Source organism: Medicago truncatula, chromosome 8, assembly GCF_003473485.1.
Source record: "Medicago truncatula cultivar Jemalong A17 chromosome 8, MtrunA17r5.0-ANR, whole genome shotgun sequence".
Classification (NCBI taxonomy): domain Eukaryota; kingdom Viridiplantae; phylum Streptophyta; class Magnoliopsida; order Fabales; family Fabaceae; genus Medicago; species Medicago truncatula.
The window spans coordinates 16,098,674-16,170,762 of NC_053049.1; the positions used below are offsets into that span (position 1 = coordinate 16,098,674).

A 72,089-nucleotide genomic window follows, 5' to 3' on the forward strand; every position below is an offset into this window, starting at 1 on the left:
AAGATATTTAAACTCAAAATTACGCATTGGTATGCATAATTGGGTCAACTAGATCAATTATTAAAGGACGAAGGGAGTATTTTATAGGATTATTTTGAAGAACTAAAAAACTTATTTTTGAAATCCATTCTATGTTTTTGTCCTAGCGTGTGAAAGAGCTTCATAAAGAGATATCTAAGGTTGTATCTTGGACGGATTCACCTAAAGGTGGGGTCATTAAAGTTCAACAGGCACACGTACACGTCTTTTTCATGTTGAACAATGAGACAAAAACCAAACTTAACGACATTGATATTTAATATTTATGTTTCTTTGATAAATGAAGTATTTATTCTATAATATTATTTATTAAATAAATCTAAAATGTTTGTAAATATATATTTGTAGTAGTTCTATACTATATTAGTAGAGCCGTAAAAAATGGGTCGGGCTCATAGGCCGGTCTATTGGCCCATATTTTTGGGCCGGGCCTAAAAAACTAACCAAAAAATGCACTCGGGCTTTTTTGGCCCAAACCCATTTGGACCATACAAAGTTGGGCTGGCCCACCGGGCTTTGGGCCGGCTTATTAGCCCATATTCCATTTTATTTTTGTTAAAAAACAACATTTTTTTTAAAAAATTATCAACTAATTTAAAATTTATTAACAAAAAAATATTTAAATAAATAAACTTAATAAATATGGATGAATTTAGCTTACAGTTTTAAAATTTTTAAGTTTATAAATTATTAATTTGATTTAATTGAAAGAATAATCTAGAGTTTAATTATTATTCAATGTTAATGTAAAAATTATTTATATTTTTATGTCCATCCAATCATATTTTAACAAAAAAATAATGGTGAGTAACTAATACATAAGAAAATACATAAAAAAAAGTGAATAAATTTTAAAAATAAAACATAAACGGGCCAGGCCGGGCTCTAGAATTCACAGCCCAATCATAAACGGGTCGGGCCGGGTTGGCCCATTTCTATAGTCGGCCCTCTCGGGCCCGAGACGGGCTGGGCCGGGCCGACCCATTTGACACCTCTATATATTAGTGAAAAGACAGACGCTCATGTGTCCGTCTTTCCGCTCATTTTATTGTGATAACATTTGAAAATTATGAGCGATATTTTTTTATGAAATTTTAATTTTGATTAAAATTAAAAATATAAATGTTTATTGCTTTCAAGTAATAACAAATCAAACTAACCATGATTATCTATATATTTCAACGACACCAACAATATAACAAAAATATATAATGTAATTTTTTTGGCTTAATTACCTTTTTGGTCCTTTAACTATTTAATTGATATCGGATTGGTCCTCTAACTAAAAATTAATTTATTTTGGTCCTCTAAATTTCTCACTGTTACTACATTTAGTCATTTATGTTAGTTTTATTCAAATAAACGTTAGGGTTTGTGTTATGTGGGTACCTGACCTCCTGTTTCACACATACACATGAACCATAACAGTTACCAATAATATCAGTCACTATTTAATCATAATACCTTAACAAGACATAGGACCAAAATGATACTAATAAATAAAGTTAGAGGACCCACATAACACAAGCTCTAACGTTTATTTGAATAAAACTAACAAAAAAGACTAAATGTAGTAACAGTGAGAAACTTAGAGGACCGAAATAAATCAATTTTTATTTAGAGGACCAATCTGATACAAATTAAATAGTTAGAGGACCAAAAATGTAATTTAGCCAAATTTTTTTTTATATAACACACCAACAACAATCTTTATTATAGAAAAAGTTGTTTAAAGGTATAATTGGGATAGTGAAAAAGTAAGTATAAATATGCTCATCTAGTTTGTTATACTTTTTAAATGATAAAGGAAAATATATATATTCATATCGTATTTGTTACATTTTTTTAATATTTAAATTTATTCTTATCAATTTGTTAATGTGTTATTTTTATTGAATATTAAGGGCACTTTTGGAAAGAAAAATCCAGCTCAAAGAAGTTTTTTTTAGGTAAGCCCAAAAAAGTTAAAAGAGATTGTTTTCTTTATATATAGTACTGGTGAAAAGACGGGCACTCGACTTTCCACACTCTTTTTATTGCGCTAACGTTATGAACGGTGGTTTTTTTTAATGAAATTTTGATTTTAATTAAAACTAAAAAAAACTAAATATTTGTAGCTTTCAAGTTATAAAAAATCAAATTAACCATGATTATCTATTTCAACAACGCTGACAATAATACAATATATAACAAAAAAAAAATCTATTAAATTTAATATTTTATTTGTTAATTTAAAAATGTAGCATGGAAATAAAAATCCACTTTATTATTCATTATTGTTTAGAATTGAAGTAACTGTTTTTTTATTTTATTTTTGGAGAATTGAAGTAACTGTTAAATATTAATATATAGGTGTGACCGTTCAACAATCATAGGAAGTCAATTTTAGAGGTATAATAGTGTTTAGACTCAATAGGATAGGTGTGAACCTCTCATGTAAAACTACCAAAGAATTTTGCTATAATTCCAACAATTATGGGTACCATACTTTCATGAGCCATCCTTTAATCATAGTGGCCTATTACCTAACCATGATTTCAAATATTGAATATATTCATTCAAATCAGTATGGATCACATACTTTAGTTACATGAAACTTCAAATTTATATAAGACAAATTAAAAATAACACATCACAAAATACAACTGATATATTGCACTCTAATTTTGTTAAAGAAACGTGGATCCAATACTACGAAATTATTATATGAGCAGGTGACACAATATCCTCAATTTGTTGCAACACACATACATATTTGTTTAATTGGAATATTTCTTTTATTTACTAGGATTTATGGCAAACCATGTTTGGATGAAAGTAAGAACTAATGCCAGTAATGCAGCTAAAAAGGCAATCATAGCCCATGGTGTATTGAAATGAGTGTTGTAAGCTTGAGCCAACCATGTCTTCCATTTATTTGTGTAATGCTTTTCAATTTGAAGCTTGATGAGAATATATTTCTTGCTATAGGCTACTGCATTTGTGTAGGAATTGTTGCAATACATTTTTGTTGGCAAATCATCACCCAAATCATTGAAGAGTTTTGCCAATTCTTTGTCGCTTCCAAGCAAGTTTTGAAATACACCAGCTGATCTAAGCTCTTTTACATCGTCAGCATTGTCAACCAATGAATCCATGAAGCTAAAGAACGAGCAACATTCATAGTTGTAATGAACATCTGAACACATCTCATATGCTACTAAGTTTCGAAAAAAATAAGGTGTGACGTCATTGAACAAAAAAATAGGAAGCCTTAGTTCTCCATTAAACCATTTAGACGTGAACGAAATGTTACTCCAGTTCCACTCATCTGTCTTATTTGCTACCACTTGAATTCCTACTGTCTTTAGATCCCGTATGCTCTTATAAGTATTCCAATTCAAATTAATTTCTTCCTCATCAATATCTTCTTGGTCTTGAGTTTTATTTTTCCTCATCGAATTGTGTTCACTTCCTTCAGATTGTGTTTCCATTTTACCATGTTCTTCAATGTTGGAAACCATATTGGGTGGCAAGTACACTGAACGAGCAAAATCAAGTATATGAAAGGGCTTAGGATTTTCCAATTTGACTATTACCATTCCAAGTCGTTTGGATTCACCCATATCAAAAGAATTGTTAATTAAAAATTCCAAATCAATACCCATTTCTTCGCATAGAATCTCAAGCATTATTCTTGGAAGTTGATTCTCCAACAATAAAGTATCTCTCCATATGTGCATCAGTTGGTCAAACTTAAGGTTTAGGGCATTCGGGCATTGGTCATCAACATTTCCCATAAAGTGTAGCAAAGAACATCCATCCACAAACAATATCCAAGCAAGATCATTATCATTGTAGCCTTCAATTGCATCCTCAGTGAACATATTCTTCACATTTTCAATATTATCTTCAATCTTTTTAAGCAAAAGCTTACATGCTTCGTTATCATCTTTATCAATTTTTTTGGCATAATTAGCAACAAATATTGATGTCCATAGAAGCTTGTAATGCTCTCCTTCTTTCAGATTTTTAGCATTGTGATGAATAGGACCAAATGATATAATCTTTGGTGAACAATACTTATAAAATCTTTCATTTTGCCGCAAAAATATTGGAACCCTTTGGATCTTAGGAATCGAAATTCGATTATTTCGATCAAACCTTTCTTGTGCCTCTTTGAGTTGCGAAAGTCTTTTATCCATAGTAGATAACTTTTGAATAGTAGATAACTTTTGAATTGAGTAACTAAATTTCTAAATCTTGAATTTGCCACAGATATTTTATGTTGTATTTTAAGTATTCATCTTTATCTACAACAGAAATAAAGCATTTTAATATATTAGTAAAAGAAAGATAAGATTTAACCTGAAAAAAGAAATTATATATATATATATATATCATCAATCGGACTTTAGAAAATTTAGCACGTTAAAATATGAATATGAAATAGATCTGTAAGGAGGATAATATTTAATATACTTATAAAAAAGGTCATGTTGAACTTGAAAAAGAAATTCTACAACAGCTAACACATCAAGCTTTCCACCTAGGTTTCGGCCACGCTAGAGATCTTGATACTTTATTATTATAACTTTTTTTCAAAATGTTTTGTTGGAACTTTGGTGTAAAGATGGAAAGCAATTGGAAGGTTGAAAAAATAGAGTGTGGGGGAAAATAATAATAATTGTTATTCTTTATTCATGGAAGTAATTAAACTTTAAACATTGTGTGTGTTCTATTTTATATGGGACTAAAGAGTTCTATTGAGTTGTCGATAACTTTTTCTCTCTTCTCACTTTCTTGACTTGTGTTGACGAGTCTTTCTTCTCTTCATCTTCTTTTTCTGTCCCTTCGGAATTAAGAGTGTTCTAATTAAGACAGTAGTCCTTTTTTCGGTATAATCTCCCTTCGGAATTAAAAATGGTATTAAGAGTATAGTCCCTTTGATATTTTTATGTCCCTTCAGAATAAATAATATTTTAAGATCATAGTCCCTTTTCGGTAAAATGTCCCTTCGAAAATTAAGAATGATCTTAAAAATAAATTCTTCGAGAAGTTAGATGTTAGAATGGTGGTGGCACCATATTTGAGTAGTTGAAATACCATATTGACATTTGAAGATGTTAAAAGTTAGAGTGGTGGTAACACCATATTTGAATGGTCTCAGTACCATAATAGAATGGTCACAGTACCATATAATAGAATGGCCTTAATAGCCATATTTGAGAGTGTAATTCTTGAACGGTTTTCTATAGTGCAGTAGTTAATCGTACAATTGTAGCTGAGCTTGTTTTATCCTGGAGGCGGCGTGGTTGATAGTCTGCCTTGCACAATTTTGGGCAGTGCCACGAAACGTCCTAAAGAGAGCGACCTGGTCGTAACTCAATTTAGTAACAACTTCGATAGATGAAAATTACTTTTCAAAATAGATTTGGAAATGCAAAATACAACAGTTCGGAAATCCAAAAATAACATATTTTATATATATTTTTTCAAAAGAAATAATATATACCTCAGTTGAGTGAAGGATGGATTGTCGATGCTAGAGAAGTCAAGTGAAGGAGAGTTGATTTGTTTTCAAGGTCACTAACTTTGAATATGTGTCGTGAAAGGCTTAAAATTTAGTTAAAGCATAATGGGATTAGAAAATGACGTGAAGCCCACGATCGTTGAACGTTAATAATTATTTTTTATGAACGAGTGAGGGAGGATATACAATCTCTAGTGGGGATGAGTAAAAAAGGACCTTGTCAGCAGATGAAGCTGAGGAGAGGAGCCTGAACTCGAACGTGAGACATCATGAAACCACTATAAAGGGAGTTATTGCGCAAACCAGTGAAATTAGCCGAATGGCGGTTAAGCACTGTAGGCCCCGTCATTTGGCTAGAACATCCAATCAAAGATTATTTTTAAAATTTTTATCTCTTTATCTTTCTACTTTTATCTATGCATTTCTTAGTGTGGTTTATACCCAAAAAATAATTGTACTAAAGACTATACTAGAGAATTTAGGGAACCCACAGTTGAGGGATAAAGTAAGTGCGATATGGTGGTTTTAGACTTAGAGTAAAGTAGACGCTGACGTAGGTGGTGGTCGCTTTCTGTATTAAACCATATTCTCTTTTTCTTAAGTCATAGATAGGGATCTTGTTGTTCGCGACGAATATTCAAACTTTTCCTCGCGGAATCGACCTGATCGGTGAAGGAAGGGTGGATTTGAATGTTAAATTCATTTTTTTCATCTTTCCCTTTTAGGTTTTATATGGCTCATATGCGAGTGTGGTCACAAACAATTATCAATTGACAAACCCTCGCACATTTATGTATTTAAGCACCTTCTCGATGTTCTCAATGTGCTTGTCAGGTGGGGGTTCGAGTTTCCCTAATCCTTCTGGTGAAGAGCTCGTATGTTGCACAATCAACATATGAGTAAGATGAGGATCGCGAGTGTTTGGACGTGTGCCTTTGTGAACGGTGTGATCTTGTTGATCTTCTTGCATATTCCTTCAGAGGATGTCAGGGAGATCTAGATCTCTTTAAAGCTGGGCTCTTTCCCCTTCTTCTACACTGGGAAGCGCGAGAACAAACAACTCGTCTGGGGGCGAGAGACCTTCGACGTGTGTTTTGGATATCTCCATACTTGTTTTGATCATCGATCATTTGTGTTTGTTGACATAAGGTCTGGATGATGTTGCTGAGCAAGGCGTTTGTAGAAGACATGTTGTTCGTTCCTTCTTTTACTGGTGAAGGATCGTAAAACGGTGCCTTGGAGAGAGGAATTACCAACTGTGATATTTTCTGATGGGTCTCCTCCCTGGGGCTGTCAGTAGGGGACAAAGTCAAGGCTTGTTCGTTACGATGGACGCGCCGGACCTTGCTCCTTAGTTGTGTGGACACACCGTCAACCATTTTTTAGTAAGATTTTTTTTTTTGGTTTTTTGTGTAGTTTTGGTCTTTTGTGAGTGAAAAGATGAGGATTATTAGTTTCCCATTAATATTACTTGATAAGAGGACTAGTGTTTGGTACAATAGTTTATAGCGTTTGTAAGCTTGGATCGCAGGGGGAGGGTGGGTGTACCTGTAGACACTCTGACGCTCAAATCAGCATGTCAACAACAAGAAAATGGATTAAATGTAGCAAAATATCGTACCTTTGGAATCTATAAAAAGTCTCCTTATATAGTGAGGACATGCATGTGCCGTTGTTAATGGCAAGAGTCGTTGCTCGACGGTTAAGGTTGCAGGAACCGTAACCGTCGAGCTTTACGAAATGACAATCATGGAAACATTATAATTTTGTTTGAATTGGTGCCCCAAGTTGTTAAGAGCACCCGCACACGAAGAAGGGGTGTGAAGTGAATGATTGTTCCAATAGTAGATTGTGCATGTTTTATTGCGCTGCGAGCATAAGCCTTTTAGATTAGTTTTTCGTTATGATACGACATCCACTCTTTTCACGAGACCAAAGAATAATTAATTCACTTAATATTCAAAATATAAAGGTATTACAATTAAAATTAAAATAAAATTGAAGGGAGCTTCTGTTTGCTCGCCTTATGATTCTTAAAAATCACTATGTTCGAATTTATCTATCAGAACACAAGAAAAGTAAATTCGGATAGATGTAGTTTTTAAGAAATATGTGTAGGGGTTAAAACTTAAAAGTATGTCTAAAATTGAGATCTACAAATTTGTTACTGCATATAGTTAAGAGAAGTATTTAAAACAAGTACTATCATGCAGAGAAAAAGAAACTAGGTTGAAATCGCATATATCAACACTTGAAGAACAAATAATAAAAATGATAGAAACAAATACATTAGCTATAGTACCTTTTACAATAGAGTCACTAAACTTCAACACTCCAACGCAGCAGTGAAATTACTAGTACTAGGTAACAAAGGAAGAAATGCTGATTATGCAACAAAAGAGATTCTATAAGTTTTTTTTTTATGAAAGGAGATTTCGAAAATTGTGAGGTCCAAGAATTGCAAGTAAAATGGAAATGGAGAAAGATCTAGTGTGAAATTAGTTATATCGTTTCTGGGATGTAAATAAAGCATGATGATATACTTTATAGTAAGATTTCTTTTAGAGGATACTTTATAGTAGGATGAATAATGCAATGTTGGACAGATGCATTTATGAAATGTTTTTATTCATACCTAGTTTCTAATCCACTCATTTTTTAGTGGAGTGACAAGTGGTGTGCAACTATTCGTAACTGATTTAATGATCCACACATCGTATATGATTCTACTTTAAATTGTATCTGTCAAATAACTTTGTTAGGGGTACTCCTTATCACATTAAATTATACTTTGATTTGTCACATTAAATTATGTTGGTCACCTTTAACTTAACATGCATTAAGAATCCAATGCCTCTTAGTTCGTCCATCAATGGATGATATTTTAATTAGTCCAGCTATACAAAGTCTGAAAAGGACATTATATTAATCTTGTGTTAGGAATGCTTTTATATAAAATAAAAAAAATACTTAATGCTTTTTATTTTAGGATAACTCTTGCATAGTCACTTACAAATCCAGCTCATTTAGACACACAAACAAAAACTCATTAACCAAATTTTTCAATAATAATAAACACAATTGTTTTTTTTTTTTTTTTTTATTTCTTCCTTTTTTTTCGTGTGTCTAAACAAATTAAATTTGTGATTGTGACCGTACAAATAATGTTCATTATTTTATGGGCGATGTTATTGATCGCAAGGCAACTCACAGCGAAATCATCCCAAAAAGAATTACAGCTATTGGATTTGTCAAAGCAATATAACCACAAGAGTAGATGAAAGTTAATGGATCTCACTACCATGCGATCATTTTGGGATCATGTCTTTCGCTATATCTATCATTACCCTTATTTTATAGATAAATTGCTTTAGGTTGATTTGATAAGGAGAGGAAAAAAAGGAAACAAACCCTAAACCTAATACACTCGTGAGTCGATCCATGCCATTAAGTTTTTTTAATTAGTAGACGCCCAACTCAGTACCTTAGGGTTTAAAATACTCACTCACATAGTCACATACATTGAACAACAATCACTTGTGATAGACGGTTTAAGATATTGAATCATGAAATTCTACTTTTTTTTTTTTTTTTTTTTTTTTTTTTTCACTTTGTATGATCAAACTTTATATATAACAACATATAACAGTTACAAAAGATGTACACTAGTAAAAGTTCTATAAACATGAAAATATAGATTAGCACGAGAGTCTAACTTAATTACTAATCACCAGCCACATCATTACATTACTAAATGTAAATCAGGGTCATTGCATTCTAATTTAATGAAATTATGATTCTTTTTTTGTAAAGGCTCAACTTTATTTAAAAATGTGCACAACTTGTACAAGACGAACAAGACGCACTGAGAAATGAACAAAGAAAGGAGCGTCGTCTACACGACGGCGACGCCCCAAAACAGCCTACAGACATGGAACGGAGGTCCCGCCCCGCTACAGCCAAACAACTACGAGGCATAAAAGCATCCATACGTCCAACAACCGATACATAAGTAAGCTCGGCAAATTTGGATCTCAACATCACAAATTCAACACAAATACAGTTATTTTATTAGAATCTTGATATTCATTTAGGACGTATGGCATACCAAGTTTGGATGAAAGTAAGAATCAATGCTAGTAAAGCGGCTAAAAATGCACCATGGTGTATTGAAATGAGTATTGCAAGCTTGAGCCAATCATATCTTCCATTTATTTGTGTAATTTTTTTCAATTTCATGTTTGATGAGAATATATTTCTTGCTATAGGCTACTGCTTTTGTGTAGTCAATGTGGCAATACATTTTTATTGGCAAATCATCACCCAAATCATTGAAGAGTTTTGCCAATTCTTTGTCGCTTCCAAGCAAGTTTTGAAATACACCAGCTGATCTAAGCTCTTTTACATCGTCAGCATTGTCAACCAATGAATCCATGAAGCTAAAGAACGAGCAACATTCATAGTTGTAATGAACATCTGGACACATCTCATATGCTACTAAGTTTCGAAAAAAATAAGGTGACGTCATTGAACAAAAAAATAGGAAGCCTTAGTTCTCCATTAAACCATTTAGACTTGAACGAAATGTTACTCCAGTTCCACATCATTGAAGAGATTTGCCAATTCTTCATCGCTCCCAAGCAAGTTTTGAAGTACATCGGCTAATCTAAGTTCCTTTACATCCTCTGCAGTGTCAACCAATGAATCCATTACATTACATTATATAATAGTGTATGAACTACTAAAATGCAACAAACGATCGATGTAGTTTGATCATCACCTACATGATATCATTTATATCAAACATTACATAATACTTCCTCATAAACGACATTGGATGTGAAATCAGAATCTTCACCATCTTCATGTGATTGATATCTTCAATCTCTCTCTTGGAGTAACTCTTGATACAACAACATACAATTGTCCATGCGAAAATACAGACATTGAAAAATATATGTCAAGTGACTGCCTTTGACTCTTGTTAATAGTCATTACATATGATACAAACAAAGAAAATTACCTTCTTTAAAACTTGAAAGGAATTCTCATGTCCGATGGCGTTAGAGATAATCTGAGTATAAACACTTCGCTGCCAACATTACTTCCGGATATTACCTTCCCCTCAACACAAATCTTCCCAAATGTGTGATGCGCGGGTGAATCGTGTGACTTTGAATGTTTTTATCTTTATGATTTGTAAACCACAAAAAGTTAATATCGTAGTCGTAGGTAAAAATAACATGTTTTTTGTTTATATATAAATATAAATGGACATATTTTGACGATTGATGGCATAATGAGTAAAGCATTTTTTGGTTTTTTTTTTTTAGATTACTCTCTCTTATTTAGAGGGTATTTTACCCTCTTATGATATCAACCAATCAAAATGTAATATACATTGGTAACATTAAATGTCATAAATAAGTCAATTTTTTTTCTAAAAAAAATAATCAATTATAATCATAAGGTAACTTTTAATACTTTTTATTTTTATTTAATTATAGACATGATTACATTAGAGATCCTTTATCTTATTTATTTGTTACACTTGGGTCCTTTATCTTTATTTTTTTTCGCATATGTCTTTTATCTCTTATAAAAGCACATATACATCTTTTTTCTCATTTTTTTATTAAAAAAAATACATAATTTTATTTTTTAAAATATCTTTTTATTAAAAATGAAACAAATCCATAAATATGATGAATATGTTCATCATCTTCATGTTCTTCCTTTGAATCTTCATCATCTTCATTGAATCAAAGAAATTTCTACACAAATATATCTCCAAATATCATGAATTAATGTTATATTCACCTCAAATCTTCTTTTAAACACAAAAATCAAACCCCTATAGAGAAAGAGATTTAGTTTCATCACAAAAAAAAAAATTAGTTATATAAATTGTCACGCTGTATATTATTAGTATTATTATTATTTTCTAACTCAATATTCAAGTCCGACATAAAAATAACCCCAAAATTGATAGCAGCGTTGCACATCAATTTTGTTGTTTCCAGAACAATCTTAACTTTCGTAAAGTCTAACTCTTCCGCCAGTGACTAAGCCTCCACCATCCGCCTTGCAACATTTGTGAAATTAAGGTTTTGATTTTTGTGTTTAAAATAAGATTTGAGGTGAATATAACATTAATTCACGATATTTGGAGATATATTTTAGTAGATTTTTTATTTATTTAAAGAAGATGATGAAGATTCAAAGGAAGAAGATGAAGATGATGAACATCTTCATCATATTTTTGGATTTTTTTTTTCAGTTTTAATAAAGGAGAAAACTTAGGTACAATTCCTTAGGTGCTTTTTGTATGGTTCTTAACTAAAAATACATATTTTTTTGGATATAACTAACTTTGAGAATATTATGGATTTGAGAAAATCATGGTGAATTTAGTTAAGAACCATACGAAAAGCACCTAAGGAATTGTACCTAAGTTTTCTCCTTTAATAAAAATATATTTTTAAAAATAAAATTATGTATTTTTCAATAAAAAAATGCGAAAAAAGATGTATATGTGCTTTTAAGAGAGATAAAGGACCTAAACGAAAAAATATAAAGACAAAGGACCAAAGTGTTACAAACAAATAAGATAAAGGACCCATAATGTAATATTGTCTTAATTATATTTAGGTGTTCAATCTTAATTAATTTACACTACAGGACTGGCTTAGAACAATTAAAATTTCACATCAAATTTCATTCATCTGAATGTCCTTAAATTTATCAGTTAAATTCATAAAATTTATTCCTCCCATTTTGATTGTTCAATTTTGTCGTTCCCAACTGCCGCATTTTTCAATTTTCGTGAGAATCGTCATGATTTTAAATATCGTGAGAATTGCCGTTATTTCCAGTACAACGTCAGGTATGATGACTTGATTTTTCTTTTTGATTTTATTTTTCTTGGTTGTGAGGTAGTTAATTATAACAATTGAGTAAATCATCCGTTGTAATTTGAGGGCTGCTAGCAGGTGTTGCCGCTGTGATGTTGTGGGAGTTTGCAAGCATTTTTTTGGTTCCTGCTGAAATGGTTATGTGATGAGGCTTTTGTTTTTTTATTTGGACTTAAAGGCTTTTGCTGATAGTGAGACATGTCTATGCGTGTTAACAGATTTTATTAGGTTGGCTGCTTAAATAAAAAAAAATAAGTCACGATACCTGACGCGGTTCTAGAAACAACGATAATTGAAAATTGCGGCAATTTGAAACGACAAAATTGAACAATCAAAATGGGAAGAAGAATGAAAAAGAAACAAAAATTGATCAATATGGAAGAATAAAGAAGAAGAAATTTGAAAGAATGAGATGTTTTTGTTCTCACGTTCGGGGTTCTAGAATGGAAGAAATTCTATGAATGTAAATGATGAATTTAAGGACATCCAGATGAAAGAAATTTGATGTAAAATTTTATTTGTTATAAGTCTTGTAGTGTAAATTAATTAAGATTGAACACCTTAATATAAAAAAAAAAAATCATTTGTTGTTTCAAAAAAATAAAAATAAAAATAAAAAGTATTAAAAGTTACCTTATGATTAAAATTAACTCTCCTTCAAAAAAATAATTAAGATTAACTCTTTTATTTTTAGAAAAAATCTACTCATTTATTTGACATTTAATGTTACCTAGGTATATTACATTTTGATTGATTGATATCATGAGAGGATAAATTACCCTCTAAACAAGAGAGAGTAACGTAGGCCTCACCCATTTTCTGTTATAAATATCAATCAATATATTTTGATGATTGATGACATAATGAGTAAAACATCAACTTAATTTAATATCTAAACTTATAAAATCCATCAGTTCAATACTTCATATTAGAGAGAGATTAAATTGACAGATTTTACAAAATTTAGAGACTATTTATACGAAATCGGATCCTCTCCTTCAGAATTCTCTCCATCTCTCTCCTTCACTACATTTTGGCCATTGGATCAATCAGATGGTGGAAATATTAAAAGACAAAATAACTCCAAATTACATTTGTTTTGTGGTTCCAAATCCCTTACTTCTGAAACAACTTCAAATCCGAACTCAATCACAACAGTAACAAGTGTTGACAGAACTGACACCGACGACGAGGTAATGAGCTGACGGCGACGGAATACAGGTTGGAAAATATTAAACGGAACTCCTCCACCATCCTTCGCCCACGACAGTGATACGACCTTCGAGTACGGGATGTTGATGACGCTGAACAGGACATAGGTTTTTCCTTACCCCATCCTCTTGCTGACTTGCAGTGGTTGTTTTTTATCTTCACTTTTCAAGCAATGGATACTGTTCTGAAGGGTTGTAGTTCAAAAAAAAAAAAAAAACGTTTTTTTGTGTAAGCATTGAGGAAGCATGTTGAAGTATCGTGGTGTTGGAGTAGAAAAATCCCGCCCAATTAGTGCAGAAGTTTTAAGTTATTTATTTATTTACTTATGTTATTATATCTACCTTCTGATTGATCCAATGGCCATAAATTAGTGAAGGAGAGAGTTTTGAAGGAGGGGATCCGTTTCCCTATTTATACATCCTGTTTGGTTAAATCTCTGGAATCTTACCAATTGAATGTAGAATTAAATGATAGCAATCATACTAAGTATTAAAGGCATTACTTGTTTTTTTTTTTTGGTTTTCGCACCGGTTTCCGACCCACCAAAGGTGGGCGACTAATCCGGCTCGTGCGTAGAGGCATGCGCACTTGCCAAGTGTTGTTCCCCTGGGAATCGAACCCGGTATTCCCCAGGTACGTCCTTGGAAGGAGCTCCTTACCACTGGAGCCCAATCAACTTGGTTTAGACAAATGAAATGCAAACAAAATGTACACAGCATAAATAAGAGTAAAAGATTTTACAAAATCATATAACTGAAATAAAACAGATGTAGTTTCTTGAAACTGGAATTTAGTTATTAATATAAAATGAATGTAGATCATTTTCCAATGACATTTGGTATAGTATAGGCTTCCAAGCCATACTGCGTGCTACATACAAGTAAAGAAAATATTAGTAGCATCAAGGACGAAAAACCGAACAGAAAACACCACTAATCAATAGTACAATAACATTCAGCGGAAAATGTATTATTATTGCTTAGTTGATGAATAGTTACAAGGCTATATATAGCTAAATCATGAGTACCATAACATACTATGGTACTGCAGTAGCTTATTGTGCAAACAACTAAACTACACACTCTTACTTGGAGCACAAGTTATCTCCATTTGTAGTGTCATGTATTAGCCCCCCACAAGTTAGAGGTTGGTACAAATCTAACAACCCTAACTTGGATAAAAGAATATTGAAGGGTTGAGGAAGCAATGACTTAGTGAAGAAATCAGCAAGTTGGTCCTAAGAAGAAACAGGCAGAAGTTTCACGATTCCAGTCTGAAGCTTCTCTCTTACCAAATGACAATCAATCTCCAAATGTTTTGTACGTTCATGAAATACTGGATTGGAAGCTATACGGAGAGCACTCTGGTTGTCACAAAACAACACAGGAAGCTTGGAGCACTGAATGTGAAGATCCTTAAGTAAATAGAGGATCCACTGCAGTTCACAAGTGGTTGAAGCCAAAGCCCTGTACTCAGCTTCAGATGAGGACCAGGAAACAATGATTTGTTTCTTTCTTTGCCATGAAATCAAATATTGACCTATGAAGAAACACTGGCCAGAAATAGAACGCCTGCTATCCACACAGCCAGCCCAATCAACATCTGAAAACCCTTGTAAGTGAAGAGAAGAGTGTTTGGAAAAAAATAAGCCTTTGCCTGGATAACCATTAAGATATGTAAGCACCCTTAGAGCTGCATTGTGATAAGTTTGTGTTGGCTTAGAGAGGAAGTGGCTTAATTGTTGTGTGATGAAAGTGATATCTGGTCTAGTGAAATTGAGGTAAAAAGCCTGCCAATCAATCTTCTATAGGAGGAAATGTCTTCATAAGATAAAGAAGAATCATTATGGAGCTTTAGGGATGCATTTGAAGGTGTGGAAACACGTTTGGAACTGATGGTGCCTGAATCAGATAATAAGTCTAAGCAATACTTTCTTTGACATAATGAAATGCCTTGCTTAGAGTGAGCAACTTCAAGACCAAGAAAATACTTCAATTGTCCCAAATCTTTGATCTTGAATGAAGAATGCATAATGGATTTTATGTCTTGAAACTAAGAGAGTGAATTCCCTGCCAATATAATGTCATCCACATAAACCAAAAGGATAGTGAAAGAGGAATCAATCTGTTTGGTGAATAGAGAATGATCTGTAATGGCGTGAGTGTAATTTTGTTGAAGAGGGATGGAAGTTAACTTCTCATACCACTTTCTACTGGCCTGCTTTAAACCATATAATGACTTAAGCAGTTTACAAACTTGATTGGGTTTATGGGAAGTAACACTAGGAGGCAGCATCATATAAACATCCTCTTGCAATTCACCATGAAGAAAGGCATTGTTAACATCTAATTGGTGAAGATTCCAATTATGTATGGAGGCTAAAGTAATAACAAGTCTGATAGTGGTCATTTTGGCAACAGGTGAGTAGGTATCAAAATAGCCACCCTCAATTTGAGTGTAACCTTTGGCAACCAATCTAGCCTTATATCTCTTAACTAAGCCATCAGCATTATGCTTGACTTTGTATATCCATCTGCAGCCTATTGGTTTGATGTGATCTGGTAAATCAACAATCTTCCAAGTACCAGTTGTCTCAAGAGCTGATAGTTCAACTTGCATAGCTTGATTCCAGCAATCATGCTTGCTTGCCTCAGCATAAGTTTTGGGTTCAGTGTGAGAGTGTAAAGACATGACAAAATGAGAATGAGTGTTAGATAAATTTTGATGAGACACATAATTGGAAATAGGATAAGGAGAAACATGTAAATGATTACAGACATAGTCCTGAAGATACATAGGAGCAGTTTTATTTCTAGTTGATTTTCTAGGTGATTGATGAATATCAGGTAATAGAGCAGATGGAGGATTGGTAGGGGAAGGAGAATTTGAAGTATTAGGTATAGGTGTAGAAGAGGGAAAAGGTGAATAGTCATCATCATCAATTATGTGTCTAAAATATCCCTGAATTTAAAATGACTAAAATATCCATTTTAAGCCAAAATCCATTAATTCCGAATAAAATATACACAGAGACAATTAATCACATACAAGTGCATATAAACACGCATAATAAATAATTAAAATAATTCTGACGAAAAACAGGTTGTTACAGGTTGTACCATAAACACGTACAATATTATAACTCATTTATGGTTCAAACATATTTAACCTGGAGTTATTACCATTGCGTAGATTATCTTGATGATGGCTCTGAAGGTTTCTTGGACACAACACAACAATATATGCAAGAATTTGTGGTGTATACCACCATCATTCGCGGAATACTTTGCTTCAAATATTCGTCTTTAACATAGAACGGTACTCGTAATTTATGCACCCACTAATAGTAGTTAATTTACAATATGATTGTAGCGTGATGTTTCTAGAGAAAATGCTCCGGAAAATTTACACTTGTTTTATGAGAAAGACTGGATGGGACGCTTTGATCGATTGAGACCGGTAAAATTGAATATTACTTGGGTACAAGTTTGTAGGTATTTATTATTAGTTTTTATTGACCAATCCAACAATGTGTAATTAATTTTGTAATTTATTTAGATCTATGTTCCCATCGAAGACACTCATGGTCATTGATATTTAATGGTAATTGCAATTGACAATCAAAAGATTTATCATTTCAATTCTTATCTAAAGAAATCAGATTTGGAAGAAAGACATTTTACCATTCGAAATTGTAATAATACCAATATTTTTAGTATTTCTTACAATATTAAATTAATTATAATTATATGTAACTAGTTATACATTCATCTATTAAATAGGATGCAACCCTCTAAAAAATGGTTGATATAGTCTATGAATGAAACATTTCATTTTGTGCGATGACAGACTTCAATTCTTGGGATATTGTTGAGGCCAGGGGGATACCAAATTGTGGTACCAGGTATATCCATTAACCACCCAAAGATTAGTTTTATATTAAATGTTATGTGTTTGCTACTTAAATATTAGTATGCATGTAATATATTTTCTAAACTAAGTCCCATTGTAATATTTCGCGAGCCTTTATCAGCATTGTGTGCACAATAGACTTTTTGTTTTATAGCTCATTTTACAATTGTTGGATCCATATTTTGGGTACAACTGTGTACGATAGACTTTTTTTAATTATTGCCTCACCAATGGTGGTTGTACATGATTGAGCTTTAGGTCGGGTTTGATCTAACCTGATACTCGAATGCATGATAAACCCATAATGGACAAACACGTGAGTTGAATAATGGGTTGAAATGAGTCGTAATATAATGCGTTAGTGAGTTGAGTATTGTCTAAATATCACACCACCCTTTAAAAAATACTCCCTCCAGTTCTATTTATAAGAGAATTTTGGGTCAACAAAAGTTGATGTATCTAGTTAAAAATTCAATCCAAATACATTCACTTTTGTTGACCTAAATTTCTCTTATAAATAGGACCGGAGGTAGTACGTCTCTTGAAACTTGTCTAACCTATTATTTTTGTGTTATTTTCAACAAAATAAAATCGTCAAACCTTCATCTTTCCCCAAAAACATGGTGAAATTTTTTAATGAACTCATGGAAAGATGTTGTCAACAAAATTTCTCTCTCTAGCTACTTCATCTCCAACAAATTCACCCTAGTTTTCTCTCTCCAGGATCTCTCTCTCTTCCATTTTCTTCATTGAGGACATGGTAAATCAACTTTTGACCCGAAATAACCCTCCTCATTGTTTTTTCTTTTCCAAAAATGATAAATGAACACAATTTTTTAAACACAATACAGACACCACTATATAATTATACGGTATTTTCCATTTGTTTACACTTTTACTTTATACTCTATTTTTCTTTCTATTTTTTCTTTTCTTTTTCATTTCCCTGCAACTCGTTCGCACCACTCCATTGTTGCTCCACTTCCAGTGTCATACACAACACCAAGGAATGCTCCACTGCCATCACCCACGCTGACATGACAAATACTTGTTCTTCTGCAATTTTATTTCTTTATTTTTTATTTTTCTTAAAAATAAATAATTACAATCAATCAAGCATTGATTCATCAAAACTCACACCAACCACATCATCTTCTCCTTATGAATTTTTTCTTAGTTCCAGAAGATTAGAATTCAGATAATGAAAGATATTCATAATCTAACTAACATCTGCATTTAATGACTAACCGAAAACGGATCTAGATTTTCATGCCGATTTCGACATTAGTCACTATTACTCTCTGCCGGAGACGTCCAGCAACGAAGGAATCGAAGTCTGACGGAGGACCATCACTCAGTCGGTGGAGAAACGGTCGGTGAAGTGTTGGCGGTGGCCTACTGGCCTTTGTTGAAAATGGCGGACAGAGAGAGAAAGAAGACAGTTCCTGACCTTGGAATGTGAGGCTTTGACAAAACTGTCCCTGTTTTATGAGTGAAATGTCCAAACTATCCATGATGTTGAATTTGTGTCAAATATTTTATGTTCATTTATCATTGCTCTTTCTTTTCACTGTTTCAATCTAAATAAGTGATTTTCAGATAAATCTAGACTTTTTCCTTCGCGGTTTCGTCGTCTTGTGCGGCGTTGTTTGATTTTCCTTCTGGTTGCGATGTTCATTTGATTCATATTGAAAGATTGGAAAGAAAATAAATGTCTCTAGACACTTGGTAATGAATTAAATATTGAAAGAAAATAAATTATATGGAAAAGAACTATTTTTCAACGTTAGAAAAATTAAAATACACAATTCATAAGATAATATTTTCTTTTTAATTGTACATTTTTAGTTTTAGCTTTGATTTCTCCAAAATAAAATTACCATAATTAAATGTTGCCTAAATATGAGGTGGTATGTTAAGATCTTTTTAACGATCATGCAACTTTAAATCACCTACGATGAGTGGATCATTAAATCAGGTACAAATAAGTGGATCGGAAAATAAGTATGAATAGATAGAAACATCTCCATTCCATAAATACAACTGTCCAACATTGCATTATTCATCTTATAATAAAGTATCCTCTTAAAAAATAAAAAATCATACTATAAAGTATAGGATTAATTAAGTTTTCAGTCCCTATAAATATTTACAGTTTTGTTTTTAGTCCCTAAAAAATAAAATCACACTTTTTAGTCCTTGTGACATTTTCCTTAAGCATTTTAGGGACTAAAAATGCTTATGGAAAAATTTTATAGGGACTAAAAATGCTGATGGAAAATTTTATAGGAACTGAAAAATATGATTTTATTTTGTAGGAACTAAAAACAAAACTTTGAATATTTATAGGACTAAAAACTTAATTAACCCTAAAATATATCATGCTTTGTTTCACATATAACTAATTTCATAGTAGATCTTTCTCCATGGTCCCAAGCTAGGCTGCATTTTTTCCTTTGTTACCTCGTACTAGTATTTCACTGCTGCGTTGGAGTGTTGAAGTTTAACGACTATATATATGGTAAAGGTACTAAAGTCAATGTAATTGTTTCTATCATTTTTATTATTTCAACCCAGTTTTTTTTTTCTACATATGACAATACTTCTCTTAACCATATGAAGTAATTAACAAATTTGTAGATCTCAATTTTAGACATACTTTTAAGTTTTAACCCCTGCATATATTTCTTAAAAACTACATCTCTCCGAATATACTTTTCTTGTGTTCTGATAGATAAATTCCAATATAGTGATTTTTAAGAATCATAAGGCGTACAAATAGAGATGTAAGAGAAATGTTATGAACACTCTTTAACACTTACTTTTTTATTGGATAGAATCTTTGTAGGTATTACACATTGAAAATAGATATCATATAAAGTGGTAAAACTCACATGAGTTTTTTTTTGTTGAAGGAAGACTCACATGAATCTCATCTAATAAGAGAGTGGGTGTTAAAGAAAATATTAAAAAGTGAGCGTTTGTAGCATTTATTCTAAATAAAATCATATACCTTACGTGGATTATTAATTCAGTTACGAATATTTGCACGCCACTTGTCACTCCACCTATGAGTGGATCAGAAAATAGGTATGAATATAAATATTTCATAAATGTATTGTCCAACATTGCATTATTCATCCTACTATAAAGTATCCTCTCAAAGAATCTTACTATAAAGTATATCATCATGCTTTGTTTTACATCCCAGAAACGATATAACTAATTTCACCCTAGATCTTTCTCCATTTCCATTTTACTTACAATTCTTGAACCTCACAACTTTCAAAATCTCTTTTCGCCAAAAAATAAACTTTGCATTATCCAAATCTAGGCTGCATTTCTTCCTTTGTTACCTAGTACTAGTAATTTCACTGCTGTGTTGGAGTGTCGAAGTTTAGTGACTATTGCAAAGGTACTAAAGCTAATGTATTTGTTTCTATCATTTTTATTATTTGTTCTTCAAGTGTTGATATATGCGATTTCAACCTAGTTTCTTTTTCTCTACATGATAGTACTTGTTTTAACTATTTGACAAAATACTTCTCTTAACTATATGTAGTAACAAATTTGTAGATCTCAATTTTAGACATGATTTTAATCCCTACATATATTTCTGGCCAAATACCTTCTCGGGTCCTTTAAGTTTCATATTTGTTTCAGATAGATCCTTAAAGTTTCTAAGGTTTCAGACAGGTCCTTTAAGTTTGAAGTTTGTTTCAGATAGGTCCTTTAAGTTTCTAAGGTTTTAGATAGATCCTTTAAGTTTCGAGTTTGTTTCAGATATGTCATTTTTATCAACCTCCGTTAAGCCAAAGTTGATTTGATAGAAATGACATATCTGAAACAAACTCGAAACTTAAAGGATCTATCTAAAACCTTAGAAACTTAAAGGACCTATCTGAAACAAACTTCAAACTTAAAGGACCTATCTGAAACCTTAGAAACTTAAAGGACGTATCTGAAACAAATGTTAAACTTAAAGAACCCAGGAAGGTATTTTGCCTATATTTCTTAAAAGCTACATCTTTCCGAATTTACTTTTCTTGTGTTCTGATAGATAAGTTCGAACATAGTGATTTTTAAAAGAATTATGTTCTTTACCCAACACATTATGCTCATTCCCAACTGAAATTCCAAAAATACACCTGTGTGAGTTAACTCACGCTAGTACTAATTTTGTGTGACGTAACTTACGTTGTGTGAGTTAACTCACGTTAGTGTTAATCTCTGCGTGAGTTAACTAACGCAGCGTGACTTAACTCATGCCGGAACAAATTCGTCTTTTAAGTTGGGAGCGAGCAAAAACAATTGGGTGAAGAGCAAAATTCTTTTTAAGAATTATTAGGCGTGCAAACAGAAGCTCCCTTCAATTTTATCCGTCTATTTGATCATGGGCTTATGGTTCTTTGAACCCACAAATGAGATTTAGAAACCCAATGCAGAAAATAGTTCCAACAAGATTTGCTCACTCCCAACCAAACTTCTGAAAATACCCCCGACGTGAGTTAAGTCATGCAGCGTGAGTTAAGTCAAGCATGTGTTAAACGCAGCGTGACTTAATTTACGCTAGTTACAGGACTGCGTGAGTTAACTCACGCTAATACTGATATATCAGCAGACAACATTGAATGCTACGCAACCGAGTCATTAATGACTCGTAATCTTTACACACTCGTAATTGAGCCGAATTACGCCAGTTTAACAATCTAATCACATAATCACACATAAACGATCAAAATCACACTAATTCGTCGTTAATGATGCATATATATTAAAATATTAAAATATTAAAAATTAATTGTTGATTGGTGTTATATTAAAAATGAATTGTTGATGATATAAAAATGAATTGTTGATTATATATTGAATTGATACTTAATCACACTTACGACACATAAACGATCCAAATTAAACAAATTCGTCCTTAAATTCTCAAAATCACATAATTGCACATAAACAATCCAAATTACAAAATTTCGTCGTTAAATTACACATAACACAAATTCATTAAAATTCAACATTACGGAAACAAATTCAAACACATTACACTATTACACGTTAATAAATATTACACTTCAACGGATCAGACATAAAGATGTAAAATGTTATTTTCAACCATTAACCTAAACATGTAAATATCGCTATCATCTTTGACAAGTTGTGGAAAATACACGGTCTTCCAAAAGTCATCTTCCTTATCCTCCCCCAAGTCCACGCATGGCGCATGTACTATTACATGAGATGTTCTTTGATTTTCACCACTATGGATAAAGTAGCCGTTAAGTTGTGCCTTCAACTCGTCCAACTTGTCGGTGGAGGTTAAAAAGACCTTAATCTTCTTTCTCGCACTCTCGTATCGGACATGAATTTCAACTGGAATTTGTGCATCTTCAGACATGTTTCACTTCACAAAATTTAATGGAATAATAAGTATGAGAATAAAATCAAATGAAAGATAAAATATATAGTTGAGTAATTAGAGACAAAAAAAATGCAAGCAATAATTGGTGTGACATAACCGACCATAAAAAAAAAAAAACACTTCATATATTTATATAATATTAATTACATATTGGCCACAAATATCCAAATTACATAACCGACCACCAAAAAAAATGTCGGTGTAATATCGACAAAAAATAGGAGGAATACTGACCAAAAAGTGTCTTCACCTATCTAACTAGACTAGTGATATGGCATAATCTTTGTTTTCTTCCATGAATTCGAATTATTGTTTTTGTTTTTCCATAGTGGGAGTGTCACAAATAATTGGATTGTGCTCATTTGTTGTGTTCTTTGGCGGCTTCAGCTCCTTAGACATGAGGTCGTTGAAGGCGGCTTCTCTATCTGTAAAAGCAAAATGACATTTTTCGCCTCACGAATCTTGTTATTACTTCATTTCCCACAAGGAGGTGGTAACATACAACCTTCTTTCAAAAAAACATGAAGAAAGTGGTCGGGAATTAAGCCAAGACACGTGATGTTGGAATGTGGGTTAACTGGTGGAGCACCTCAGATTGGGAAATTTGTCTCACATATACTTGTTTCGAGCAAAACCAATTGAACAACGACTCTATTGTAGCAAGTTGCAATAATTTAACCCATATCGGGTAATGTCAACCACTTATCTTCAAGCACAATTCCACTATTACTTGTTGGAGGGTGTAAATCATCCAAGATATATTTATAACGCTTTTCGGTACAAAATATCGACAAATAGTCACTCTTAGGATTTTTCAACTCATGAATAAGTGCATTACGAACCACTACATGATTTTTCTCATCCATTCTCATGTGCCTAGCTATGACCCAGAATCCACAACCCTTTAACATTCACAAATTTTTCAATGAAAGGTCTCATAATCTTTGGCATGTGTGTAATATATGGTATATTCAAAAGAGCTTGTGAAGTAAGCATCGAAGCTTGTGAGCGGAAGTAAGTGCCAACACGTGCACCTTTCCTCTTTGGAAGCTTAATCTTGGGTGGTGAGGATTGACTATCGAGATTTTGAGAATCAACACGCTTCCATGTAGAGGGGATTCGACCTGTGGATGTCGATTTCGGTGTAGACATCACCCTTTTAGGTGCTACCTTTCTTGGAGGTGGAGACAACATTGTATCCTCCGAAAATCCTAGTTGACACAACACCTCTTTGATGTGGTGTTTCATCTTATTAGGGGATATTTTGAGACGTTCTTGAATGGCGCTCCATTCCTCCGTAAGGAAAAATGTTCATCAACCTCTTCTTCATGTACAATTAACCTTTGGCAATGAGGGTGTACTTCATCCAATAAAACAGGCAATTTTTATTTCTCTTACATGGAAATAATACATGCACAAGGTAACTCATAGCTTGTATTTTGCACACAACCACAATCTTCTTTATCAAAGCTGAATGTCCTAGAGCGCGCTAATTCGTAATCGATAAAATCCAATGCGGCTCTAGATATAAACCTCTCCAACTCAGAGAATAATTTGTGTCCTTTCTATTTGTGTTCCATGACAATTATGCTCCTCCCAAAACTTCCTTGTATCTCACCTGATTGGATAGCCAACATTTTGTCTATTTCATCCCAACAAGATGTCAAATCTCCCACACTACTCCTCGAATATTTTTTTCAACTTTCCATGAGCCGATTCAACAATGTTGGTGATTCTACACCCTAGATGAAAGACTTTATTCGTCCATGCCCTCATAAATTTCTTCTTAACGGTGTTCAAAACTGTGGTTTCAACATATGCAAGGAACTTTGGAAATGGTTCATACCTCTTTGAATTTCAATAATGCACTTGCATATGAATCCTTCGTAGGAGATTCAACCACCTCTTTCCAAACCCTCATGATTTTATTAACAAGATCATAATGCTTCTCCTCCTTCGCTTCCTTCACTTCTTTCTCAACAACTTTTGCATTTGTAGGCTTCACTTTGACTCTACAATCCGTGATGCACTTAGCTTTGACATTTTTTCCAATATGAAAATAACAAAGTATATGGTCTGTTTTAGGGTGAACTTTGGCAACGACATTCATCAAAGCGTTGTCCCTATCGGTGACAACCTCACCACCTTAGGCCTGTTAAGTTTTAAGGTCAAAAGACAAACCAACATCTCAAGTGTACAAGTAAAGTTATCCTCATGTTCAAAGGAAAGAACGACAACATCAACATAATACGTCATTTTGGTAGAGGTGACACCAACAATCTCAAATAACGGCATTCGGTAGGTATTGGTTTTGTAAGCGGAGTACATGACCTAAACGGTCGGGAAGTGTTTAGCATATTAAACGGCACCGGATAAGAAAAAAAATATGTCTTCAAGAGTGGTTTCCTCCAACTTTGAAATCAAGTATTGTATCTCTGTCTTGTCACCTCTCATCCCTTTGCACCATCTAGTTCGCGCATTGTACACTTGCTTGATGGTCGTCACACTTTCTTTGTTTTTTTTCTTCAAATCCATGAGAATATTCCTAGGCACCACCAAGCTCTTTGTCATGTCGATAGCTCTTTTCTTCTCCTCCTCTTTTAGTCTACCCGCAAGGAGGTGGCTGGCTAACTTTGGTGCAAAATCATGGTTGTGAATTCCACAAAGCATTGCAATCCACCAATCTTTTGTATCCTTTTCAAAGAAACAACGCAACCTAAACGGACATTCACATTTCCTTGAGCATGTGCCTTCAAGGTTTGGTTTCTTCCTCATCTTAGGTGGTTTGTATTCACCACTCCTTTCACATTGCACCGTCAAGAATGTCCTTTTTAAACTAGAGTTATCTATAGATATAGTAAATCCATCACCTGCGCTTGTCGACGAACCCAACCAAGTTAATCATCTTGCTCTCGCCATCTATCATTTATCATAAAAAATGAGCCAATATCTACTTCAATATCGTGAACCTTGCCAACACTGGTAGGTACCAATTAGGTTTTTTTTCAATGTGAGCAATGTGATATTCCAGTACAACATCTCCATTTGAAAGGTTTAACATTAGAGGCTTTAGCTCTTGTTGAATATTGTGATTTTGAAAGAGGAGGTTTCTTGATAGTTTTACCTTTTTTTCTTGAGACAACCTGGAAGTCCTCTGCATTTGCTGGTGCAGTTAGAATGTGTGGATCTGATTCAAGATGTTGTATCAATCTTTTTTCTGCATCCACATCCTCTGCCATGTTAGCCCATGATTGCTCAAGGAACTGTTTGTTTTGAATCTCTATGTTAGCTTGCCTAGCTGGCACATTAATGTCCACATTTGTATTGATTTTTTCAGGACTACTTTGATCTACATTATGTCCATCAAATAGCTGAATTTGGGTAGCATCCACAAATTCAGAATAATTTGAATTAGAGTCATCATCAGCTTCCAGTGCTATATTCTTCTTAGCATCTGCATGATTAATGACTGGCTACTCTAGTTCTTCATTTATTTCCTGCTCAAGCAATACATCTTGCTCTCTCATACTATCTCTAGGGCTTTTTTGAGTTTCACCAGAGGTGTCCTGCAGAATCTCAAACCTGTTTTTATGATTGCCTTCAATAGAGACTGCAGTTGTAGTATCCATCTTTTGAGTGGTATTTGCAGATTTCCCTATGTTCTCAACAACTATAGGGTCTTTACTTGTGTTGCCCTGCTCCATTCTACCATCTTTAACTTGCACAAAGACTTGTTGCTGTTGTTTGTTGTTATCTTTGTTAAATACAGTTTTGTCATGGACATAATTCTCTTTCAAATTCCTGCATATCTCATAGTAGTGCCCTATTTTTTGCAATTAGTACAGAAAATGCAAAAAATGCAAACCCTTTTCTTTCAACCAACACCTTATATCTCAAATCTTGTGTCACATCCATATCAACTAAAACACACACATATAGGGGATGCAACATTAGTACATATAGGGGTACCTACACTACTAACTATAGCAAAGAAGATGTTTGGCCTCCAATATTCCTGTGCCAAACCATGTATTCTTACCCATACTTGCGAGTATTGCTATTTTGTAAACTAGGGCAAAAATGTTTTTACCAGCCAAGTAGTTTCAACACACCAGGGTGTAAATTCCATGAGGGTACAGACGGTCTTTTAACATCCTCTAGGAAGAAAATGTAAATTCATAATAACCCTTACCTAGTGATGATACTTCCCACTCTTTCAAATACTTCCATAAAGGAGATAGCTTGTTGTGCAAGGCCAGGATGGTGAGAGGAGTAGCTCCTTTAGGCCATGATGCGTGCATGCAGGTTATGCTTGCATGTTTCCATTCCAACTTCATACTCCTCCTCAAGAATAGTGATTGAAAACTATCCCCTTTGAGAACCGGCTGGGGGAATTGAGAAGTTGGTATATCACATAAATGGGTTAATGCTTGGGCAAAGGTTTTTGACTGTTTGTGGGTAGATTTTGGTGGATTTTCATGTTTACTGGAGTTATTTTGGCCATCAGAGAGGCTAACATGTGGAATCACTGAATGATCTATGGAGGGTTTTGCTTGGTTGGTGGTTATCGCAAAATTAGGGTTCGTATAGTTTTTTGCGTTATTGGGTGGATTCTTGTTTGTAACACCTGGTTTGGTGAGTTTGCTAAGACAAGGCCAGTTGATGATGGTGTTTTCCATGGTGATCGGTTAAGTAAACGTGAAGGCGGTGGTGGCTATGGTGGTTACCTACAGCTGAAGGAAGGTGGAAGAAGATACTTTATGAACAGTAAAAAAGTCTCTTAGAAAATCGCCAGAGAAAAACATTATTTTTTTTTATCGCCATAAAAATTCATATTAAATTCATGTTTTGTTTAAAAATTCTATTTTTTTTTGGGAGAGATTCTTATAATATTATGAATTTTTATGCAAAATTTTATTCAAAAATATAAATTCCACATATGAGTTTACTTTAAAAGGGGACCAAAAGTGAAGATGGAAAATTTTAGGGACTAAAAGTTGAAGAAATTTTTTAGAGACTAAAAATTGAAGAAATTTTTTAGAGAGACTAAAACAAAAAGTTGACATATTTATACGGATAAAAAAATATTGAACCTTATAAATATTAAATATTATCCTTTTAAAGTTCTATTTCATATTCATAATTTTAACGAGCTAAATTTTCTAAAGTCTGATTGATGAGATATTTATGATATATATCTATACTTCTATACCATATATCAAGAAAATTATCCCTTTCAGCATTTTTTGGCTGAATTTTTCTTTCCAAAAATACCCTCAATTTTTAATACAAATAACCCATGTAACAAATAAATAAGAATAAATTTAAATATTAAAACAAATGTAACAAACACAGTATGAATATATATTTATACATACTTTTTTACTATCCCAATTATACCCTTAAACAACTTTTTTTATAATAAAAATTGTTGTTGGTGTCATTAAAAAAAAATAGATTATATTTTTTTGTTATATTGTTGGTGTCATTGAACTAGATAATAATGGTTAGTTTGGTTTGTTATAAATTAAAAGCAACAAATATTTATATTTTTAATTTTAATCAAAATCAAAATTTCATAAAAAAATGTCCGTTTATAATTTTCAAACGTTAGTGCAACAAAAAGAGCGGAAAGACGGACACGTGAGTGCCCGTCTTTTCGCTAGTGCTATATATAAAGAAAATAGTCCATTTCGAAAGGATCTTGGGCTAGCTTTTTCGTTATTCCAATTATACTATTCAAAAAGATAAAAAACAATATATTATATTTGTTATATTATCATTGTCATTGAAAAAGATAAATATGATTTGTTGAGTTTGTTACATTTTAAAGTCGCAAATATTTATATTTATCCTTATAATTTATATAACATATCGTTTGTAATTTACACGCGTTAGTACAATAAAAAGAAGGAAAGTCTTTTCGCTAGTATATATAATTTCTTTTTTCAGGTTAAATCTGATCTTTCTTTTACTAATATATTAAATTGCTTTATTTTTGTTGTAGATAAAGATGAATACTTAAAATACAACATAAAATATCTGTGGCAAATTCAAGATCTAGAAATTTAGTTACTCAATTCAAAAGTTATCTACTATTCAAAAGTTATCTTCTATGGATAAAAGGCTTTCGCAACTCAAAGAGGCACAAGAAAGGTTTGATCGAAATAATGAAATTTTGATTCCTAGGATCCAAAGGGTTCCAATGTTTTTGCGGCAAAATGAAAGATTTTATAAGTATTGTACACCAAAGATTATATCATTTGGTCCTATTCATCACAATGCTAAAAATCTGAAAGAAGGAGAGCATTACAAGCTTCTATGGACATCAATATTTGTTGCTGATTATGGCAAAAAAATTGATAAAGATGCTAACGAAGCATGTATGCTTTTGCTTAAAAAGATTGAAGATAATATTGAAGATTTGAAGAATATGTTCACTGAGGATGCAATTGAAGGCTACAATGATAATGATCTTGCTTGGATATTGTTTGTGGATGGATGTTCTTTGCTACACTTTATGGAAAATGTTGATGACCAATGCCCGGATGCCCTAAACCTTAAGTTTGACCAACTGATGCACATATGGAGAGATACTTTTTTGTTGGAGAATCAACTTCCAAAAATAATGCTTGAGATTCTATGCGAAGAAACGAGTGTTGATTTGGATTTTTTAATTAACAATTCTTTTGCAATGGGTGCATGCAAACGACTTGGAATGGCAATGCTCCAATTGGAAAATCATAAGCCCTTTCATTTACTTGATTTTGGTCGTTCAGTGTACGTTCCCAACTTTGAAGAACATGCCCAAATGGAAAAACAATATGAAGAAAGTGAACACAATCCAAAAAATACAAAGCAAGACCAAAAAGATAGTGATAAGCCAGAAATTGATTTCAATTGGAATACTTATAAGAGCATACGGGATCTAAAAACAGTAGGAATTCAAGTGGTAGCAAATAAGACAGATAAGTGGACCTGGAGTAACATTTCTTTCAAGTCTAAATGGTTTAGTGGCGAACTAAGGCTTCCTATTTTTTTGTTCAATGACGTAACTCCTTATGTTTTTCGAAACTTAATAGCATATGAGATGTGTCCAGATGTTCATTACAACTATGAATGTTGCTCGTTCTTTAGCTTCATGGATTCATTGATTGACAATGCAGAGGATGTAAAAGAGCTTAGATCAGCTGGTGTATTTCAAAACTTGCTTGGAAGCGATGAAGAATTGGCAAAACTCTTCAATGATTTGGGTGATGATTTGCCAACAAAAATGTATTGCCACTTTGACTACACAAAAGCAGTAGCCTATAGCAAGAAATATATTTTCATCAAGCATGAAATTGAAAAGCATTACAAAAATAAATGGAAGACATGGTTGGCTCAAGCTTACAACACTCATTTCAATACACCATGGGCTATGATTGCTTTTTTAGCCGCAGTACTGGCTTTAGTTCTTACTTTCATCCAAACCTGGTTTACCATGAATCCAAAATAAAAAGAAATATTTCAATTAAACAAATATGTATGTGTGTTAGAACAAATTGAGGATATTGTGTCACCTCCTCATATAATGATTTCGTAGTATTGAGATCCATGTTTCTTTAACAAAATTAAAGTGCAAAGAAATTGTTTTACATTGATAATGTAATTGTTGAGACATTTGTATTCTAGAATATATCAGTTGTATTTTGTGATGTGTTATTTTTAATTTGTCTTATATAAATTTGAAGTTTCATGTAGCTAAAGTATAGTGATCCATACTGGTTTGAATGAATATATTCAATCAATATTTGAAATCATGGTTAGGTAATAGGCCACTATGATTGAAGGATGGCTCATGGAAATATGGTGCCCATAATCGTTGGAATTGTAGCAAAATTCTTTGGTAGTTTTACATGAAAGGTTCAGATCCAAGATTTCCAGTTGAAGAGTCTAAACATGTATTAAATAGTGATATGTTAGAAGGAATTACAAAAGTTCATTTGGACGAAGGAAATATACGAGTTAAGATCATCTTCATTTAATCTCTTCTTCATTTCTTCTACTTTGAGAGATAAAAACACAATTTTTTTTTGAAAATAATTAATGATAGTAAGACCCATTTAATAATAGGACCCACGACCTATTTTTTGTATCTATCTCTTTCATAATGGCAATCTCCATTTATTTTAATAAATGAAGAAGATCTTAACTCGAAATAAACACTATAATACCTCTAAAATTGACTTCCTATGATTGTTGAAGGGGTCACATCTGTTGAGTCTTGAGGAGGCATCAAGACTTCTACCAAGCATCTAAGCGTGTTCAGTTTGTTGTGCCACGCTTATATATCAGAAGTGAGAAAAAAAAAACGGAGTGAATAAAAGGGTTAAATTTGTTTTTAATTGTAAATGGGTTCTGTTATCATGGTTTTTGGGTGCCAAGCCATTAATTGGACTTGAACCTTTCGACCGTTGATATCTCTCTTTTTTCTTGGGAAGGGTAAAAGGAGAAAAACCCTTGACTTTCCGAATTCGGGGGTCGTTTTCGCTACGGGAAGGTGTTAGGCACCCGGAGCGATTATGGTATTCCATAAGAACCGCTCTCCTAAGTTTATTTCTACGCTTTAATTTTATTGCTTATTTGTAAAAAAAGAAGGTGTGATTAGTTAAGAATGGGGGGTGAGAAGAAGTAGAATTTGATTTTTATTTCGGCTTGGAGGAGTTTTGACTCCTTGCCTACGTACCCTTTTAAGGGATCAAAACCGTTCGTAGTTCACTCTCAAAAATGGTTTTTTTGTTTTCTTGTTGGTTGATTTTAAGTTTGAAAAAAGATTTTGAAGAAAGGAGATGAGAGGCCTCAAGGGCATAAGATTTGGAAAGTGTGAGGTGGAGTTAGTCATTTTGCAAAAATAAAGTCCAAGGAGGATTAAGATTTATTGAAAATTTTACTTAAGAAAATAAAGGGGGAAATAAGGAGTTTTGACTCCATTTTATTTTCAAAAAGGTTTTCAAGTGTTTAAGCCTAAGCATTCATCTAACCATACAACCCTATGCATACATCTAAGGTGAGTGTGTGCGTGCCGGTGCGTCATAGTGTCCATAGTCCACATTACAATATTGCCTAAATACATTCTATGGCCTCTTTGCCAAGCTACAAACCAATGGTAAAATATTACATCACCGAATGAATTACAATTTGCAAAGAAGAAAACTAAACTAATGGAGACAATAGTGAAGATGGTGAAGTGCTATGAAGTGATCAATATGAAAGGAAATGTTAGTAGAAAATGGTAAAAAAGGAAAGAAAGAATATGGCATGAAGCGATGGAAGAAAGTATGGCATAAAACGGTAAAGTGACGATAAAAATAAGCCGGAAACATGTAATGAATAATGCACATGACGCAAGAACAAAACTCAACACATCAAAACAGTGACATATGCATAGCAAACAGTAGCAAAATTCATATGGAATAGTATGCAAATCAAACATGACGAACACGAACATTATGCACATGAAGTAACGGGTAAAAATGCGAGAAAAATGACTTAAAATAGTAAAAACCCTTGACAAAACAACACTAAAATTTTTATCAACTTTTCCAAGTAAAATACCACTGAAAATTATCAAGAAAAATAGTAAAATGACATAGTAAATTTCTTGGAATTTATTGATAAAAATTAACATGAACAAAGGGTGCAAACAGTAGGCAAGTATGGTGCAAGTAGCAAAAAAACCAAAAAAACGTGAAAGAAAACTAAGCCCAAACCCAAAGCCCACGCTCAAAACTCAGATTGTACAGGAGCCACACGATTGATCTAGGATTCTGAAACCCTAGATCAAACGGCCAGGAACAAGGGGGGCTGGACCGGAAATAAACCGGTCCGGTTCACTGGCTATATAAACACAAAGGCTCCGGTTTTTTCATTTTTACTGGTTCCCTTCTCTCTCTTCACACAAAACCTCCTCTCTTCTCTCATCAGACTTCCTCACCGGAGTTGATGAAGCCACGGCGGAAACCTAGGTGGTTCGCCGGAAGCTTCATCTTCTCCGGTGAACCAGTGCCCAGAAACCAACGAAACTTGCATCAAATCCTTCGCCTCCTTCTTCTAAACATGAATCCATAATCTGTTTTTGTATTCGAATCGTGAATCAACGCAGATCTGATGTTTTCTTTTACGGTTTCGGAAAGTTGGATTTTCGTTTTTTTTTATAAGATTCTATGGATTTGGCACAGATCTTCGTTGATTCACTCGGATTGATGTTTTTCGAAAGAGATGAAGTGAACAGAGGCTCTAAGCGATGTGGATCTAGAACTTTGACGCGATGTGAAACTGTTTTGAGGTTTTTTCATCCTTTTCGAATTGAAATGTTTTGATTCGTACAAATCCACGTCACATTGGCCTCGCCACTGTTCTTGATGAAGAAAAACTGAGAGGAAACGTTTTTTACGATGTAGATCTTATTGATTTCAGTTTTGGTTTCAAAGGTGTTTTTTTGGTTTTCGAATTTTCTTAAACCAAAACGTTTTTTATCACTAAGCTCTACATCGTTTTCCAGTGATTGAACTTCTTTATGAGGAAAACGAGGTGTTTGAAGTTATACCTGAGGTTTTAATGGAGATTTTGGTTGATTTTCTTCAGAAAACCGTGATCTGCTTGCTGCGTTTTTGATGATTTTGTTATTGAGCTACTGAAAATAAATCAGTATTTTTGCACGTGAATCTTCATCTTCTTCACCGGTTTAAACCTAGCTTCTTCCCTCTTCTTTCTCTTCACTGCTTCCTCGTGATCAGTGCTTGAGTTCGTCGCGTTTCAGTGATGAACTCGCACTTTGAATTGCGAGGAAATTGGTTCTGTGATGATGATTCCGTATTGAATCTCTGAGAATCAATGAGTGATCAAAGAAACTTTGTTGAATTCTGTTGAATTTGGTGTTTTTGTGTTGATTTGGTGGGAATCAATGGTGGATTGAGGTGGTTAGGGTTTCTGCCATTGATGAATCTTTGAAGCTTTTTGTTGATTCTGTTTTGATCTAACAGAAAAGAGAGAGAAAGTTGGATTCTGTTTTGGTGAGTTGGCGCTTGGTGAATGGAAAAACGTCTGAAATTCATTGCCACTGTGTTGCTTTTATAGCTGACAAGTGTACTGTCTGGCCAATGGAAAACTGACACATGTCCTGGACTTGTGATTTGGGCGCTGCCTTGTAATTTTGGACTTTGAGGACCTCCCTGCAATTTTGTAAAATATGGAACTGGACTGCAATTTTAAAAACAGAACTAAAAAGTATAAAAATTGGACAATTTGGACTCAAATGCAATTTTAACAAAATCAAGGGACTAAAATGCAAAAAATAAAAATAAAATGAATTAAAATTTGTAATTTTGACCGAACGTAAAGCGAAACAAAAATAAAATTGACAAAACGGACTAAAACGAACCAATGGCCTAAATGAGGTACTTCAAAGTAACCTCCCCATGCCAAAATTTTATGTGAAATGACCAAAATGCCCCTAGGGCTAAAATGACCTAAACAGAATCAAATTAACTCGACACTGACTCAGATGCAAGTTTGAAATGAAATTAGCAAGGTTTACTGATGGAATGTAAAAAAAACAATCTGAAAAGACTCAGAGACAGTCACAAGGATGAAAATGGGTCCCACTGCAGGAAATGACCAAAATACCCTTCTGTATGACTTTTTGCAAATTTTGAAATAAACTGTGGAAAAAGTAATATAATGATTCAGAGACACTTTTGAGTGACTTACAAGACAAGTAAAGACATTTCGAAAGGTTTTATGCATGAAAAACATAGGAAAAGATGTGATTGAAAACTCTGCGTAGCAGAGACAATTTGAACTGTGCAGTTGAAATTTGATATTTGACAAAGTTTGAAATGAAATTGGAGCCCAGTATTTTTAGGTCCAAAAACGGGGTATAACAGGTTCCACATTTTGAAATCAAGGTGGGTCTCACATTTTAAAGTTTTTTAACAAAACATAAATTAAATCAAGGTGGGTCTCACATTTTGAAAATGGATTCCACTTAAAGCAGTAGAACATACATTAATTTCATCCAATAAAAGAGAGAGTGTTTAAAATAAAGTGTCACTAACATTCTTCATATGTTAAATGATTTTGTGTTTTCATATTTACATTTTTTAAAATATTACGTAAACTCAATTCAAATGCATTTATGCAAACTCAATTTAAGATGTCAACATACCACAAATAGATTCTAAGTTTATATATCTTATGCAAACTCAATTCAGATAGGTTAGACAAACTTGATTCAAGTACATTGATGTGAACTTAATTTCAAGTATAAGCTCAGTTCACGAGTACATGTACATTTTCAATTTGTATATTTCACTCAAACCTAATTCTTGCATCTTTGTCTAAACTAGTTTCAAGCATGTTTAGGGAAACTCAGTTCAAATAGGGTCACACTAATGGTATTTTGAGAATTATTGTTAAATGTTTTCATATTGGTGGGTGCAACCAAGAAAACATGGGGTGGAATTTTTAATTTTTTTTATGATAGAGTAAAAAAATTCTTTATCAATGAATTAGACTGAGTCTCATCTAAAAGAAAATAAAAGATAAAAAACACTATCGAAATATAATGAAGAAAGAAGAGAGTCGATGAATCATTTTCCCAAACACGGTGCCAAAATTTTCCTTTGACTACACATCAGCAATCCAAAGTTTCAATTCAGTTCAATTTCGGTTAATAGAAATTTAGTTCAAGTAAGTTGATATTGATAGACTTAACTCAAGTACATTTACGATCACGCTAAGGGTATTTTGGGAAGTTATTGTTTAATATTGAGTTTAAGGGGTGTAACAAAGAAAACATTGGGTGTGCAACTAGAAAACCACAAAATAATGAAGGATAAAATGTCATGTTGAAAAAAATGGTGAAGAAAGAAGAAGAGAAACGATGGAGAGTGGAAGTGGGAACCCTCGTTCTTCATTTTTCCAATCACGGCGCCAAAAATTCCCTTTGAATGCTTCTACTGCTACCCATCATCGATCCAAAGTTTCAACTTTTTCTCAAAGGGTCACTCCTCCTCCTACCACTGGCAGCAACAATAACGCATCTACCTCTGATTTCAATGATGATGATTCCAGTTTTGGGGTTTTACTTGGAACTTGTTCTTATATGTGCCCAGGTAAATTAATTCCTGATTACTTCGTACTTTTGTGTGTTGGATTCTGGCGAGCCGGTAACTTTTGTTTCGAGATCGGGAGTTGGTGTCTAACTGCTTTCTTGTCCGGCGGGCTATGGTGTTTCTCGGGTGGACTGGGGGTTAAGGGTGCCCGTTTGGTTTGGTCCTGAAGTCTGGTGGGCCGATCACATTTGATTCGAGATCGGGAGTCAGTTCTTTGGTTCAAGTTTGGTTTTGGGCTGATTTAGTGTTTCTTTCAGTGGACCAGAGGTTAAGAGGTGGTGGAAGATGATTGATTTATAGAATAGTAGCTCAACTTAGGTGATGAGGACAGTGTGTTTTATTTAGAGAGGTGTTATTTTGGGATGAGTAGTGGCAACATGTGGTTATGGATACTGTTTTTCAGTGGTCGTTTCGTGAAGGGATCTGTTTTTGGTGGTGATGTCTATCTCTGTGGGTGTGGTCCTCATGGGTGTTGAAGGTAGGGTTGGGCTAGGTGTTGTGTGTAGGGGTGTTTTGTTTGGAGTTTATTGTCGGATGCTCCGCCTATATACGATGCCTTTAGTTTGTATTCTCTGAGTCATCAGTCGTCTCTGTTCGTCTTAAACGGTGATTTAATTAAATAAAATTTACTGTTAAAAAAAAAAAAACACATCGACTATAATTGACATTTTTCATTTCAACTCTTAGGCTAACATCTCGAGATTCAAATACTGGTTACACCTAACTTTGTGACGATCTTCTACTTTTTTATTTTTTTATTTTTTTATTTTTTATGATGTATTTTGATTATGACCGGTCTTATATTTTGGTTATGATTGTGTTATAACGCTGTTTTTTTGTGATGATTTATTTTGATTATGACCGGTCCTAAATTTTGGTTATGATTGTGTTATAACGCTGTAAAACACACTTGTCGGTTTTGATAATAATCACAAGAATGGTCTTATATTATATGTTTCTTCTGATAGTTGGTTGCTCGATTCCAAATTCATACTTCATTTCCTGCAAAAGTTTAAAAAACTTAGGCAAATTTACTTGAAGGCAAAATGATCATTTCAATCTGCAAACCTGTAGACAAAATGCCCCATAGTTTTCATACTCCATAGAATTTACAAATCAGTGATGTAGAAATTGTCAAAAATGCTCCCTATAATTTAGCTAAATTACACCAGAAATCCTTTAAGTTATTTACTTGTGATAAATTGGTCTTTAAGTTTTTTTCGTACCACTTATATTCTTTAAGTTAATTAATTATAACAAGCTAGTTCTTTAAATATTTTTTGTAACACTTACGTTCTTTTAAGTTATTTAATTAAAACTTTTAGGCCTCAAATAACTTACATTTTTAAGGTGTAAAATCTCTCGAATTGTTAAAGTTAAATAACTTAAAAAATCTAATTGACACAGAAAAAACTTAAAGGATCAACTTGTTATAATTAATTAACCTAAAAAACCTAAGTGGTATGAAAAAAACTTAAATAACTAATTTATTACAGTTAAATATCTTAAAGGATTTTTGGTGTAATTTATCCAAAAATTTAATGTGATAAGGTGTACCCTTAACAAAGTTATTTGATAGATACAATTTAAAGTAGAATTCATATACAATGTGTGGATCATTAAATCAGTTACGAATATTTGCACGCCACTTGTCACTCCACCTAAAATGAGTGGATCTGAAAATAGGCATGAATAAAACTTTTTTTTTTTTTTGAGGGAAGGCATGAATAAAACATTTCATAAATGCATCTGTCCAACATTGCATTATTCATCCTACTATAATGTATCCTCTAAAAGAAATCTTACTATAAAGTATATCATCATGCTTTATTTTACATCCCAGAAACGATATAACTAAGTTCACACTAGATCTTTCTCCATTTCCATTTTACTTGCAATTCTTGACCTCACCACTTTCAAAATCTCTTTTCGCCAAAAAAACTCTTAGCATTATCCAAAGCTAGGCTGCATTTCTTCCTTTGTTACCTAATACTAGTAATTTCACTGCTGCGTTGGAGTGTCAAAGTTTAGGGACTCTATTGTAAAAGGTACTATAGCTAATGTATTTGTTTCTATCATTTTTATTATTTGTTCTTCAAGTGTTGATATATCCGATTTAAACCTAGTTTCTTTTTCTCTACATGATAGTACTTGTTTTAACTATTTGACAAAATGCTTCTCTTAACTATATGCAGTAACAAATTTATAGATCTCAATTTTAGACATACTTTTAACCCCTACATATATTTCTTAAAAGCTACATCTTTCCGAATTTACTTTTCTTGTGTTTTGATAGATAAATTCGAACATAATGATTTTTAAGAATTATAAGGCGTGCAAACAGAAGCACCCTTCAATTTTAGAATTTTGCTCTTTATCTAACTGTTTTTGCTCGTTCCCAACTGAAAAGACAAAATTACCCATGCATGAGTTAACTCATGCTAGTATTAATTTTAAGTGAGTTAACACACGTTGTGTGAGTTAAGTCACGCTAGTATTAATCTCTCTGTGACCTAACTCATGCAAAAATTAACACATACGTGAGTTAACTCACGTTGTGTCTGTGCAAATTAGCAGAAAATGCAGAAACTCATTTTCCCTAACTTTCTTCATTCATTCATACATCCATTCAGTCAATTGCATCCATTTTTTCATCATTCATTCAAGCATTCATTCAATCAATCATTTACTCATAATTAAAATACGAAGAATAAAGGAATAAAATAACGCAGAATGTCATAAAAATGCAAAAGCGCAAGTGTAAATATATTACAACCATATCCGACAAAATGTCATAAAAAACTAAAAATATACAAAATTCATAAAATAGAACCCGCCTACTACTCACGTGGACTTCTACTCCTCCTCCGCGGAGCTGGCACCTCCTCCAACACGCTATAATCAGACCAGATGCCCTCTAAAATGCCGAAATAGAGTGGATTTGAAAACACATTAGGATACCCCATTGCACTCTCCACTCTGGCTCTGATGTTGTTGATGATCTGGAATGAGTCGGGAGGATGTGTGGCCCACTGCTACTCAACAATAACCTCCTCGTAGACAGGTCTGGGAACTGTGCTCAAGAACGGGAGCAGGGCCGATGGTAAGAGGATGTGATACTTTATAGAACCATTTCATGTACCCCTTTGAATGCATATGCCCCTCGCCCTCCGGGACCGGCCCACCCCTCTGCTACTGGGTAAGGACATGGACAACAAACTCGAAAAAGCACGTAGCCACCTCTGTTGGCTCAAGAGGCCCAATCGACGTAGGAGGTCTGGGATTGGTCTGAACATAGTTGTACTGCCTCAGAACCCTCTCCTGCAAGTGACGCATCATCATGTCTTTGTCGTCCATGATCCATCCGGAGTACCAGCATACGTCCTGAAATGGTGTCATGTCTCGTCGTTGCTCATACGATCTCCAGATGACATGAGAATGCTCCATCGAATCCATCAATCCTCTGAAGTGTCCAGCATCAGGAAACCCTATGAGGTGTCTATCTACCCACATACGGGTCCTCCCGATCGTAATCTTCAAATTTCCTCCTCGAAATGAGTTGTCTGAAGTGAGAAAAAACTCATTCCTGCAAACACAAAGAGACAAATTTATATTAGCACACAAGTATCATACAAAAAACTATACATTTACGATTCACTTAAAAAAATAAGAAAAAAATATATTACAATAAGCAAGCTCATGTAACCACCAACGTCGCCAACATTTGAGTTGGAGGTAAGAGAAAGCTGCTCATACAGGAAAGCAAGTCTCATCCTACCCCATGACCATTCGCCTAACTCATCCAAATTTCGAAGCGCAAGCAGCCACAACAGATTAACGGTTTTGTTGTTGTTGCTGGCAAAAAAAAGGGTGTAGCCAAGCAAGAGCAACAAAAACACCTTAACATAGGCGGGCCTAACAACCCTCTGCTCCACCTCCTCCTCCTCTGATAAATCATCCACCAACTGGTTACACTTATTCCACAGCTCATCATAACGTTGTTTCACGACTGTGTAACTGACATGAGCACCAAAATGTTTATTCACCTGTTCCACCGTAAACAATAACTCATTCTCCATCAGCTCTAACCCTAGTCATGAGATAACTCATCCTCCTGAATGAGCCTTCCAGCGATGGAGATGTCTAGAAGACACGCCACATCATCTAGTGTGACGGTCATCTCCCCAACAAGCAGGTGGAAGCTGTTAATCGCCTCATGCCATCTCTCAGTCAAAGAACAAACGAGCATGTGAGAGATGCTTTCTTACCCAGTCTTAAGGAGGGGGGAAAGACCGGAATCATTCACCGGATCCCATAACCACCCATTATCTTCTACCGACCACGGAAGTACCATGCGAGACATCGGTCATCTTATGGTCCATTTGCAATTGAAATAATAAAAAACAATTAAATAAGAAGAAAAAAAACATGAAATATTCTGAGTAAAAAAAGTCACATATTCTAATAAACACCGTTAAAAAAATAATAAGTAAAATAAACATGAAATATTCTAAGTAAAAAAAATGTCACGTATTCTAACTAACACCATTAAGAAAATAATAAGTAAAATAAACATGAAATATTTTAAGTAAAAATAATTATTAACATATCATTAAATAAAATAAAGCAATTATCCTTACTTGTTTATCGCTCCAATGCTTGCTTGCCACGTGTTTACCGAAGTCCGATAAAAGCGGCAACTCATAAGGCCCCTTGGAAAGCCCTCATCCTCCATACCAGGCTCCCCCTGCTCCCGAGGAGGCTGCTCATACTGTGACTTCTCATATTGAGGCTGATACGCCTCCTGATACTGAGGTTGATACCCCTCTTGATATTGAGGCTGATATGCCTCCTTCTGATAATATTGTTGATACTCCTGTTAGCCTACATTTTTAAAGGGCTATCTTAAATGCAATCAAACTAGAGTTGACCTTATGATCGAAAGAATCGGCATTGCTTTCACATCTAGATGATAAGTCGAAAAATTGGACTTATTGGAAATGCTCAAGGCATGATTTCGGTTCGACAGGCAGAAGAGTGTCGAAGAAAGTTTGGTTCCACATAAGGTCAGACAACGGATATTTCCAAGAGACAAATGTTTGAAATTCAAATCGAACAAATATCTTTTATCCGTTTTTAGCAGTTATAGTTTCAAATCTTAATGTAGGTAGTTATTCTTCTAGTATAAATAGTAGTTTTTCATAAGGAAAATAGGTCACAAACCAATCATACACAAAACTTACACTCAAACTATCCGCATTCAAGAGAGAAACGAGTCACAAGTTACAATGTATGAACATGTGTACCAATTTACATTCAATCAATGCAATTTAAGTTTGTTCTCTTAATTGTCTTTACAATTTACTTGTTTGTTTTAAGCAATTTCTCTTATTTTTCATTTGGAAAATAACAAGCACAATATGTCTCAAGAATAATCACAAATTTATGAAAAATAACAAGCACAATATGTCCTTAAGATTTACTGGATGATCTTGCAAATAATTAATTTTAAACCAGCGGTTGTTTACCAAAAATCAATGTAAACAAATTGGCACGCCCAGTGGGACATTTTGTGTTTTTTTTAGAATTTTCTTTTGAAATTATTCGATTAAAATTATGTGGTTTGTATTGTGTATGCGCTTGAGAAGTAAAAAACAACTTCCTGAAATGGTTCGTCCGAATCATAACGTTGCAACATCAAATGTTGTTAGTGTGTCGGAAACAGTAACCAAAATGCAAGGCCAATAGAAATTCCTGCAGAAGGGCATGTTAATGAAGTGCTTGGAAATGGGGCACAACAACAAGTGGTGCAACCACAGGCCCAAGAGGAACCCAAAAGAGCCCCAATATTGGTCAATAGGCACCAAGACGCAGACCAAGTAGTCATGCAGACCCGTCGAAACAATTATGAGGGCCAGAACAACATAGCAAATGTGGTCAAAGCCTTGTTAGCCCAAAATGGTTTTAACATGAGTTTACATAGGCCCAATTTTGTGTCGGCTTTGTCTGAATATGTATTAATGACTGAATTGCCGAGAAATTGGAAAGTTTCGAAATTTACTAAATTTGCTGGGGAAACTAATGAATCCATAGTCGAACACATTGCACGATATCTGACAGAGGCAGGGGAAACTAATGAAATTTTTTCCAAGTTCTTTAACAAAAAATGCTTTCACTTGGTTTACCACATTGCCTCCTCATTCTATTTTTAGTTGGAATCAATTAGAAAAGGCTTTTCATGAGCAGTTCTATATGGATCAATTTAAAATCAGTCTGAAAGAACTAGCCAACGTTCAACGTAAAACGCACGAGTCAATTGATGACTATTTGAATAGATTTCGACTCCTTAAGGCAAGAGGTTTGACTATAGTGCATGAACTTAGAGATATGGCACAATTACTAGATAGAGTCTGACAGGTCGAAAGGCTTAAGGCTGAGAAATCCAGGACAAATAGGTTTGCTAAAAAAGAAAAAATAGCCTATGTTGATACATATGACAGTGATCCTGAATTCGATTAGGGATCAGATACTGTCGAAGATAATGAGATTAATCTCGCAGAATTAAAAGATGGGCCTCTTTATGCATGTAAACTGTTAAGGCCATCGAATGGAAAAAATCCTGAAGAACCAAAGAATGACAAATACCCTCCTAAAACATATATCTTTGATGTTTCTAAGTGCGAGGAAATCTTTGATCTTTTGGTTGCTGATGGCATAATATTAGTTCCTAAAAATCTAAAGTTGCCTCCTTTAGAGCAAAGGAAAAAGAGAGGATTTTGTAAATTTCATGGTTTCTTAGGCCATAATTTGTCTCGTTGTACTCGTTTAAAGGATTCTGTGTAGAAAGCTCTCGATGAATGTAGGCTAAAGTTTGGAGACAAATTCAAACAACCAATGCAAGTTGACGTTGTCCCTCTTAAGAAAGCTGATGCCATGTACGTTGATATAGCTGACATAAACATAGTGGAAATCTCTGAAGAAATTGTTGCTGGAAATTTTATTGAAACATCAATGCCCAAGGAGAAATTGCAATTAGATGTTGAAATGGTTACTGAAGACCATCAATCTGACAATGCAATGGTTACTGAAGGCCAATTTGCTAAGAAAATGAAAGTAACATATCCAAGGGATGAGGAAGATCTGATCGATTTTCTTAAAAGATGCAAAATTTCTAACACAAAAGCTATGCTCTGCCCCAGATGCAATGTAGTTTTCGACAAAGAAGCTGCGAAGTCTGTGGAAGGGTTTCGACCTCAGTCGAAAAGGAAAGGCAAATGGCTTGACAACCGTCCAAAATTTGGTTTCAACAAAAGAGGCATTTCCTACAAGATGACATATGCAGAAGGAAACTCAAAAAGAAACCAAATGAAAACTTTCAATCCCCCTGCAAAGTCACCCACAGACACTTGGGGTCTTTTCTGGTGTCAAAAAATCTGGCTATTCTGCCCCTCCAACTAAATGGTTAAGAGAATTTCCACAACACCTAACCAACAAGAGGCATCGAACTCCAAAAAATATGCCTACAATAACAACTATGACCAGCAAGAGGCACACTATGACCAAAACACAATGGCGTAGGTATCAACGTCAGAAAAAGGCAGAGGCCTTAAGAGATGTGACTAATGCTGGCAAGGTCAAGGGAAAACAAGTGGCAATCTTCGAGATGGTTAAGAAACCAGCCACTGAAAGAATCTTTCCTCCATTGTCAGCCATAAAGAAAGATCTTCCAAAGGAAGACGAATAGATGACTTCGAATTTTTCTGACTCCGAGCCCAGTCTCGACATAGTTTTCAATGTTGTTTCAATACTCCCAGTTGAATATGACATTACGTCAGAAATCAATGAAGTCGAAGATGACTTCACAGAAGAAATGACTAATCACAAGCCATTATATTATTATGTAATGAACAATGGTTGTGTTGAAAAGCAACATGCCGTGTTCGAAAAACCTGACTTCCAAATGATGCATCATCTCAAGCCTTTGTTCATTCAAGCTAAAGTGAATGGCGTTGGAGTAAATAAAGTCCTGGTAGATGGTGGTGCTACTATGAATTTGCTGCCTCAATCTTTGTTGAAAAAGATTGGCATCGCAAATTCTGATTTAAAGCCTCACAATGTGGTTTTGTCTAATCATGAAGAAACATCTGGCAACTCCCTTGGTGTTGTTGAGGTCGAATTGATGGTAGTAAGCGTCAACAGAACGACTATATTCATGGTGGTCCCATCCAAAGAAAATTTCAATGTACTATTGGGTAGATAATGGATTCACGGTGTTGGGGTATTGCCTTCGACGATGCATCAAAGGCTTTCTATATGGAGGGAAGATGGCTTGTTAGAAAACATTGAAGCCGATCAGAGTTATTTCTTGACTGAAGTAAATAACATCACCAAGAAGGATTTCGATAAGCAATTAGCAAGCATCCCGCCATGCATATCTCTTGGCCCTGGATATGAGGTCCAAGAAAATGAGATGTTCTCCATGAAACTCCACCCAAATGTTGGCTTTATTTGGGAAACGGAGATTATGATCAAGACTATGTAGTAGATGATCATGAAGGGACTTCCTCAAAGGAAGAAAATGTGCTCAGGAAAAGAACGTCAACTTACCAGAAGTTGATTGAAAATGTGCTCAGGAAAAGAACGTCAACTTACCAACTAGGTGGGATGTGGATGAGTAAATAATGTCCAAGCCCAATGCTTGGGATTAAATTACGGCCTACGTGGCCGAAAACAAATTAAAAGCGACCAAGGAGGCCGAAATTATGCAAAAAGAGGTAATCGAAACTCCGGTAGAAGATACTAAAGATGACCTCGTTGATGGCCAAAGGTTGGATTACATATATGATGATGAACCTTTAGGTTTCGAAAAAGATCTGTTGGGGTCTACTACAAAAATGAGGGCACATGATCCTTTAGAAGAAGTGGATTTAGGGGATGGCTTTGTCAAAAGGCCAACCTATGTTAGTGCCAAGATCAACAAAGAGTTCAGGGATCGAATTGTAGAACTCTTATAAGAATATAAAGACTGCTTCATTTGGGACTACAACGAAATGCCTGGTTTGAAGCAGATTCCTAGAAGATTTGCACCACAAATCTTGTTGAAAATTAAAGAAGAGATCGAGAGACTCTTGAAAAGCAAGTTCATCAGAACTACGAGGTATGTAGATTGCTTGGCTAATATAGTTCCTGTTATTAAGAAAAATGGGACTCTTAGGGTCTGTATTGATTTTAGGGATTTAAATAACGAACACAGCTCGAATATGTTCCCCACTGACAACCCTAAGGAGGAGACCCAGCAATAAAAACCACAGTTGGTAATTCCTCTCTGGAAGGCCCCATTGTACGATCCTCCATGAGTAAAAGAAGGAACAAGCATCGTGTCTTCTATAGACGCCTCTCTCAACAACATCATCCAGATCCTATGTCAACAAACACAAGTGATCGACGATCAAAACAAGCATATAAGGGTGATATCCAAGGAAACACGTGGAAGGTCTCCCGCCCCCAGGCAAGTTGTTCGTTCTCCCACTCCCAGTGTAATGGAAGGGGAAGGAGCCCAACTCTAGATAGATCTAGATTTCCTCGACATCCTCTGAAGGAATATGCAATAAGATCATCAAGATCACACCATTCACGAAGGAGCACGTCCAAACGCTCGCGATCCTCATCTTACTCGTATGTGGATTGTGCAGCATACGATCCCTTCACCAAAAGGATTAGGGAAACTTGAACCCTCATCTGATTATAGAAACCCCCCCCCCCCCCCCCCCCTAAATGGAGACCTACTATGGAACCTCCGAACTGGACGAGCACATTGAGAACATCGAGGAGGTGCTCAAATACATAAATGTGTGAGGGTTTGTCAATTGCTAATTGTTTATGACCACACTCGCATATGAGCCATATAAAACCTGAAAGGGAACGAGGGAAAAATGAATTTAACATTCAAATCCACCCTTATTTCACTGATCAGGTGGATTCAAATCCAAAAATTATCACAAATTTCTTCGATAATAATTTTTTTATAGGGAGAGTGTATAAAGAAATCTTTGTGCTGTACGGAAATACATATAACAAATTGCGCCAAAAATATGAACAGACTTAAGTCAAGCCCTTCATAATGTCAATGTTTAGGGCCTTTATGTGAAATTTATTATATATATCCCCCCATAAAAAAATATTTCTATATACACCCCCTCCGTAAACAAAAATTAAGCCCCTACCGACAAGGGCCTAGGCCGTCGCACCCCTAGTCTATGGCCTAGGACTTGCCCTGCGTGGCCCAAACTTAAGTGGAAAGCGTGATGTGTTAGTTGTTGTAGAATTTCTTTTTCAAGTTCAACATGACCTTATTTATAAATAAGTACTAGTTAAAAGATGGACACTCACATTCTCATCTTTCCGCTCTTTTTATTCCGCTAACGTTTGAAAATTATGAACGACGTTTTTTTTTAAGAAATTTTGATTTTGATTAAAACTAAAAATATAATTTTTTTTTGCTTTCAAGTTATAACAAACTAAACTAACTATGATTATCTTTTTTTTTTTTATCAAGAAGAAATGATAAAAACAAAACCAAACTACAATCTCAAACGAGCAACTCCAAGAGCATCATTCAGAAGGGAATGACGCAGTTGAGGAGGGCAAAAAAATCCAAGACTTTAGAGCATACGAAGAAGAAGCATCATGCTTAGCAAGCCAATCCGCACACGCGTTACCTTGACGGAGGGTATGATGAAAATTAACAATGCAATCTCGATGTTGCAGTTGGACAATCTGACTAATTAGAGGAGCATGGGGATGATGAGATTGGACATCCGACATGATTAAATCAAGAGCCATCCTAAAATCTGATTCAAGAATAATGTTCTTGTGACCCGCATCATACGCAATACGAAGGCCATGAAAAATGACATACAATTTGGCCGCCAAGCAAGAAGTAATACCACAAAATCTATAAAAACCCAGCAACCAATCACCATTACTTTTTCAAATAAGACCTCCAAAACCTGATCTCCCAGGATTAGAAAGAGAACTACCGTCAACATTAACTTTGATGATATTATCCAAATGAGGAATCCATTTAACTTGTCTAATGGGCTTCTGAGTTGCATCATTAGAAAGGTACACCACCACATATGAATGAAGAGAATAAATATGGCTAAGTCAAACCCAATTTACCTAATCATTTCCATTGAAAACCTTATGATTTTGTGCCTTCCATAAGACCCAACATGTAATAATGAAGATATTACCATTAGGATCAAGGGAATGATGTTTCAACCACCAATTGAAATCTTGAGAATTGAAATTTGTATCTTTGTTGAACAACAAGGCATCCCAGATCGCCAATGAGAGATGGAAAACTCCAAAAGGTGTGAAAAAGTGACTCAATACTAGATCCACATCTCTTGCATGATGAATATAAGGTTAAATATCTACTAGCACTAAATGCATTCGTTGGAAGGTTACCATGCATAGCCAACAAAATAAATATGTTTCAGATTCTCTAGAAGGTTGAGTTTCCAAATCCAATGTCATGTTTCCTGCTGAGTCTAACCTGCAAAATAAAGAGAGTTTGATGTCAACCACTGATAACCACTTTTAACAGAGTACATACCTGATGGGGAATGAGTCCAAATCTTGATGTCTTGGGAAGACTAATCGATTAAGATACTTTGAATTTGGAGTTGAATATTGAGAGGTATCTGAGTTATGAGATGAGAGAAATTCCAGCAGTCGTGTGGTAAATGTCCTTCAGTCTCAAATTAGTTTCACTAATGTGGACATAAGTGACAAGATTACAAAGATAATCATCCTCCAACCATTTGTCATACCAAAGAGAAACATCTTCTCTTCCAATTCTAGTCTTGAAACCGAATTTCAAAACTTCAACTGTCTTGGTGATAGCCTTCCAAACACAAGAAGAACCCTGATAATTTGTTGCCACTAAAATAGAGATACCATGAAGATATTTAGAAGAAAGAAAGTTGACCCAAAGCTTATCCGGATTATGAAGCAAATCCCAAACATGTTTGCCCATAATAGATATATTTGAAGCACGATCTGTCCGAATTTCAAGACGCCCTCTAGACTTAGGTTGTGTAATCATCTTCCAATTCACCCAATGACTATGCTTCCTTCCCTAAATAAATTGTCTGATAGATGCATATATTTGGTTACACACCCCTTCAGGAATCCATAAATTCTGCATAGAGTAGGTAGGAAGAGAATAGACCATAGATTGGGCCAATGTTACCCTCCCTGCTCGACTAAAGAGTTTTGTCTTTCAACCATCCAATATGCTATTGACTCGATCCATGATATAAGCAAAGTCAACATTTTTTATCCTAGCCGATAACATAGGGAACCCAAGGTACTTGCCTAATTGAGTATAATGAGTAAAATGAATGATAGAAGAAAATTTATTCACTTTTCTTCTAGAGATATTAGCAGAAGACATGAATTTAGATTTTTTTAATATTAACTTTCAACCCAGAAGCATGACAAAAACTCTCTAACACCTGTTTCACTATTCTAGCTTGAGAGGATTTAGCTTGAGTGAACAAAAGGCAATCATCTACAAAAAAAATAAATGTGAAATAGCTAGACCATTATTAAAGATTTTGATCGGATGCCATTCATTAGATTGAACCTTCTCCAGAATTAACATAGAAAGTTTTTCCATGCAAAAGACAAATAGATAAGGAGACATAGGATCCCCTTGCCTTAAGCCTCTTTGAGGATTAAAACTCTCTAGTTTTTCGTTGTTCCACTTCAAAGATAAAGTGAAAGAGGTTATACACTTCATAATAAGAGTAATAATGGAAGTAGGGAAACCAAAATCACGTAAAGTAATGCGAAGAAAATTCCAATCTACTCTATCATAAGCTTTTTCAAAATCAATTTTGAACAAAATATAACCGTTTTTCCCTTTCTTCTTATTCATGCTATGAACTATTTCCTATGCGATAATAACATTATCTCTTTCAATGACACCAACAATATAACAAAAAAATATAATCTAAATTCTTTTTTTTTAATGACACCAACAACATTCTTTATTATAGAGAAAGTTGTTTAAGGGTATAATTGGGATAATGAAAAAGTAAGTATAAATATACGATATAGTTTGTTACACTTTTTAAATGATAAAAGAAAAAACTAGACATATATATTCATATCGTGTTTGTTACATTTTTTAATATTTAAATTTATTCTTATCTATTAATTACGTGTGTTATTTGTATAGAAAATTGAGGACATTTTTGAAAAAAGAAAAAGTCAACCCAAAAGAGTTTTTTTTTAAAGAAAGAACCAGCCCAAAAGAGTTGAAAGAGGTTATTTTCTTTATATATAGTATAAATATTAAATATTATCCTCTTTAAAAGTTCTATTTCATATTCATATTTTAATGAGCTAAATTCTCTAAAGTCCGATTGATGAGATATCTATGCTATATATAAAGAAAATAGTCCATTTCGAAAGGATCTTGGGCTGAATTTTTTGTTATTCTAATTATACCCTTAAACAAATTTTCTTATAATAATGTTATATTGTTGGTGTTATTAAAAAGATAAGAATTTTTATTATATTTGTTATATTATTGTTGTAATTTGAAAAGATAAATATGGTTTGTTGAGTTTGTAACATTTGAAAGTCACAAATATTTATATTTATACTTATAATTTTAATATATAAATTTATATAATATATCGTTTGTAATTTACACGTGTTAGTACAATAAAAAGATAAGAAGTCTTTTCGCCAGTATATATAATTTCTTTTTTCAGGTTAAATATGATCTTTCTTTTACTAATATATTAAATTGCTCTGTTTCTGTTGTAGATAATACTTAAAATACAACATAAAATATCTGTGGCCAATTCAAATAATTTTGAAAGAAGAGAATATGAAATTGTCCGCAAGAGCTAGAAATTTAGTTACTCAATAAAAAGGTTATCTACTATTCAAAAGTTATCTACTATGGATAAAAGGCTTTCACAACTCAAAGAGGCACAAGAAAGGTTTGATCGAAATAATGAAATTTTGATTCCTAGGATCCAAAGGGTTCCAATGTTTTTGCGGCAAAATGAAAGATTTTATAAGTATTGTACACCAAAGATTATATCATTTGGTCCTATTCATCACAATGCTAAAAATCTGAAAGAAGGAGAGCATTACAAGCTTCTATGGACATCAATATTTGTTGCTAATTATGGCAAAAAAATTGATAAAGATGATAACGAAGCATGTAAGCTTTTGCTTAAAAAGATTGAAGATAATATTGAAAATGTGAAGAATATGTTCACTGAGGATGCAATTGAAGGCTACAATGATAATGATCTTGCTTGGATATTGTTTGTGGAAGGATGTTCTTTGCTACACTTTATGGAAAATGTTGATGACCAATGCCCGGATGCCCTAAACCTTAAGTTTGACCAACTGATGCACATATGGAGAGATACTAATTTGTTAGAGAACCAGCTTCCAAACAAAATGCTTGAGATTCTATGCAAAGAAGCGGGTTATGATTTGGGATTTTTAATTAACAATTATGATAATTTGGGTCGAGGTAAACGATGCGGAATGGTAATGGTTCAATTGGAAAATACTAAGCCCTGTCATCTACTCGATTTTGCTCGTTCATTGTACTTGTCACCCAAAAAGGTTTCCAACGTCGAAGGACATGGCCAAATGGAAACACAGTTGGAAGGAGGTGAACATAGTTCAATGCGGAAAAAATACAACTCAAGACCAAGAAGACAGTGATGAGGAAGATATTAATTTTAATTGGAATACTTATAAGAGCATACGGGATCTAAAAACAGTAGGAATTCGAGTGGTAGCAAATAAGACAGATGAGTGGAACTGGAGTAACATTTCGTTCAAGTCTAAATGGTTTAGTGGAGAATTAAGGCTTCCTATGTTTTTGTTTAATGACGTCACACCTTATTTTTTTCGAAATTTAATAGCATATGAGATGTGTCCAGATGTTCATTACAACTATGAATGTTGCTCGTTCTTTAGCTTCATGGATTCATTGATTGACAATGCAGAGGATGTAAAAGAGCTTAGACCAGCTGGTGTATTTCAAAACTTGCTTGGGAGCGATGAAGATATGGCAAAACTCTTCAATGATTTGGGTGATGATTTGCCAACAAAAATGTATTGCCACATTGCCTACACAAAAGCAGTAGCCTATAGCAAGAAATATATTCTCATCAAGCATGAAATTGAAAAGCATTACAAAAATAAATGGAAGACATGGTTAGCTCAAGCTTACAACACTCATTTCAATACACCATGGGCTATGATTGCTTTTTCAGCCGCAGTACTGGCTTTAGTTCTTACTTTCATCCAAACCTGGTTTACCATGAATCCAAAATAAAAAGAAATATTCCAATTAAACAAATATGTATGTGTGTTAGAACAAATTGAGGATATTGTGTCACCTCCTCATATAATAATTTCGTAGTATTGAGATCCATGTTTCTTTAACAAAATTAAAGTGCAAAAAAATTGTTTTATATTGATAATGTAATTGTTGAGACATTTGTATTTTAGAATATATCAGTTGTATTTTGTGATGTGTTATTTTTAATTTGCCTTATATAAATTTGAAGTTTCATGTAACTAAAGTATATTGATCCATACTGGTTTGAATGAATATATTCAATATTTGAAATCATGGTTAGGTAATAATAGGCCACTTTGATTGAAGGATGGCTCATGGAAGTATGGTGCCCATAATCGTTGGAATTGTAGCAAAATTCTTTGGTAGTTTTACATGAAAGGTTCAGATCCAAGATTTCTAGTTGAAGAGTCTAAACATGTATTAAATAGTGATACGTCAGAAGGAATTACAAAAGTTTATTTGGGCGAAGGAAATATACGGGTTAAGATCTTCTCCATTTAATCTTTTTTCATCTTTATCTTTATTATATATATTTGCACTATTTTTTTTTTTTTTAAAGTACACGTGTCATTCTCTCTATGCTAATTGTCATTAAATGTCTTAATTTGGGCATATGTCATGGTAGTATCATTCATTTGTTTGATGATTGATTTTATTAAGAAAGGATTTTAATTTGTGAATTCTTATAAAGATGTATAAAGGATACAAAATCGGTACAATAATTATATCATTAATTAAAAATTATCTTATTTGGTATAATGCTTTCACAATCTCTAGAGTTTTGCTCAATTATTGATTTAAATCAAATTGTAACCAAAACTCATTTCTGGTTGAAAATTCTTAATCATGTCATTAAAAAATTATCATTCAATGACATTTTGACGTGTGTCATTATTGTGTAGTTGAACCAATCATATTGCATCGTTTTGTCTTTTTTGCATCATATTACTTATTTTTATATTGCTTTGCATAATATTTCATTTATACTGTTTACCTATATATACTCCGTTGTTATTCAATTGTCTCATTCATCTATTCCTCCTCCCCATCAATCTAAAAAACGAGATTATAATGGCATCAAGATCTGATAACATTTGTAATTATTTATCAAAATAAAAACTATTCTCTTGTAGAATCAACAACTGAAATTATTGGCAGCAGCAATTCTATTTTATATCTTTGACAAGTTTATGAACATAAGTATTCATGTATCTTTTTTTTCTTTGAATGTTTCTCACTTTAATGTGTTGTATTTATCTGCCGTATTAGATACTCGGTTTTTTATTTTTCAACTCGTGTATTTATTTGCCAAATGCAGCATTTGGGCTTGATTCGTTATTGGGCCTAAGTGACAAAGCCCAGGTCTTTGACCGGTCCAGAACATGAAGGAAAGCTAGTTTGTGAACAGTGACAAATCGCCAAAGTTAAGAGAGCTCATGTTGTTTTTTACCTAATGGTGTTAAATAAAAAGAAGGTAGACATAGCAACAAGATACAAATAAAAAAAGAAAATCAAGTTATTCTACAATATGCAAATAAAAACTCGCTACGTTTTTTATGAGAGAAAGGTGAAAATGTTGAAAAATTAATTGTCTATGTAAAGGGTAAAAAAGTCATGTATTAAATTTCAAATGAGTGTAACGAATTTTTTTTTCCAAATAAGTCATGATCCATTTTGATTGGCTCATGAAAAAAAAAATGAGTCATGATCTTTTTTTATTGGTTGATATAAAATAAGAGCAGTGCTATGTAGTACGGGAATAAACAAATAGAAAACAACAAAATAGTGGTAGAGATGCATACCAACTTCTATTTAGCAGAAATCATGGGTATGCTATAGTATTATTCGTAGTTATTCGTAGTTTTTTCTCCGTACCATAGCGTATTTCCAATAAAATAAATGTGTCAAAATCTGTTTTGATTGGATGATAAGAAAATATTAAATGAGATGATAAATATGAAGATGGCACATGTACTTTTAATTTGAAGGAAAGTAAATTTCAATCCATTTTGATTGGCTCATGAAAAACAAATGAGTCATGATATTATATGATGTTTATGATGTGAATTATATGATGTTGACCAAGATGTTGCTATGTTGTTTAACATATTGATTATGATATTGTTATGTTGCTATGTTGTTTAAGATGTTGATTATGATATTGTTATGTTGCTATGTTGAGTAAGATATTGATTATGATATTGTTAAGTTGTTATGATGTTGTATATAATTGTTACTATTAAGTGATGAATATGTTGTACTATATATGATTAATTATTATTAAGTGAATGTTATGAATATGTTGTTGTTATATTTTCATAAGATGATGAATATGTTATTGTTATATTATTATAAGAAGATGTTTATGTTATGATGTATATAATTATTATTATTAAGTGATGATTATATTGTGTAGTTTAAGTTATTAGTGATGATGATTACATGATGTTATCTAGGAGTTGTTAAATGTACTTGATGATGGTTATGTTAAGTTGATAAGTTGTCTTCTATTCATGAGATGTTTGGTGGAGAAATGTTATTACAAAGTAATGATGTTGTTATATCTTATATGAATTAGGATTAAGATGTTGTTATGTTGAATATGAACTATGAGTATGATGTGATGATCTATTTGTTATGATTTGGTTAATACGTGTTATATGATGATGTTATAATGTGATGAATATGAAGTAAATGATAATTAGAAGTTGGTTGGACTATTAAGAATTATACATGAAGAATTATTATTACTAATAGATGAAGTTATTTGTGTTGTTAAATATAATTATTGAATTATATGCTTGATATTATTGTTTTGTGAAATTTCACCCCTTCTGCTTGAAAATGTTGCTCTTCGTATGAGTAACTTGCAGGTGATCGAGTTTAAGTTGCTGTTGTGAGTGGATTAGCTCTCATGTGTGTCTTTAGGTGCTCTGATACGTAACGGGATGGAAATTTTAATGTTGTCTTTCAATTCCTTACGTATTGCTTAAAGAATTTTCATGAATAAGATGTTGATCGGATTTGTATGAGATATTAATGATGAGGCCTTGTGCCAAAGACTGTTTTGATTATTGAATAATGTCCGCTGCGAAGTATTAAAGACTTTTTAATTATTGAATTTTAAAGGATAAATAGCTATTTATTCAGTTTATGATTTTAAGAAAAGAAGTGTGACATTCCATTTTTGTGAATTACTCTGATTAAATAAATGAAATTTTCACGTTGGGAAAACGGGGTGTTACAAAGAGCAATCACACAAGTGAGATCGACACTACATATTAACTTAAAATGTGTAATGAACATGTATTTTGTCAATTCAGCATAACAAATCTACAATTTTCTATTGTCAGATCCCACCAAAGATCAAAAGTTAAGTAATTTAAAATAATAGATGTTGAATAAAAAAATAGCATCAAAACGAATGACATCCAAAAACTAAAATTTAAAAAATAAATAAATAAAAGATATTCAAAACTAGCAAAACCACCCATCATAATGTTTAGACTTCCGGGGGAGTCTAAACTGGGTTGTATAATCACAGTAGGGTAAAATCAACCATAAAACTGAGATTCACACCATATTTTTATTCAAAATCTAAAGGTATTAGGTATATCAGTCATTTCACTTATATTTTTCTCATCATCTACTTTTTTATCTAATGTGAAGCTTTAATTACATATGAGACATTAATATCTCTCTGAAGTGTGCGACGACTCTGCATCTGTATGATGGTGACATGGTCATATAAGGTCAGATTGATGCATAACATGATAATAAAAAAAAAAGCAGGTGTATTTTAAAAAGAAATTTTGACATGAAAGAAATGGTAAGGAAAAAAAATAAGGAGTGTGTATTTTAACCATGAGAGTATAGGAAATAGAGTGAGTTATTGGTAATTTGTAGGTTTGTTGAAGAATTTGGAGATTTTGGGGTTTATTTACCAAAAAATTAGACTCAATTAAAAAATACACTTCATTTTCAAATTTCTACTAAGTATATATTTTGTCAACTCAACATAATACATCTTTTTTCCATTTCAGATTCCACCAAAGAGAAAAGTCAAGGAATTTGAAATAATGAAAGTTGAACAAAAAAACATGTAAGAGAGTGACATCCAACAACTAAAATTTATGATAAAGAAAAATTGAACAAATGACATCCAAAAGCTGACATAACACTTCATCCTAATTTTGGAACCTTCGAGGGATCATAGTCTAAGTTTGATCACCATATTAGACTAAGAAAAACCACACATGTATGACTGATATCAAATCTTTATCCTAAACATTAAGGCATCAGATATATATGTCATCTCACTTATATGTTGTTTAAAGTTTACCATATATCTCATCCTAACATAGAACTTTGACTCACACTAGACACACTAATATTTCTTAACCAAATGGGCAACTATTCGTGTTCGTAATCACGTGACATAGTAAAATAAGGTCAAGCGGAGGAACACCATGTTCCAGAAGGTTGGTTGGTGACTGTTTCATGAAGAGAGTTTTATATTCCTTTCTTTTACGTGAAGACAAAAAGGAAATCAGAAGGAAAAGTAACAGATTTGAAAAAAGAATTTGAACATGAGAGAAGATAAGGGAAAAAATAATTATTGTGCGTTATGTTCATGAGAGTATAGAGAGTAGTGTGAGTTATCGGTGATTTTATGAGTTTGTTAAAGGAGTTTGAGATTTTTGGGTAATTATTTTACTAAAAAAATTGAGTCAATTAAGAAATGCCACATAATTTTAAATGTCTAATAAACATTTATTTTGTGAACTCAGCATAACACATCTGCAATTTTCCATTGCCACTTGCCGCCAAAGTCCAAAAGTTGATGAATTTAAATTAATAGAGGTTGAATGAAAAAAATTCAGATGAAAAACAATGACATTTAAAAACTAAATTTTAAGATAAAAAATGCAAACAAACGACATCAAAAATTAAAAGACAATTTATTTGTGACTTTCGGGAGATTCTGCATCGAGTTTGATAATCACATTAAACAAAGAGAACAATACACGTGAGTTTAACAACACATCTTCACCCCAAACCTTATGAAATTAGGTATATGGATCATAATACTTATATGTTACTCAACATCTACTCTTACATCCAATGTGACTTTATCTCGCACTTGACACATTAACATTTCTTCCTCAAGTACGAGATTCTCTGCATATGAGATCTACCACCATAAACCAATTCTGCTTCTCCACAGAGTCGATCTGAGCTATGATACCATTGTTGGGCCTTACGAGGGAGCCAACACTGGCATGGATTGACCCATTGCACAGAGAACAACCAGACAAATGAAAATGATATCAAATCTTTAATTAATATTTTAAATATCAAGAAATTCTAGCCCGTGCTTGGCACGGGTTTCCAAGCTAGTTATATACATTTGCCTTATTTTATTTTGATAGTACACTTGGCATCTTCACATTCCCTATCTCATTTAATGTTTTCTTATCATCCAATCAAAATAGATTATGACACATTTGTTTTATATCAACCAATCAAAAAAGGAGCATGACTCATTATTTTTCATGAGCCAATCAAAATGGATCATGACTTATTTGTAAATTAATACATGATTTTTTTCCTATATATATAGACAACTCATTTTTCATCATTTTCATCTTTCTTCCATAAAATATCTATTGTGTGTCTTTTATTTAGATGATGGTGGATTATGGGGTTGATTTTTTATATTTGTATCTAATTGCTAATGCTATTTTGAGGGTTCTATAGGAGAGCATGTTGCTCTGGATTTCAAAAATTGAATCAATTTTTCATTTCAATCCATTGTATAGCTTATATCATCATGTATTTTTTTATTTTTTTTTGACAAAAGCTTAGATCATCATGTATGTTGTCCAAATATATAAGTTCATCCTATGATACGCAAGTTCTAATTAACAACTTATCTCATAGATCTAATCACATAATTTTATGAATGTTTATGTATCAAGAGAAAAATTGAGAATGTTTATTTGATAGGTATATTGTTGGTGTTCTTTTTATTTAAAATGATTGTAATTAATGACCGTTTCTATATTTTATTGGAGTGCTTTTTTTCTTCGATGTTTGTGATGTTGATTCCCATTTGCACTCAATCTACGAATGATATTGTTTTTATATATATAATTATTGAATTGTGGGTTTTTATAGATTTTATTGTATTATTCATGTATTCGTTAGTCCCGATATGGAAATACAGATTATTTTGTATCAAATATTCTTTGGATCATCGTTTTTTCGGTTAATTTTAATGTGTGAATGAACTTTTTATGTTTGCAGGATTCAACATCATAAACATAACTTTTGTTTTTTGTCAACAAAAAACAAGACAAATTATGCTTCTTTTACTTAATTATCATAAAATGATTCTTATTGATAAAAAAAAACATGTTTATATTAGATGTATTTCAAAGTTAATTTTTAGAAAACTAATTGTATTTCGAAAATAATTTCAAAAAATAATATTAATATCTATTATGAATAATTAAGGTATCTAAAATTTCATTAATGGCCAATAAGTTATTAACATACATAACAATAATTCTAATACATTTGGTAACACAATAAGTGTGATTGATAACATATAATAATATTCTTTAAAAAAAAATTAACATTACTTCTCAGTCATAACCTATCTAAAAAGTTAATTATGTCTATTATAAACATTTCCCCTATTTTATTTTGATAGTACACGTGACAACCTTATATTAAAATGTGCATTTTATTTTTTATTTCATATACACATCAAAATGTTATTTGCTAAAATTCGAAGGAATATTTAATGTACTAGAATGTCAACCGAAAATTTACATATGAAATTACTCTATGACCCAAAAAATTTGGCAACCAGAGGGTAATGAGCTTCTTAATTATTATATTTTTTTTTAATAAACATTGTCTAAACTACTAAGGAAGCATTGAAAGAAAAAACAAAAAATTATTTAGTCATTTGTCCATTGTTTACAAAGTATTACTATAATCGTGTTTTACAATCTATCAAGTTAAATGAAATTAATAGCCATCAAGATTAATCCAATTAACTATAATCATTTGTTTCCTTTACTTACTTAACCATATAATGAACCATGAGTCATAATCAGTTTATTTTCTGTTTCTTAGACAAAACGAAATTAACTCCCATCCCATTGATTTCGGACATCTTGCTTTCACTATTCAAATTCTTTTGATTTAATTTTTCTATATATAACTACCTCATTGGAACCCATTTGCTCAACATTTGTGCATATACAGTCTATGACTCCTCTATGAGTGTTCCTGAGAAAATGTTACTCAGTTTCTCTATCATGTTAGATACTGTTTTTGAGCCTCAATAGTTTCACACAAGTATTGATATTAACATGTGTGAAAGTACCACTTATGTTAGGGAAAATTTTATCTATTGGGTAGTTTTTATAATTGTTGATCTCCTTGAAAGTGTGGTCACCCTTTCGAGCCTCAATAGATAATGTTGCTAATTTTATTTTAATTATGTGTGAAAGTACCACTTATGTTAGGAAAATTTTTATCTATTAGTTGTAAGATTTACGATGTTGTACGAGATATAGAGTGTTTGGCAGTGAAGATCCAACATAAACATAAAGTAAGCATTGTATAAATGAGCAATGCCGGATCTTGAGTTATTTTATTAGGGGTGCCAATAATGTATTTAATATATATGAAACGGTTTCAAGAAATAGCAAGAAGTAATTAACAGCTCATTGGTTGGATAGTTTTTATAATTGTTGATCTCTCTGAAAGAGTGGTCACCCTTCCACTGCAGCTGACGGAAATTTAATTATATATTTACGCCTAATATGATATATATACCAAACTCTTGGGGTGTCATGCTCCCATGGGTCACCAAAGAGATCCGTCCCGGAAATGAGGATGTTGTGTTGGATGTGTGGTAAGATTAGATGAGATAAAATTAGAAATGACAACATTAGAGAGAGTTGAGGTTGCTCCTATGGAAGAAAAGATGATAGAAACTAGACTAGGATGGTTTGAGTATGTAGGGGTAGACCTCGAAAAATTATAAGAGAAAATTATTAAGAAGAATTTAGAGATAAATGTCTTAGAGAAAGACATGATTTTTTATAGAACATTATTGTATGTTTGATTCATGCATGTAATCGATCCCACTCAGTAAGATAAGACTTTGTTGTTGTTTTTTAATCATGTATAATTTTTTTCAGAGTCAACGATTTTTATTTGTTCAGATAATTGTACCTTCGACAAGAATAACGATAAGATTCTGGATGCATTCTTATGAAGATGTGCGTGTCTGTGTAGCAATTGATCATATAGAAAATAGAAGCCTCAACTCACTACTCCACTATTATTTTTCAATTTGAAGTCACATAATATAAGACAATCTCCAAGATTTTTTTTTAATGGCAAAGTAAATGTATATACTAAGACAATCTCCGGTTTGAACCCGGGCAAAGCCACCAATAAAAAGTAGTCAAAGAAAAAAGAAGATAGAGTAACGTGTACTATAATAATTCTTACATACACATGTGAAAGATTAATTCAGAGATCCGTGCCAATGTTATTTTATTTTTTTTGGAATTTTAAATTAAGCCAATTGTCAAATATGTAAAAGGGAATTCTCAATTATTTTTTGGCTATATATTAGTCAATTATCAAATATGTAAAAAGAAATTCCCAATTATTTTTTGTTCATATATTAGAAGTAAGAATAAGAAGAATTGATTCGTTAATAGGTTTCTTCATGGTTGTTATCGCGATTTTCGGGTGTCAAGTCATAAATTAGGCTTGAACCTTTCAATCTTTGATATTCTCTATTTTTTCTTGGGAAGGGCAAAATTGAGAAAAAAACCCTTAGATTCGAAGTTCGGGGGTCGTTTTCACTACGGGAAGGTGTTAGGCACCCGCGGTGACTATAGTACTCTATAGGAGCCGTTTTCTTAGTTTATGTCTACGCTTTATTTTTAATGCTACTTATGAAAAAGGAAATTTACTTATGTTAAGAATGGGGGGGAGAAAGTGTTTGAGGTTTTATTTTAGTGGACTTGGAGAGGTTTTGACCTCATGCCTACATACCCATTTAAGGGATCAAACTCCATGTAGTTCTCTCTCAAAAAATGTTTTTTTGTGTGTTTGGTTGATTTTAATTTTTTGTTGGAAAATGGTTTTGAAGAAAAGAAAGAGGCCTTAAAGGCATAAGAGAAGGAAATGGTGAATGTTGGTTCAATTGTTTATTAAAAAAAAGTCTAAGTAGGGATTAGGATTCATTTGGATTTGTTTAAGAAAATAAAAGAAGAAATTCAATGGAGTTTTGACTCCAAGATTTGTTTGGAAAAATTTGAGTGATGGAATTGGTTTATTATTTTTTTTTTGAAATTGACATTTGTCTAAAAAATCGCATTTCCTAAGCATACATCTAAACGGTAATCATGCAACGTGTGTGCGTGTCGGTGCTTGTGTCGGTGTACATCACTTATAGTGTCCATAGTCTTTTACATTGAGTCCTAAATACATGCTATGGTCTTGCAAGGAATTAAAAAAAGAACTAATCTATCTAAAATTATTACAAACCCAATTGATGTAGAAATGAATAGAAAATTGATGCCAACACTATGGGATGAATGAAATGTGAGATGAAATGGTTAGTATCATAAGGCATAAAAATAGTAGAAAGGTAAACAAAATTGAATAGAATAGCAAGAGAGAAAAAAAAAGTAATGAAATGAAATAAAGTGGCAAAATATACCTAAAATTGGTTATGACACTTAGATAATGCACATGACCTATAATCCCCTCATTATAGCAATGTTAAAGGGATTTGATTTTGAGCTATAATGTGGGAACAAGTAGGACACATTCAAGCCAAGAATCATGACACATTTTCAAAGATATTTTGCACTTTATTTCTTGATCAAAACACACATTACTTACAAAACAAGAAAGAAATGAAAATCCATATCCACAATCAGCAAAACATACATGTGATCAGCAACATATTCACCATGAAATTACACACCAATCATCCACATCACATGCCAACATTTTATGAGAAAATATACCACAAAAATACACAAACTTAGATCAAACACAAAATTAATCAAGAAGAAATAACACACACATTTTTATCATTTTTTAAACCACTGGAAAATATCACAAAAGTGTTAAAATATATTAAGAAACATATAACAATTTTTTTAGAGAAAAAATTGAGCAAACTGGGGGTTCAATCAGCAAGAAAACATGGTGTAAGCAGCACAAAAAGCAAAAAAACGTACAGAACCCTAGGCCCAAACCCGAAGCCCAACACTCAGCAGCCTGATGACACAGGGAGCGTTGGATTGATCCAACGCTCAAGATCAAACAAGATAAATCGGTCTTGAGCCAGACCGGTTCAGTGGCCTATATATATGTCTCAAGACCGGTTTATTCATTTGCTCCCTGCTCTTTCTCTCTCTAAACTTCTCTCTTCTCTCAGACCTCTCGCCTCTCTCTAGAACTCACCACCGGTGAGGATGAAGCAACGGCGGAGACCTTGAAGGTCCGCCGGAAACTTCATCTTCTCCGGCGAGATTATGCACTTTCCGGTGACCTAATTTCCAGAATTCAAAAAATTTGACATCAATCAAAACCTCTCTTCAATCTAAACGTGATTTCACCGCTGATTTTTGCAAATAACAACTGAATCGACGTAGATCTGAGGTTTTTGCTCCGGTTTTAAAAGTTAGGGTTTCACACTTTTTGAAAGAGAAACCTCTAAATCTTCGCAGATCTACGTTTATTCGTTTCTGGTTGATGTTTTTTGAAAGAAAATAAAGGAAACGAGGCTTTGAACGACGTAGATCTTGGAGTTTATTTCGGTTTTGATGACGTTTTTAGGTTTTCAATCTTTTTGAACCAGAACGTTTTTCTTTTCAAAGATCTACACTGTCTTGGCTTCGTTGTCACTTTTGAGGAAGAAAAATGAAGTTTAAGTGTTTACCTGAGTTTTAATGGAGATTTTGTTGAATTTCTTCGGAAACGCTTGATTCTTCGTTTTCTGTGTTGTTGATTTGGTTGCTGGACCGGAAATAAACCGGTGATTTCACTGGTTCTGCTTCTTCATCTTCTTCGCCGGTTTAAACCTTGCTTCTTTTCCTCTTCCTCTCACTGATTCCTTCGTGATCGGTGCTGGAGTTTGCCAATGGCGAATTCGCGCCTTGAATTGCAAAGGAAACCGATTCGATGATGAAGATTCAGTGATGAATCTCTGAGAATTGCGAAAGATTCACTGAATTTTATGTTGAATTGTGATTCTGGAAAAATCTAGGGTTTGAGTGTTCTTGGTGATTTCTGAGTTTTGATCCTAACAGAAAGGAGAGAGAAATCTTTCTTTTGTTTGTGATGTGGCGTGTGATTAATGGATCCTTTGAAAATCTGACACTGTGTTGTATTTATAGCTGACATGTGTACTTGAGACCCAATGAGAAAGGGACACCTGTTTTTGGACTTTGCTTGGCTCTGCCTTGGACTTTTGACTTTAAGGACCTTTCTGCAAAAAAGAAAAATTGAAGGACTAAACTGCAATAATAAAAAAATGGACCGAAATGAAATTTTTAAATGTTTTGGACTAAAATGCAATTTTAGAAACTGTCTCAGGGACTAAAATGCAATAAAAAATAAAATTGGACTAAAATTGGTAAACTGGACAAAACGTAAAGTGAAACCAAAAATAAAATCAACAAAAGGACTAAAACGAACCAATTACTGACATGAGGTATTTTAAAATACCTCCCTGCCGAAATTTTGACAGGAAAAGACCAAAACGCCCCTAGGGACTAAACTGACTCAGATGCAAATTTTGAAATGACTTTTTAAACAAAGACTCAACAGTGATTTGTACAGACAAGTTGAAAAGACTCAGAGGCAAACACAGGGACTAAAATGGGTTCCACTGCAGGAAATGACCAAAATACCCTTTTGTATGATTTTTTGAAATAAAATGCAAGAAAAGTAATGCAATGATTCAGAGAATTTTCAAATGACTTGTAATGCAAGAAAAGACAGACAGAGGCAGTAAAATATGTTTTAAAAAGAGAGTAAAGATTCAGAGTAAAATAACAGAGAATTGACAAATATCAGTGTTAAAAAGAAATTTGAACGAGTAATTTTAGGTCCAAAATCAGGGTATAACAGCTGCCCCTATTTAAGTTTCTTTGTCCGGGGGGTCAAGAGACGGAGTCTTTGGCTCGACGGGACGAAGATACTTAAATATTAACATTTGCACTGTGTTTGGACGTAAAAATACGCTTGTACATTTTCAAATATCATGAATGCCATGCAACATTTGGATTATGAGTGCAAGACAAACGAAAACTGGAGTTAACAAAAGATGTCGTATCCATTGCGGGATTTGTAGACATTGACAAGATAACAGATAACAGGGTAGATAGGAGACTAGGAACAAATTGACGGGTACAAGCTGCTCTTGGATTGAGCTGGGCACTTGACCGGGAATAAAAGCAGACAAACAGGTGCGAGTTGTTCTTGGATTCGAACTGGTCACTCGACCGGAGACATAGAAAAGGTAGACAGGTACGAGTTGTTCTTGATTCGAACTGGTCACTCGACTGAAAGCAAAGGCAAATAGACAGGTGCGAGCTGCTCTTGGATTGAGCTGGTTACTCCACCGGAGTCAAAGACAAATAGACAGGCGCAAGCTGCTCTTGGATTGAGCTAGCCACTTGACCGAACAGAAACAGATAGACAGGTACAAGCTGTTCTTGTACTTGAACTAGCCACTTGACCAAAATCATAGACACATAGACAGGTACGAGCTGTTCTTGGATTCGAACTGGTAACTCGACCGATAACATTGAAAAGTAAACGGGTACAAGTCGTTCTTGGATGCGAACTGGTAACTTGACCAAACAGAAACATATTGACAGGTACAAGCTGCTCTTGGATTGAGCTGGGCACCCGACCGATAACATAAGCAAATTGATAGGTACAAGCTGTTCTTGGACTTGAACTAGCCGTTTGACCGAACAGAAACAAATTCACAGGGGATTAGTTTTTTTTTGACAAAATATAGGTTGAAATTGACTTGACGTCGATTTGATTTGAAAGGTAGAAATTGACCGATATTATTGGCTCACAAGGTTTTGACAGAGAACCCGACATGAGTATTGAGTTGAGACTGTTGTTGATATTGGAAATGCAATATGCATGAATGATATAACAGTTTCATTAAATGCATGGGCACGTAATATGCATGATTATGCATGTATGAATGCTTGTAATGCATGACTGTTGGCGATTTGTAGACACAGTTCCACAGAGACAGACAAGACACTGGAGTGTTGGGCACGCAGTGGCTCGTGCTATATTACACATTCCTGGAAATCCTCTTTGGAGATGACGTCGTTGGGAGACGTATCGGGACCATGGCTGAGGGCAGGTAGCTATGCAACTTGCTGAGGATAGAATCTCGGGAGACTCTACTGGGAATAATGCCGGATGTATCGTGGACGTAGCATCTGTGGTCAATGCTTTTCGCATGTTATTTTCTCAATTTTCATTCATTCATTTTTGCATCCCATTTTTGCCTGGATCGCCCTTTCGGGTTTCCGATCCACCGGGGAAATAAATTCTTTTCAATGCCCCATTTTTGCCTGAACTGCCCTTTCGGGTTGTCAATCCAGCGGGGTGCTCCTTTTTGCCTAAGCCGCCCTTCCGGGTTTTCAACTTAGCGAGCCTATTCATTTTCATGCATTTTCATTCTGTTTTTTCATTCTTGCCATTGACCACAGACTATCCTGGAGGAGAACCTGCTTGTAACATATATTGAAATAGACACCAACACACACTCGCTCATGCATGTTCATTTGAATGTACCCTGTTGCTCAGGTTTGCTTTTCAAAAAAAACTTTTTCAATTTTCAAGATGTTTGTTTCGAGCATTTGTCATTATTAAAATAGAAGGAAAATGTTTTTGTACATAACTTTGAAAGTAAAAAGAAAACAGAGTTTCAAACAAAAGCACAGGCTCAAATTGATGTATAAGAGTGGTGGTCAGCCGAAGGCGTGACTCCACGGATTTACAAAGCTTGGAAAATGGTAATTTTTATTGGTTGGTGATACATTGAACACAACAATCATTACATTTCCTAGAAACTTTGAATTCGCAAGCATAGGGGCTTTTGATGAAGATAGTCATTAACAGCTGCAGATGCCCCAAGGGGGACGGTGGTTGGCCAGATATAGTTACTTGCCTTTTGTTTCAATCTCATTTTTGCATGGACCGCCCTTTCGGGTTTTCGGTTCATCGAGACGCTCATTCTTGCCTGAGTTGCGTGCAATCTCAGCGAGCTTTTTCATATATTTTTTTGTCCCTTATTTTTGCCTGGACCGCCCTTTCGGGTTTTCGATCCACCGGGAAGCGTATTTTTGCCTAGGCCGCCCTTTCGGGTTTTCGACCTACCACGCTGTTCTTTTCATATTTCTAGGCAAAGTATTTCTTGACTATATCGGCATTCACCGGATTTGGAAGTTCTACACCATCCATGTGTGTAAGGATTAAAGCACCACCGGAGAAGGCCTTCTTGACAACATAAGGACCTTCATAGTTAGGCGTCCACTTGCCCCTTGGGTCGGGTTGCTGGCTCATCCTCCTTTTCAATACAAGTTCTCCTACCTTGAATTCTCGAGGATGGACCTTCTTATCAAAAGCAGTCTTCATTCTTGCTTGATATGACTGTCCACGAGCCATGGCATCCATACGTTTTTCCTCAATCAAATTCAACTGATCATACCGGCTTTGGCACCATTCAGCCTCAAATAACTTTGCTTCCATGATCACACGGAGAGATGGGATCTCCACTTCCAAAGGAAGAACTGCTTCCATACCATATACAAGAGAGAAAGGTGTTGCCCCGGTTGAACTGCGCACTATAGTACGGTAGCCATGCAGAGCATAGGGTAACATCTCATGCCAGTCCTTGTAAGTGGTTACCATCTTCTGGACAATTCTCTTGATATTCTTGTTGGCGGCCTCAACAGCACCATTCATCTGAGGTCTATAAGGAGAAGAGTTATGATGCTCAATTTTGAATTCTTCACAAAGAGCTTGCACCACATTGTTGTTCAGGTTGGTACCATTGTCGGTAATAATCTTGCTGGGAACACCATATCGACAGATGATGTTGTTCTTGATGAACTTAGCTACCACTTGCTTGGTCACATTGGTATAAGATGCTGCTTCAACCCACTTGGTGAAGTAGTCAATTGCCACTAAGATGAAACGATGACCATTTGAAGCCTTCGGTTCAATTCTTCCAATCATGTCGATGCCCCACATTGAAAACGGCCATGGGGATGAAATAACATTGAGAGCGTGCGGAGGCACATGAATCTTATCAGCATAGATTTGACATTTGTGGCACTTTCTGGCGTGCTGGTAGCAATCATGCTCCATGGCCATCCAGTAGTAACCTGCTCGTAACAACTTCCTTGACATAGTATGCCCTGTAGCATGGGTCCCGAAGGTACCGTCATGTACATCATGCATTAACTGCTCCGCTTCATGTTCATCAACACATCTTAACAATACCATGTCATAGTTTCTCTTGTACAGAATATCTCCATCTAACAGGAATCTACTGGCCAATCTTCTCAGGGTCTTCTTATCTTGTTTGGAAGCACCCGGCGGATACTCACGGCTCAGCAAGAACTGTTTGATGTCGTAGTACCAGGGTTTATAGTCAACCACATTTTCGCCAGCCTGATCGATCACATCCCCAATAGCAAACACATGTGAAGGTCTTTCAAGGCGTTGCACTTTGATTATGGGCACATCATTCCAATGGTTCACTCGAAACATGGAGGATAGAGTAGCAAGAGCATCAACCATTTGGTTCTCATCACGAGGAACATGGTGCAGCTCCACCTTTGTAAAATATGTCAGCAGACGTCTCGCATAATCACGATAAGGAATCAACTTAGCATGGTGGGTCTCCCATTCTCCCTTTATCTGATTGATGACGAGCGCAGAATCTCCATAGATGTCGAGGTGTTTGATTCTCATGTCAATCGCTTCCTCGATCCCAAAGATACATGCTTCATACTCAGCTATATTGTTTGTACATTCGAACAGAATTCTGGCGGTAAAAGGGATGTGATGCCCCTGTGGGGATACAATGACTGCCCCAATTCCTTTACCATAACCATTGACAGCACCATCAAAGACTAAACCCCACTTGCTATTGGGATCTGGACCTTCATCAATCAACGGTTCTTCGCAGTCTTTTGATTTTAAATACATGATCTCTTCATCGGGGAAATCGAACTCAATTGGTTGGTAATCATCAAGAGGTTGGTAAGCAAGATGATCGGCAAGAATGCTACCTTTGATTGCCTTTTGAGTTTTGAACACAATATCGTATTCAGACAAAAGCATCTGCCAGCGTGCAATCTTCCCAGTAACAGCAGCTTTCTCAAAGATATACTTTATCGGATCCATTCTGGATATCAACCACGTTGTATGATTCACCAAATAATGACGCAGGCGTTTAGCGGCCCAGGCCAAAGCACAACAAGTCTTCTCAAGCATTGTATACTGAGTTTCACACTCGGTGAACTTCTTGCTTAGATAGTAGATAGCCTGTTCTTTCTTTCCAGTCTCATCTTGTTGACCAAGTACGCATCCCATGGATTCATCAAATACTGCCAAATACATAATCAAAGGCCTTCCTTCCACGGGTGGGACAAGGATAGGTGGTTCCAGCAGGTAATTCTTGATGCTATCAAAAGCTTCTTGGCATTCATCATTCCATACAACAGGCTGATTCTTTCTGAGTAGCTTGAAGATCGGCCCGCAGGTTGCGGTCATGTGAGATATGAATCGGGAGATGTAATTCAAACGTCTGAGGAAACCTCTGACTTGCTTCTCGGTCTGTGGAGCTGGCATTTCTCGGATGGCCCGGACTTTATCAGGATCGACTTCAATGCCCTTTTGGCTGACAATGAAGCCTAATAACTTCCCGGATCTGACGCCGAATGTACATTTGTTGGGATTCAATCGAAGCTTGTATTTTCTCAACCTTTCGAACATCTTCGTCAAATACTCAACATGTTGCTCCTCATCTGTTGACTTCACAATCATGTCGTCCACATATACTTCGACTTCTTTGTGAATCATGTCATGAAACAGAGTAGTCATCCCTCTTTGGTAGGTAGCACCAGCATTTATTAGGCCGAACAACGTCTTTTCTCTATCTTCAGGAGACATTTTGATCTGATTGTAACCGGAGAAACCATCCATGAAGGAGAACACCTTAGACTGAGCAGTGTTATCAACGAGCACATCAATATGAGGTAATGGAAAGTTGTCTTTTGGACTGGCTTTGTTCAGGTCTCTGAAGTCAACACACATCCGGACTTTACCATCCTTCTTTGGCACAGGTACAATATTGGCAACCCATTCAGGATACTCTACTGTCATGAGGAAACCCGCATCAATCTGTTTTTGAACCTCGCTCTTAATCTTGAGAGCCATATCTGGATGAGTCCTTCTCAATATCTGCCTGACGGGAGGACATTCAGGCTTGGTGGGGATCCGATGTTCCACAATCATAGGATCTAGACCTGGCATATCTTCGTACGACCATGCAAAAATATCCGGATATTCCCAGAGGAGTTGGATGATCTTCTTTTTAACCCCTTCCTCTAGAGCAGCACCGATCTTGATTTCTCGCTTGTTCTCCTCGGTACCTATGTTGATAAGCTCAATCTCTTCCTGGTGAGGCTGAATGGCTTTCTTTTCTTGCTCAAGTAGCCGAGTGATCTCATATGGTATGTCATCACCTTCCTCATCTTCGGCTCCATACACTGGGAATTCAAAATCCAGAGGGAATGCAGGGTTACTGTGCCCAACGGGTTTATTATAGTTCAATCTGCGTAAAATGGTTGGATGATTTTAGAAAGAGGTTTTTTATGCAGATTTTGAAATTAATAAGAAAATACAGATGTTTTGGTTTTTTCTGGCATTACCATTATTTCCAAGGAAAAAAGGCACTAAAAAAAGCAGTCGTGAAAGAAACGACAATTTTTTATTAATCAACGGCAATGCCGAAACAAACATGCCCTTACAGAAAATATCACTCTCGCTTTGGGCAGAGCGAGATGATTGTTATTTTGAAAAAACAAGATACTTAAGCAACAAGGTATATTACTCAGAAACATGCATGATTGAGGGAATGTCAATGGCATCCCAATCTCTCGCAATGCCTCCTGGTATAACAAATACAGGCCTCGGGCCAAATCCAGTTGCTTCTTCTGTGATTGCGTTGACAAACCCAGCACTATAGAATGCCCAGGTGGAAACTCCTGAAGTTGGGGAAAAGCCAAGACCTTCCTTATGCTTGTTCTCACGAAGCTGTATTAACCTGCCCCAGCCGGCAGCTTGACCCTCTTGGACGGCTCTCTGTGCATCCTTCAAAGAAGCCATGGCAGTTCCATCTCTCTTGGGCTCCGTACCTTCGACAGTTAATCCTTGAAAAGCGGTCCCCTCTGCAGACCCTGCTTCTATGCAAGAGAAAGATGATAGCTGGCTAACCAGGTATGCCTCCTCTCCATGAATGGTAACAAGCTTTCCACTTTTTGCAAATTTCAACTTTTGGTGCAAAGTAGAGGTCACCGCCCCCGCGTCATGTATCCAAGGTCTCCCCAAGAGACAGCTGTAAGAGGCATTAATATCCATGACCTGAAAGGTGATTAGAAAGGTTTCGGGGCCGATAGTTATTGGCAAGTCTATCTCCCCGAGAACGCTCTTGCGGGTTCCATCAAAGGCTTTGACCAGAAAAGTGCTCCTCCTCAAGGGAGTTCCCCGGTAACTCAGCTGATCCAGCGTTGACTTGGGCATCACGTTCAGAGATGAGCCAGTGTCTACTAACACATTTGAGATCATGTCGGACTTGCAATTCACGGAGATATGCAAGGCCAGATTATGATGCTTTCCTGCTTCGGGCAACTCATCTTCACTGAACCACAGATTGCTGCAGGCGTTAATGTTTCCCACTATGCTACCAAAGTGATCCACAGTTACTTCATGATCCACATAAGCCTGCTCCAATACTTTCAAAAGGGTATCTCTGTGGGCAGCGGAACTCAGGAGTAGAGACAAAATGGATATCTTCGACGGAGTTTGCAGCAGCTGATCTACAATCTTATAATCACTTCTTTTGATCAACCTCAAAATCTCGTCCAGATTAGAATCCTCTATAGACCGGCCTGGTTGGCTCGCGTCTCTGTTAACGGGAGAAACATCAGTCGGGGTTGGCTTGTCAATGGGTGGCACGGTAGGCGTAGCTGCCTTCTTTTGAAACAAAGGTGGACGGACTCTTCCGCTTCTTAGGGCTGCTGAAGTTCCTTCGGCGGTATTGTTCATCACAGCCAAAGACACCAGAGGCACTTCTACTCCGTTTTCAATTATGGTAGCGTTGTATTTGTACGGGATAGCCCTATCTGAAGTATACGGTACCGGTCCGGGCAACCTTATCACCAGAGGCTCAGCATTCTCCTTCAAAGGCAAACTCTTGACAGGCGGATCGTGAAAAACTGGCACAATCACGCAGACATCACTAACAGTCAAAAAATTATCATTCATCAAGCTTTGGATGTCATCTTGAACAGTATAGCAACTCAAAGGATTACGAAGGCATCCTAGGCACTTGGCATGATCATGGCTAAACAGAGAAGCTTTGCACAGCTTGATGTGTAGAGGCACCAGAGGAGTTGCGACGTTACGGACATCAAGTCTAGGAGCTTCCTCACATACTTCGATCATATTTACGGCGGCATGATTTGGAAGAGGATTGTCGAGGACATGTGGGACATTATTCTCAAAAGTCAGCTTTCCTTGATCAATGAGCTTCTTCACGATATACTTCAAAGCGTAGCACCCCTCGACATCATGACCCAGGGCGCCTTGATGAAAATCACATTTGAGATCGGACCTGAACCTGGGAGGCAACGGATCAGGTGGGGGCTTGCCCTGTCTGGTTGTACAATGCCCTCTATGGAGTAAAGTTGGAAGCAACTCAGCATATAACATCGGTATCGGAGGGAAAGTAGGTCTAGCTTGCTGATTTTGTTGTTGTTGTTGAACTGGCAACTGTTGTTTCATCTGTTGAGCGATTGCATTAACGGGTACTTGAGGTTGACCCGGTGGCAGAGGGTACTGATGATAAAATGGCGGAAAGAAAGGATGCTGAGAATACGGCGCATATGGGTATGACGGAGGCATTTGGGCTGCATTGATAGGAGCAACAGTAGCCATGGATTGACCGGCTCCAGCTGACACCATCCCTACTTCCGTTTCTTTCTTCTTGTGGTGTCCATTACCATACCTCTTTGATGCATTCACAGAGGATTCAGCTTTCTCGAACACAATGATTCCTTCCCTGACGGCTTCTTCCAGACGAGTTCCCATGGTGACCATCTCCGAA

General features: G+C 34.6%; 4 protein-coding genes across 4 annotated transcripts; 3 read left to right on the plus strand and 1 right to left on the minus strand.

Annotated features, from left to right (window-relative positions):
- Positions 1 to 2,574: 2,574 nt before the first annotated feature.
- Positions 2,575 to 8,105, minus strand: LOC11407715 (UPF0481 protein At3g47200). The gene is made up of 2 exons (XM_003628022.3): positions 7,854 to 8,105; positions 2,575 to 4,331 (listed from the first exon to the last, which is right to left on the minus strand). The coding sequence occupies exon 2, from the start codon at positions 4,221 to 4,223 to the stop codon at positions 2,817 to 2,819; it is 1,407 nt and encodes a 468-aa protein (XP_003628070.3). The 5' UTR covers positions 4,224 to 4,331; positions 7,854 to 8,105; the 3' UTR covers positions 2,575 to 2,816.
- Positions 8,106 to 20,744: 12,639 nt separating this feature from the next.
- Positions 20,745 to 30,711, plus strand: LOC11407716 (putative UPF0481 protein At3g02645). The gene is made up of 2 exons (XM_003628029.4): positions 20,745 to 21,004; positions 29,022 to 30,711. The coding sequence occupies exon 2, from the start codon at positions 29,130 to 29,132 to the stop codon at positions 30,510 to 30,512; it is 1,383 nt and encodes a 460-aa protein (XP_003628077.1). The 5' UTR covers positions 20,745 to 21,004; positions 29,022 to 29,129; the 3' UTR covers positions 30,513 to 30,711.
- A 5,120-nt stretch (positions 30,712 to 35,831) lies between these two features.
- LOC11409757 (uncharacterized) lies at positions 35,832 to 36,785 on the plus strand. Its single transcript, XM_003628031.4, has one exon. The coding sequence runs from the start codon at positions 35,940 to 35,942 to the stop codon at positions 36,336 to 36,338; it is 399 nt and encodes a 132-aa protein (XP_003628079.1). The 5' UTR covers positions 35,832 to 35,939; the 3' UTR covers positions 36,339 to 36,785.
- Positions 36,786 to 37,949: 1,164 nt separating this feature from the next.
- Positions 37,950 to 51,761, plus strand: LOC112417239 (putative UPF0481 protein At3g02645). The gene is made up of 2 exons (XM_039828586.1): positions 37,950 to 38,219; positions 50,020 to 51,761. Exon 2 carries the CDS (start codon positions 50,861 to 50,863, stop codon positions 51,560 to 51,562), a length of 702 nt encoding a protein of 233 aa, XP_039684520.1. The 5' UTR covers positions 37,950 to 38,219; positions 50,020 to 50,860; the 3' UTR covers positions 51,563 to 51,761.
- The last annotated feature ends 20,328 nt before the right edge of the window (positions 51,762 to 72,089 follow it).

Coding starts and splice junctions, on each gene's coding strand:
- LOC11407716 (XM_003628029.4), top strand. CDS start 29,130: ATGGATAAAAGGCTTTCGCAACTCAAAGAGGCACAAGAAAGGTTTGAT.
- LOC11409757 (XM_003628031.4), top strand. CDS start 35,940: ATGGAGAGTGGAAGTGGGAACCCTCGTTCTTCATTTTTCCAATCACGG.
- LOC11407715 (XM_003628022.3), bottom strand. CDS start 4,223: ATGGATAAAAGACTTTCGCAACTCAAAGAGGCACAAGAAAGGTTTGAT.
- LOC112417239 (XM_039828586.1), top strand. CDS start 50,861: ATGGCCAAATGGAAACACAGTTGGAAGGAGGTGAACATAGTTCAATGC.